Source organism: Lontra canadensis, unplaced genomic scaffold, assembly GCF_010015895.1.
Source record: "Lontra canadensis isolate GAN:19392208 unplaced genomic scaffold, GSC_riverotter_1.0 scaffold60, whole genome shotgun sequence".
In the NCBI taxonomy this organism is placed as follows: domain Eukaryota; kingdom Metazoa; phylum Chordata; class Mammalia; order Carnivora; family Mustelidae; genus Lontra; species Lontra canadensis.
Window position 1 is genome coordinate 2,090,829 of NW_022631054.1, and position 72,089 is coordinate 2,162,917.

General features: G+C 41.2%; 1 long non-coding RNA gene across 1 annotated transcript; it reads left to right on the forward strand.

Annotated features, from left to right (window-relative positions):
* The first annotated feature begins 34,123 nt into the window (after window positions 1-34,123).
* Window positions 34,124-51,893, forward strand: LOC116879093. The gene is made up of 5 exons (XR_004384963.1): window positions 34,124-34,135; window positions 36,184-36,186; window positions 40,538-40,543; window positions 46,657-46,659; window positions 51,830-51,893. It is a non-coding gene; the product is annotated as an uncharacterized LOC116879093 (long non-coding RNA).
* Window positions 51,894-72,089: the final 20,196 nt, after the last annotated feature.

Here is a 72,089-nt window from a genome sequence, read left to right on the forward strand (position 1 = left end):
TAGTGAGTTAAGGGCTGTGTTAGGGGCCAATGCAAGGATTGGGAGAAGGACTCAGTAAAATCATGGAAAACTTCCTGGAAGTAGGCATGCTAAATCTTGAAGGATAAGTAAGTTCCCCCTCCAACAAAAAAGGAGGGAGAGAGCTTTTCTTGCAGAAACATTCCAGGCAGAGGCTCATGATATTTGCAAACTGAGGACTTGTTAGGATGGGGCTGGAAGCAGATGGCTTCTGTGGTCCTCCTCCCTCCTTCCCCAATTTCATCCATACACTGAACCTTACTAAGAAAGCTCAGACTCAAGTCCCAAACCAGTAATAGTCCCTGGTTTGTGTCTCAGGCTATGTTTAGACATCCAAATGTCTACCGTGAATTGCTTCACTTTGGGAGCTAACCTACGAGGACAGTAGCAGCTCTCAGGACTGAATGACCTTGGAGTAACCCTGCTACCATCAGGCAGGACATGGCAAGGCTAAAATCCAGAGTGCTACTCTCACTGCAGTTGACAAAGAGTGACTGACTGTGAGTGAATAATTTACTTGCATTTCCACATTGATCAGACCAAATGAAGAGTTCTCTCATCGGAACAGAATTGCCTGCCTTAATCCCAGAGTCTGTCCGGTGGAAGCGAAGCACGGTAGAAAAGTAATATGGAAGGCTTGCTGCTGGGAAATATACTGAGTCCAAACAGGAGAGAGATGAGGGAGGGGTAGAGTAACAGTCCAGCAGAAGAAGATTCCAGTGTGCTAAATCCTGTTGTTAACTCCTCAACAAGCTCAAGATATTTCATTACAGTTCTGACCACATTTGGTTATACTCTTTTTTTCTTTCCTTCCTTCCTCCTCCCTCCCCACACCCTTCCTTCCTCCCTTCCTCCCTCCTTCTCTCCCTCCTTCTTGCCTTCCTGCCTTTCTTTCTCTTCTCTCTTTCTCTCCCTTCCTTCCCTTCCCTTCCCTTCCCTTCTCTCCCTTTTAATTAAAACTAAGAGGAGAGGATTTGAGCCGTGTTTATCCAGACTAATTTTTCTGATTCTGGTCTGTCATTCTTCTTGGCTAACAACAAGTAGGAACACTTTGTAGCCACTGATAAATTCACCTTGAATCTTGAGTGCATGCTACATGCCAGGCACTGCTATAGGCACTGGGCAGACAACAGAAACAAAACCAAATATCTGCTCATGAAGTTAGTATTCCTCTTGAGAGGCTTTTGGTGTGGAGACTCCTCCAAAGTGACATTGGTTTACATGCCTGCCAAGGTAGTGCCCTACAACCCTAGCCCCACCCTAAGTTTCTGGAGTTTCTCTGCACCAAATTAGCTTCATGTGTGTTCTCTCACTAGATCCTGATGGTACTCTGTGAGGTAGCTGTTATTGACTACATCTCAGAGCAAGGATGTTGAAACTCAAAGTCAAAGGATTTCCTTGGAGTAAAGGATACAAAAGGCCAAAGGGGAATTCACTGCTGCTCTGGGGTCTTGTACTTTACATGTCCTCACTTGTCTGATTCCTCCTGCTCTTGGCTGTGAGGCAAAGCCTATGTGGGCTCCCCAGCACAATTGAAAAAGAGTGCCTTCTTAAACTCCACCATATATGACAATGTGGATAACCTTGAAAACATTTTGCTAAGTGAAATAAGCCATTACAGAAAGACAAACACTGCATGATTCCACTTATTTGAAGTATCCAAAATAGTCGAACTCATAAAAGCAGAAAGTTGTAAGGGCTTGAGGGGAAGGAGAAATAAGGATTGCCATTCAACAGGTATAAAGTGTCAGTTATTCAAGATAAGTTCTAGAGATCTTCTGCAGAACATCGTGTTCATAGTTAGCAATACTGCACTGTACACTTAAAAATGTGTTAAGAGGTAAATCTTATGTTCACTGTTCCTATCACACACACACGCACACACACATACACAGTCCCTTCTTTCCTTCTATGAGGTAGAAATTTGAGCCAAGTAATTAAGACCAAGAACCCTGATTGGTTAGGGAGAAGGAAAAGGAGAGAATGTCTACTGGCTTCCCCCCACCCCATCCCATATGGTGTGGGGTGAGGTTACTCATTCAACCAGCCAGAATTATTTACTGATCCTTCTGTGCCAGGTACTCACAGGGAGATCAGCAGAGCAGACTGACAAGATTTCTTTCTTCCTGGAGATTGGACTCTGCTAGAGAAGGCAACAATAAACAACCACACAAACATTCAAAATGATCCTTTTGGACAAAGATAAGGGCTGTGTGGCTGGGTTTTAAATATGGCGGGCTCCATGAGCTGGCTGCATGTGAACTGAGACTTGAAGGGTGACAATAGGCCGATTATGCCCAGAACTGGACCAAAGGTGATGCAGGCAGGCAGGGGGTGGGAAATGGCAAGTAGGAGGCTAAAGAGAGCTTGCTGGATTTAAGGAAAAGAAAGGAGACCAGAGTAGAAGGAGCACTATGAACAGGGAGAGTGTTATAGGAGATGGCATTTTTTTTTTTTCTGCACATCTCTGCATACCTTAAGAAGCTGTGTTGTTGTTGTTGTTGTTGTTGTTGTTGTTGTTTTTCCCAGAAGGCAGAAGAGTTTTTAGGAGAGTCAGGGCCCTCTGTCATCCCTCTATCTCCTCATTATCAGCCTGTCCCTGCAATCCAGGAGCTGCAAAATAGTTGCAGGGCCACAAAGTGGAAGAAGGTGACATTACCTGGAGACTAATGCCATTGCTCCCCTGAGCTAATCCCACCACTACCACTGTCAGCTTCTTGTGTAAAGGAAAAGCATTCAATGAGCTTGGGCACACAGTCCTCAAGATGCATGTGGACATATTACTGTCAGGTGGGGGAACCTGATGACCCAACCCAGGGGTCAATAAACTACAGCCCACAGGCCAACTCTAGCCAACTGGTTGTTTTTATAAGTAAAGCTTTATTGGCACCTGTTTATTTACAGATTTTCTGTGACTCATTTCAAGCCACAACAGCAGAGATGAGTCATTGTAACAGAGTCTATTTGGCCCCCAAAGCTGAAATATTTACTCTATGGCCCTTTCAGAAGTTTGCTGACTCCTGATTCAACAAATTAGTACTGGAAGCTTACCTGAAGTGCTTGGTGGTCACTTCCCTCTATTGTTGCTTTGGCATCCCTGTCCTAGACCAACTCCCTGAGCAAAGCTTCTTGTCCCTCCAGCAGACTCTGGAGTCTGGTGGTTATAGGAACCACCCTAGGAAACATCCCCAAACAAGATATCCTAGGACCAGCTGCACAGTCTCATGACTTAGGATTAGAAGATAGTATAGGAACTGGAAAATCCTCCAGAATCCAACACTAATTAACAACACCAGGTCATTTAGTATGGCTCATTTTCCCCAAAAGCAAGAGTGTGTCCAGTGCTCTGCTGTGATGGTGACTGGAGCACGTTCTTATCTCAGCTTCTTCCTGTGTTTCTGCCCACTTCCATTGCTGTTATCTATTGCCCAATCTCCTTCTGGTGTTACTACCCCCATTAGAGAGATTTGGATTGGTCTTGTGAGAGGACATTGTTCTTTGAGTAGAGCTTTCTGGAGCTAGACTAAGTCAAGCCTGTAGCTTGTCTTCCCCTTGGCTCAGGAGCTCTCCTGTGGTTGCATCAGCTGAGGTGTTGGTAAAGATGAGCATGTAGCATGAGCAGGACAGCTTTTGTGGAAGCCTTCATTATAAGAGAATGATGGGCATTCCTGTTTGGAGACTGCATCTGCACTGTCTTTTGATGAATATTGACCTGAGTATCATTCCCTTTGGGAGTGGGGGAGGGGTGAAGCAGTCTTCAGAGCTCCCATAATCAGTGCTAGGGGTCTGTAGGACACTGTCACCAGCTAAATGTTCACTCCCCAGTGACCACGTTTCTCACTAGGACCTGAGGCAGAGGTGGCTGAACAAAGAAACATCTTTCATTTGATTTGCCCAGGAGACTCTCTGCTTCCTCCTATACTTTTTCTCAGTGGGGGCATTGCTATCCACAGCATTTCTACCTAAGTCAGTTTCTCCATGAAGGTCACCAGCTATGCAGAGAGCTCTGTTCTCCCCACTCCCCAAAATCTTCAGGGAAGCATGAAAAATTCAGTCATTTGCTCATTCATACTTTCCAGATGTCTGACATTGGGCAAGAGATACATGATGCTGACGTATGGCACTTTCTACCTTCCACCCACATGTTTGACATTGTGCAGATGTAGACATTTGAAAAAGATTGATCTGTTTTATTAATGAAACAGTGATGAAATAGCACTGGAGAGACTTTTGACAAGTCACACATAATTCCATTGTTCTAAAATAACCATTTCCACTTTTGCATATTTTCTTCCTGGTTTGGTTCATCTCAAACACACACACACACACACACACACACACACACACATAGAGAGAGTATATGTATACATGAAATATATATATACACACATATATCACAGTGTTTCCACTTAATCTGCTTCTTTTTTTTAAAATTTAAATTTTTTTTAAATTTCTTTTCAGTGTTCCAGAATTCATTGTTTATGCACCACACCCAGTGCTCCATGCAACATGTGCTCTCCATAATACCCACAACCAGGCTCACCCAGGCCCCCACCCTCCTTCCCTCCAAAACCCTCAGTTTGTTTCTCAGAGTCCACAGTCTCTCATGGTTCATCTCCCCCTCCAATTTCCCCCAGCTCCCTTCTTTCCATCTCCCCATGTCCTCCGTGTTATTCCTTATGCTTCTCAAGTAAGTGAAACCATATGATAATTGGCTCTCTCTGCTTGACTTATTTCACTCAGCATAATCTCTTCCAGTCCCATCCATGTTGATACAAAAGTTGGGTATTTATCCTTTCTGATGGAGGCATAATACTCCATAGTATATATGGACCACATCTTCTTTATCCATTCGTCCATTGAAGGCCCTCTAGGTTCTTTCCACAGTTTGACTATTATGACCATTGCTCCTATGAACATTGGGGTATAGATGGCCCTTCTTTTCACTCCATCTGTATCTTTGGGGTAAATACCCAGTAGTGCAATTGCAGGGTCATTGGGAAGCTCTATTTTTAATTTCTTAAGGATTCTCCACACTGTTCTCCAAAGTGGCTGCACCAACTTGCATTCCCACCAACAGTGTAAGAGGGTTCCCCTTTCTCCATATCTTCTCCAATTTTTGCAGTTTCCTGTCCTGTTAATTTTGGCCATTCTAAGTGGTGTAAGGTGATATCTCAATGAGGTTTTGACTTGAATCTCCCTGATGGCTAGTGATGATGAACATTTTTTCATGTGTCTGTTAGCCATTTGTATGTCTTCTTTGAAGAAGTGTCTGTTCATTTCTTCTGGCCATTTTTTAACACAATTATCTGTTTTGGGTATGTTGAGTTTGAGGAGTTCTTTATAGATCCCAGATATCAGTCCTTTGTCTGTACTGTCATTTGCTAATATCTTCTCCCATTCCATGGGTTGCCTCTTTGTTTTATTGGCTGTTTCCTTTGCTGTGCAGAAGCTTTTGATCTTGGTGAAGTCCCAAAAGTTCATTTTCACTTTTGTTTCCTTTGCCTTTGGAGACATATCTTGAAAGAAGTTGCTGTGGCTGATGTCAAAGAGGTTACTGCCTATGTTCTCCTCTAGGATTCTGATGCATCATATTGAGGTCGTAAGAGAATGGTCATGTTTAATTCTTCTACACATAGCTGTCCAATTTTCCCAGCACCATTTATTGAAGAGACTGTCTTTTTTCCACTGTATTATTTTTTCCCGACACAAAAAGATGGAAGACCATACCATGCTCATGGATCGGAAGAATAAACATTGTTAAAATGTCTACTGCCTAGAGCAATCTATACTTTCAATGCCATTCCAATCAAAATTCCACCAGCATTTTTCAAAGAGCTGAAACAAGCAATCCTAAAATTTGTGTGGAACCAGAAGAGACCCTGAATTGCTAAGGAAATGTTAAAAAATAAAAACAAAACTGGGGGCATCACATTGCCTGATTTTAAGCTTTACTACAAAGCTGTGATCACCAAGACAGCATGATACTGGCACAAAAACAGACACATAGACCAGTAGAACAGAGTAGAGAGCCCAGATATGGACCCTCAACTATATGGTCAAATAATCTTCAACAAAGCAGGAAAAAACATACAGTGGAAAAAAGACAGTCTCTTTCTTTCTTTTCTTTTTTTTTTTAAGATTTTACTTATTTATTTATTAGAAAGAGAGATAGAGAATGAGAGACAGAGAGCATGAAAGGAAGAAGGTCAGAGGGAGAAGCAGACTCCCTGCTAAGCAGGGAGCCCGATATTGGACTCGATCCCTGGACTCCAGGACCATGACCTGAGCCGAAGGCAGTCACTTAACCAACTGAGCCACCCAGGTGCCCTAATTTGCTTATTTCATCTCTTATTTCATCATATGTATTCTTTCTCTGTTTACACATTTATCTTTTAATTATTGATCTTAATGACTTCATAATAGTCCTTTGGAGTGGATATACCATTTCCTTAGTGTAGTGATTAAGAACATGGCCTTAACTATGAAGCCTCAGCTTCTAAATCTACAAAATGGAATCAATATTAATCACTCAGGGATGTTGTTAAAATGACATAATATTTTATATTATAAGTATGTTATAATATATTATATACATCAGTCAACATAGGCTATTATTTTGTGGTAATAAGCAAACCCCAAGTCTCAGTTAAGTAAAGCAAATTTTATTCTTTCCTCATGTTACATATGCATCATGGGTTAACTGGTGATGGGAAAGGGTTGGTGTTACTATGGTTCTTTTCATGGCTGTTACTTAGGGACTCAAACTGATGAAGAACTATCTTAACAGAATAACCTGGCCTTACCCACCAACAATAGAGAGCAGAGGTAAATCTTACCTTGTATCTTAGGGACAACTAGAAAACTTTGATAGTTTTCACAACATATAATTAAAATGGAATGACACATGTAAAGTTCTTAGCACAGTGTCCCAGGAACATGACAGCACTCAGTAAGGATAGTCACTACCATTATTGTTATTAATTTTCTGTTATTGTGTTTTTTCAATTTTTTTTTTTTTTGCAATTATAGGTAGTGTTTCAATGAACATCTTTAGGCAGAAGTTTGTTCTCTAAGATTAAGCCTCAAGAGCAATATTGAGTACCTGAGCTTTGGGATCAGGTGACGGAGGAGTCAGCTTCCAGCTCTGAAACTTACTCGTTGAGGAGCCAAAGCCAGAAGGTGTATGAAACCAGCAAAAAGGAAATCACTGTTTTGGTTTTGCTTCCTAATCTGATTTTGATTTCTCACCTGTAACACTGTATCTCCCATTTGTGGTGCTTAAAGATTTCTAATTTATATTCTTAGGTACTAGTCAGACATGATGAATTTTTCATGTTTCAAATAGTATACCACCCCCTCTAGATCTACAGTTTAATTTCCATCTTGAGTTGTTAGTGTAGAAAAATGACTCTGACTGGTGTGTGGTCTGGACCTTGCTGAGTCCTCACTGACTGCATGGATAGGAGGTCTGTCAGCCGGTGATGTCCTTCACCAGAGCTGAGGCAGTTTAAGGAACTTCTGTGGTCGAGAGAGCAGTGGTGCATGCCTTTGACCCTGCCTGTGGTCTGGTCTAGCCAGAGAGGCCCTGGGTTACGACATGGCCAGTTTGACTTTTGAAGGATTTGCTTCTGACTTTGGACAAGCTACTTAACAAATACGTGCCTTCTTTATGCCTTGGTAAAATGGACACAGTACCATCTTGGTACCCAGTAGATGCTCACAAACTTGATTTCCTTGCCTGAAGGCAAACTGTCTTTATAGCTTTTACCAAGCATAGTTGCATTAAAAAGAGGATGATTGTAGATTGCCTATTAAATATTTAGATCAATGGTTCACAGCCCTCAACATAGATCAGAATCACCTGGAGGAACCTAAAAACACTGATGTTTGAATCCCACCCTGAGGGACTCTGATTTAATTGGGCTGGAGGGTGGCCTGGCCGCTGGGATTTTTAAAAGCTCCCTAGGTGATTCTAATATTCAGCCAAGTTGGAGAACTGTTGACTAGACCAGGGGTTCTCAAACTTGAACGTGCTGCAGAATTCCCTGGAGGGCTTGTTAAAACCCAGATTGCAGGGATCCACCTCCAGAGTCTCTGATTCAGTGTTTCACAGATGTGGGGTAGAGCCCCAGAATTTGGATTTCTAACAAGTTCCCAGGTGGTGCTGATGCTGCTGGTCCAGGCTCCCACCCAGAGAGCCGCTGCTGGATGCTACCACGTGCTCTCTGTGCATTCCCCTGCTGTGAGGGGCTCTGAAGGGGTAAACTAGGGGAGGCATTTCAGAGGCAGGAGAATGGAAAGAGGGTCTGAGACCTGAGAGTTGTGGGACTCCTTCCTGAAATGCAGTTGTTATAGGAAGCCTGGTTCACAGCCTTTTCCTTTGAGAAGTTAGCAGCTGGCTGGAGGGCTATGGCCGGGCTTGGCTCAGTGAGCTCATGCCACCAGCCCCCACAGGGAAACTGGAGACATCAGTCTCCCTCCTTCCATTACCTCCATTAGCACGGTTATTTGTGTCAATTCCTCTTCCTGGCTGCTCAGGATATAAAGTGCTGACTGTGGAGCCACACTTGATGTCTGAAACTTCCAGGGCAGAAAGGAGGGATATGATGGTCTGTGACCCAGGGGACCAGAGAGGCATGTGGCAGAGATGGGGGTGGTGGTGCAGGGCAGAAGAAGAATCTGGCCAGAGTCAATCACTCTGGGCCAAAGTATCCCCAAATGAACTAGCCTTGAGATACCTGAGCAATTTGAGAACAGAGCAGCGGACTTATTTCTCTATTATTATCCAGACAAATGTAGTGATGCAGGGGTGGTGTAGGTGGTGGTGGGTAGGATGAGGTGGGGAGAAATGGCAGAGAATGATAGGGATAGAAATGTAATATTTTTGCATATTATCTGAGTGGTGTGTATATTCTGTGGCATAGCTGGGGATAATTTAATCATCTTGAATTTACGGAGGGAAAATGCTCAGTCCTATAGACCTTCTGCTTTGGCAGACAAAAGCATCTCAGAATGAATAGTAATAGCTAACACTTACACAGCACTGACTCCGTGCCAGGCGCTGTGCTAAGCGCCTCACACAGATTCACTCATTTCATCCTCTCATCAACCCTTGGAGGTGGGACTATTATTATTCCTGTTGTATGGGTAAGGAAACTGAGGCATGGCAAAGTCAAGTGACTTGCTCAAGGTCAGTCAGCTAATAGGGACTGGAGCCAGTCACTTTGGCCCTAGAGTCCATGTGCTTAGTCCTGGAGGGCTGCTTATGCAGGGTCCTGGCTCTAGCTCAGGACATGCATTCTGAGTTCTCTTGAAGTCTGTGGTCAGGTTCTGTGGGCTAAGAGCAGAGAGGTGGCTCCCTCGTGGCCCAGCCACTATAAGATCACATGTGTTGCCTAAATCTTCCTCCCTCCTAGGACTCTTTTTTCTTGAAGTTCCTCATGTAAAGTGACACCTGGTCTGTTTTGGGCAAGGGAACAGAACTTTGACACAAGAAGACAGAGTTAACTTCATTGTGTCCCCTTTCCTGTGTCCAGTCCCTCCACCCACTGGGTGTTAATGATGCCTGAAACCCCCATCATCATGCCTCCCCCGATGTGCCTCACTCATCCCTTCCCAAAGCAGCTTCTCCTCTTGGTTCCAGACACCCCACCACACCCTCAAATAAATTCAATGGATGAATTGTTAAAGGGAGAGAACAGTACCTTCATTTTTTTCCCCAAGCTTCCAACCACCTCGAGTACAAATCCACTCTCCTTCCACCTATCATGTTCACTTTCTCCTTCTTCAGTCCTGCAGTCATTTCTACTTGGAGGACACAGAATGGACCAGGTGCATGGGTCCACCTCTGATATTAACCCTGAAACTGTTGACAAATCAAACAGTATTGTTAGTGTTATGAGCAATGACTGTGATGTCAGGCCGACCCGGGTTCAAATCCTGGCTCTGCCATTTTTGGACATGGGGCAAGTGACTAAATCTCTCCACATCTCTTGTCCCTGTTCTATACAATGGGGACTATAAATCTGATCTTGCAGGGTTACTAGGAGGATAGCGTGGCCACATGCTTGTGAAGTGGTCAGTACTGTGCCTGGCACAGAGGACAAGCTTTCAATTATGGTAATTATGATAGCTTTTATTGTGATTACTCTCCTCCCTGGCCTTGGTTTCCTCGGGGTTGGACTGCTTTCTTTCCCATGGCCCTCCCAGCTCTGACATCCTCTGACTCATTGGCATCCTTCTTGTTTCAGGTTTTTTATTAGATTTCTACGATTGTCTCATCTCTCTCCATCTCTCTCCCTTATCACCACCCTCCATAAAAAATGAAACTTCCTTTCCTTTGTACTCAAGCCATTGCCCCATCATCTCTTCCCGGGGTTGGGGGGGGGTTGTCGAATAACCCAAGCCATCCAGCCCCCCTGAGTACCACCACCGCTTTGAGTCAGATTCCGTTGGATTTATAAGGCACCGGAGGAGTAGGTAGTTGATATGAATAACCATTACATTGGGGAGGGCTTTTTCTTCTCCCTCTGACTGATGACAGCTAAATTACTGCTAAATATAGGCCCTGAATTTGCATGAATCTGCAGCTTGCTACAGCCAGGCTGGGGGTTTTATTGACAGCCAAGGCACTGGAGGCAGGCAGGCACCTGCTGCAATACACCTCTTCCAGAGGAAGCTCAGAGTCAGGCAGAGCACACTCTTCCCTCACCTCCTCTCCAAGGCAGGCACCTTTCTCTCCAAGCCTCCAGGCTTATAGGTTCTAAAGGAAGAGCCTGGGCTTTGGGTTAGAATCCCAGATCTGCCATCTAGCTGATTCTGAGCAAATTACTTCACCACTCCCCAGCCCTCCCCCTGCCTGTTTCCTCATTGGTCCAGTGGGATAATAATAGCACCATTGTGATGAGCATAACATAACATAGACCTGTTGAATCACCATGTTGTGTGCCTGAAATTAATGTAACTCTGTGTGTCAACTGTACTCAAAAAAATTTAAGAATCTCCTAGTACAGCTAATTATCTTGAAGAAAGAGAAATTTGGAAATTGGCTGCTCCAAGTTTTGATCTTGCCATGCGAGCATGTTTGCTTTTTTGTCCTGAGGTTATGGATTCAATACCCAAGATGGCAGCTCCAGGCATCAAATCATATCACAATCAAATTCAAGGCAGAAAGAAGGGGGCAGTCTTTTTTGTCACTTTTCTTTTTATCAAGGAGCATAATCTTACATAGAAAGTATTCAGGATACTTCCCCATTACAGCTCATGGGAACAGCAACAATAATAATAATAGTGACTTTTGTGGAGTATTTAGTTCATAACAGGCACCTTCTAAATACCTACATGGGGAGGGGGGTGCCTGGGTGGCTCAGTCAGTTAAGTAAGCATTTGCCTTCTGCTTGGGTCATGATCCTGGAGTCCCGGGAGGGAGCCCCATGTTGGGCTCCCTGTTCAGCAGAGAGTCTGCTTCTCCTTCTCCCTCTGTCCCTCCCATGCTTGTGTTCTCTCTCTCTCTCTCTCTCTCAGTCTCTCTCTCTCAAATAAATAAATAAAATCTTCTAAATAAGTAAATAATACCTACATGGGCTAGCTTAATACACATAATAATCCCAATAAATAGATGTCATGTTTAAGGTGCAAAAGGCATTAAAAAAATGCCCAAAGCTATGCAACAGATTGTTGTCAGAAGTAAAATGTGAACCCAGGAAATTTGTCTGTAGAGTCCAGGCTCTATAACTAGACTTAAATGAAGGCCATGTTCACTTGTTCAGACTTAGACTCTGGTGAAATTTGAGAAGTTGGAGCTGGGGAAGGGACTTAGTCTCCCATATGCATTAGAATTGTCTAATACATAAGCCAAATTGGGGTTTTTAAACTAAGGATGAAGAGGATTTGGCTTGAGATAGGAACCAGAGATGCCTACCCTGATACCTCATACAGTTGTTAGACAGGTAGAAGATGGAATGCCCCTGTCCTAATATGCTTGGAATGCCATAATAAAGTACCATAGACCTGGAGGCTTCCACAATGGATAGTTATTTCCCACAGGTCTGGGGGTGGGGAAATCCAAGGTCAAAGTGACAGCAAGGTAGGTTTCATTTTGAGGGCTCTTCTCTTAGGCGCTGAGGAGCTGCCATCATGCAGTGTGCTTACATGACTTCTCCCTTGTGTACGTGTGAGAGAGAGACAGAGGGAGAGGGAAAGAGAAGTGGTGGGATCGGAGAGGTGGAGGGGGAGAACAGCTCTGGTGTCTCTTCAAACATGAGTACTAATCCCATCATGGAGGCCCCACCCTCATGACCTCACCTAACCCTAATAACCTTCCAAAGGCCTCATCTCCAAACACCATCACACTGAAGCCCTAGGGCTTCACCATAGGGCTTTGGAGGAGGAAACTCTTCAGTTCATAGAAGTCCCTTAGTACCTTTTCCAAAGTAGGTATCCAGTAAATGAGAGTTCCCCTCTCCCCTTCATCCAATCATTGATTTAATTAGCTATTTTGAACATGTAGTATGAGACTAACCTTAAGACATTATAATCTAGGTAAGGAGAGAAGATGAAACAGTTAAGTCATGACTCACAATGGCATTTGTTTAAGAGCCAAATGCCTGGGCTTGTTCAGAAATGTGTCCGATGGAGCAGTGGGTCCATCTTCTCCTATGGATCCTGGTGGTCAATATGCTGAACTTCCAGATCTACCCTGGGTTGAGATGCAACAGAGCAGACCTCACTTAACTTAGAAACAGATTTTTGGACATCCTAGACTAGACCATTTGAGGATAGAAAATCTCAGCTGGCAGGACCAGTTTTGGAAAAAAGATGATCCACTAAATGTGGATGAGGCTCAGGATTAAAGCCTGTGACATCATCAGAGGATATTTAGGGAGGGATTACTGTGAGGGGGAGACAAAGTGGATGGCATCAGCTCCAGCCGGCCAGCCTCCAGTGTCTCAACTGGCAGAGTTGTAGGTGGGCTGATAATCAAGTGAGGATTAGGAAGAGCAACAGCACTGTTGTAAAGTTTGGAAAAAATATTACCAAAAGAAGAACATTGGCATTAAGGATTGATGGCATGGAGGTGTCCGTTGCCATGTGGAGGAAGCCAAGAGTAGGGGGTAGAAATGGAGATGGGCCAGACGCCTAGAGCTCATGCTGCCATCTGAGGGAGAAAGCCAGAGAGGTGACCAACAAGAAGCTGAGTCCAGATCCTCACCAAGATGGAGTATGGTTGTTGTGGTCATCAAATGTCCAAGTAGGAAAAGCCATGAAGCAAGGTGCTCCAGTGGCATCACTGAAGGAGTCAGGTCCCTGCAAGTGACAAGGGGGCAGTGTTGCCCAGGCAGCTGCCAGGCTGACTAGCTCTGAGTCCCAGCTCTACTCTTACTAACTTATGATCTTAGACAATTACTGAAGCTCTCCCCATCTCAGCTCCCCTCCCCCCACGCCTGGCTAATAAAGACAATAATGGTCATTGAGAAGTGTAGGAGATGTGTGAGCAAAGTGGCCAGAAGTGTCTGGCATAGAGTAAGAGGAAGATCGTGGGCTTTGTGTTTTGAAAGTTGATGGTGAGATAGATGGAGATAGGCCACCACTGTGCTATGGGCTTTCCTGCTGATGAGCACAGCTACCCCGGGCTTTCATGATGAAAGACCAATGCTGGGAACAACGTCACCCTGACAGAAGCTCTTTGAATCTCTTCTTGTTGGAAGATGAATTGATGGTCAGCTTCGTATCTGAGGCAGGTCCTCTAATTCTAACTTTTATCTAGTTTTCTGCTGTCTCTAAGGACTGTTCAGGAAAGGTCCTGGGCCCTCCATTCTCCAGGGCAGCCCTTGAGAAGGCCGCTTAGAGACCCTGGCTCACCCCCATGACCTGGACTGACTCTGGGCTTGGAATCTCATCGCATTTTTGTGGGTTCTTGGCAGCAATCACCCATTCAAGTTCTACCCCTCTGGGCACGCCTGGTCTGTGGCCAGCCTTATCCACCCACTGAGCCCAATGGAAAGAGATTTTGTCCTGGAAACAGCAGTGAAATAGAAATAGTTTTGACTGCTCTCTGCAGAGAAAAAGCAGAGAAATCCCTGTGGGAGATTGGGCTAGCTGCCTGGTCTTCTCTGTCCAGACCTCTCTAACTAAGCCTTCAAAAGGCTGAAGGAGCCCTGAATTTTGTCTGGGATTTCAACTCCCATCGCCCCAGAATGAGCCTAGTTTGGTTTTCCTCCTGAAATTCCAGGGAATACCTGGCTTTGAGTGTCTTTCCTCTAGTCTGTACCCTGCACTTCAGAAACATCCTTCCCTGCTCATCCTATCAGAAACATTAATTTCTCTTGGACCCTAGACTAATGGAATAGGTCTGTCCATGCCCTCTTTGACCTTGGATTCTGTCACCATGACTGACATCCCTTGAAACTAGTTTAGTCCACAGTTGCCCTCCATCCCTTCTAGCCTCTTACTCTTGTGCCTGGACTTGTCTGCCATCTTCCCAGCATGGCTGGCCACAAGGCAGTCCCTGCTCAGCTGTGCAGACATGGGAGCTAATAGATTGGAAACATGGGCTCTAGGACACCATCTTTCATTCCTTTGTGGACTTCAAATTGAGATATAAAATATTGCATAGGTATGCATGTCCAAAGCTTTCTTCAAGTGAGTACATGACTCACCAACAAGTTACAACTCAGTAACCGAGAGTCCTTCTTAACACCGCTGATACCACAATATACATTTGTGGTGAGAGGTAGGACTGAACCTTCTTCATCTTTACATAAATTGTCTTTAGCCCAGTACCTGGCACAAAGTAGATGCTCATTAAATATTCAGCGGGTGAGTAAATGATTAGTAAATGAATGAACTAAAATATAGTGCATTCTAAACCCACTGGGGGAAGGAAAGAACTTCCTCTCCAAGGCCCCTGTAGATGAATATGTGTCGCTGCATGATAATCTCTGCATGATAATCTCTGCATGATAATTTCAGCGATGGAGAGCTCCCTCTTTCATAAGATAACTCATTACACTGATATTCCTGTTCAGAGCTGAGTTCTGTCCTTCTTCAGCTTCTACATTCTGCTCACATGTTTACCTGGGAGCTGCCTAGGATCACTGGGCCCTTTGAGGGACCACTCACATCAGAGGTGCAAACATCACCTTCTTGACATCTACCAATGATTGAGATTTGCCATACCCCGCCAGGCTCCTCCCGAGACAAATAGAGGGATAGTCTCTATCCTCTGGGAATTGTTAGCTTCAGATGGATAGACCCATGACAAGTCTCTGTCCCCAGAATGGACCATAATTCTCTTGCCATAAAAGAGTGGCAGAACAAAAGAGAACCAATCACCTTAATTCATAAACAAGAGAACTAATGCTTAGAGAGGAGAAATGATGCTCTATGGGTCACACATTTAGAACCAGAACCTAGTTCCACAGATCCCCAGCCCCTTTATCTGTAGTCTCCTCCCTGAAGATCTTACTGCAAAACAAGGGGGTGACCAGAGTCCCTGACCTCCTGACGAGTTCCAAATACATGCTCCTGTTAGATTGTTGGATTTTCCTGGATTTCTCAGGCTCTGGTCTTCTTGCTTTGATGAAGTATAAGAGGTCCTGGGGGACTAACCTGAACTCTCTGGGGATGCACTCTAGGCTGCTAACTTCAGATGCAGTTGGGGGTAGTGTTTAAAACATGACCCTAGACTGCCTGGGGTTCAGTCTTGCTTCTGTCACTTCCTAGCTGTGTGATTTTGTAGATTACTTGTTTGTGTCTCAGCTTCATCATCTATAAAATGAGATTAAATATATATAATTCATAGGGCTTCTTGAAGTTTAAATGAGGAGGAAGTGTTTAACTCAGTGCTAGGTAAATGCTAGCTGGTATGAGTCCTGACTCCTATCTTGATTTCCCTGCACTCGCTGGAACCAGCTCATTGATACCAAGAGCTACTCTTTCAGTAACCTCACCCAGGTAACCTTCTGTGCTGCAAGAAAGGAGTGGCATACCAGAAGGGATATTCTGCCCACTGTCTCTCTCTGAAGAAACCTGGTGTCCAGACATGCTTCTAACAAACCCATCTGAGGAGGCTTCTTTGCTGGGCTATATAGCACAGTGGTTAGAGTTGAAATGGGCTCTAGGACCAACTCCCTTGTTTCCCATGTCAGCCCCACCATTTCCTAGACATCAGACCTTGGACAAGTTACTTTACTTCTCTGTGACTCAATTTTCTAATCAGCAAAGGGGGATGATAATACCTGCCTCTGAGCACTGTGTGAGCCTCTAGTAAGACGGTGTATGTGAAGGACAGTGTCTGACAGGCAGCATACCATTTTGAGTAGTGACATTAGCTAACATTCATTGAGCATTCAGTGTGTGATGGCATCATTTTAAGTGCTTTTCAATATGTTAATCCATTTAATCTTCACAACAACCCTATGAAATAGATATGAGTTTCAGTTTGTTTTTTTTTTTTGTTTTGTTTTGTTTTTTGCCAGGGGAAAAATAACCAAGGCATGGAGAAGTTAAGCAATTTTCTGTAACTACAAATCACAGCCAGCTGCTCCAGCTTCAGTGCTCATATGCTGAGTTATGACTCGACACCATGAGGAGTGTCACATGTGATAGTCATGTCTACAGAACTTTCTGGTTGATATTACAATCTGCGATGTTTCTCAAGCAAGCATGAGACTGCCTGGAGCCATCTTTCTCTAGAAAGCCTGGGTCAGCATAGGGGATAAAGATCAGCATGGGAAAGGAGTGGGAGAGAAAGTGACCCCCGGCAGAGACTAACTACTAAATTTACCACGTATTAAGCATTGACCATGTGCCCAGGTTGGCAGCCCAGAGGCAAGCCAGCTGCTGATCCCACCTACCAGGGAGCACCTGGCAAAATCTGCAATCATGACTTGAGTGGTTTAATTATAACTCTAGCTTGAATTGTTGCTGGGGGTAGGAGTGGGCAGTGCAGAGGCCAAGACAAGAGAATGACAGGGTCTTGGGTACTATGGCATAGCCTGGACCCCCTCTGGTCTAGCCTCTGACCCATAAAACGTGCATGGGTTTCCCTGATCCACACTGAGACTAAATTGGCACATCTTGGGCTCCAATCTATCAACATTCACAACCAATCTGAGATCTTCTGGCCTCTTCTGAAATGAAGTCAATCCATCTTTCTAGTCCTCAGCTTTCTGGGATCTCAGCCAGCCAAGATCTATATCCTGGCTGCTAAACTCACTCTGAGCAACTCAGAAAACTGCCAGACCACCCTGCATGTATTTGAGCAAGACCTGGGCCAAGGAAGTGGGTCCCATCTTCTCTCATTGCTACCAATCCTGTGGGACTTCCATGTGCTGTGTGCGCAGCACACAGTAAGTGTCCAATAAATATGTGACTGTTGTGGGGTGGAGCTATCCTGGGGAAGATGCTGAAGAACAGGTCAGATGGTAGGAAGAAAAAACTTGGTCTGCAACAGTGGCTGTTCATGATGAAGTGGTGGTGCTGGGTGGAGGTCCTTTCCAGTCTTCCAGGTACAATGATCCTCTAAGAGATAGCACTTGAAACCCTTAGCATACTCAACCCCATGGCCCATGCATGTAGTGTTCAGCACTCGGGGGCTCTGCTCAGGTACCCAGTAGCAAGGGTTCAGGACTGAAGTGTTCTGAACTCCAGGCAAATGGTGCTCTGTGCTCCAGCCAGTCAGCCATCAGAATCAAGGCAGAGCACTCAGGACCCCAGCGGACAGCACTGAGGACTACAGGCAGTGTTTGTCAGGCTGTTGACTCTAGCAGGTAGTATCTGGTTTTCCTGAGGGCAGAGCTCAGCACTCTAGGAAGTGCTGCCTGATACTCCAGATGTCAGTTGTAAATACTTCAAGGGACAGCATTCATATGGGAGGTATGACTCAGGAGTCCAGGAGATGGTACTGGGTTTTCCCTGCAGACTACACATGTCAAGGGCATCTAGTAATGGAGACATGTGTCCCAGGAATGGGTTTCTTCCCCCAGGTTATATGTCAGGGGTCTGGCTACAGCAGAGCAGCCCCACCCTCTCCTTGCTGGGATCTCAGTTGTTGAAGCACATTTTGGATGATGAACCTAAACAGGAGCACAATTTTATGCTCTAGACTGTTGGGTTGAGAGAATAGGCATATCTGAAGGCATACCTCAGGGAACAGATCTCCCTTCCCTTAGAGTTAGGGTGGGGTTGGCCTTCAGTGAAGCAGGATGGGCCTTTTTATTGTATACTTTTCATACTGACAAAGGGGTGCGAGATTCCTTTATGGAAGGAAGAGTGGAAATGTTCAAAGAAAACATGGTGGATGTTTTGGTACAGCTTACAGAAAGTTAAAGGTGACCCAGCAATGCAGACACATTGCACTGGGAAGCCACCCCCAGGGCTGTAAGGAAGCCTGAGGCTTATCTCCCCTGTCACTGTCTCTCAGGATGTGCTTGTCGAAAAGATACTATACCATGCCAGACTCCTGGACCACATCTTATGGAAGTTAGTTCCGTGGTAGAGAAGTTGGTTCAATGGTCACCCCCCTCTTTGATGGATCACATCTATTCAGCAGGTGAGGGTCTCAGAGAATTCGCAAAGTGGGCATCATTTGGTGAACAGCCAAGTTGTGCAATTTCTGTCAACAACAAATTCACACTTTTGTTCAAGTGTAAATGCACATTGTGCAGCATTCCTATTGGCTATAGGCTCCTTTCTTGGTGCTCTGAAGAAGGTTCAGCCACACTGCAGTCCCTGTGATTTCTCAGTGTGTTCCCTTTCTTAATAGGATCTGAGAAGAAAAGATACGGCAGAATCCTCCAAAGCCACTCCACTTCCAGTGGGAGTGGGGTAGGGAGGATATTGAGACAAGGACACTAAATGCAGGAGGCACAGCACCCCAGTTTGGTCTGGACTAGAGGGAGGTCTCTGATGCTGATGGTAGTTGAGGGGTATGTGGATCCTAGCAGGTGACAGAGGAGAGGTGGCCTTGGGACATCACAGTGGCTGGCTGGGGTTCATCCAAGCACTGCTGAAGCAGGAATCTCTACACATTGAGCATCTGGCTCACCCTTTTCGTTTTGAAAAATATCGCCAAATTCCCCAGCAAAGAGCCTGCACCAATTTATGTTCCACCAACAGGACTTATGGTACCTATTTCCCTATCTTCGTTGCCATTGTGTCTTACCACATTTCAGAAGTGTGCTCACCTGATAGATTAAAAAAAATAGCTTCTCATTTTAAATGTGCATTTCTTTAATTATATAAGATGCCATAAATAAAATTATATTATTAGCCATCTGCAGGTTTTTTTCTCTGAGCTGTCTGTGTTTTTTGTTTTGGTTTGGATTTTGTCCATTTCTTTTTCCCGTCAGGTTATTTGTCATTTTCTTATCGATCCATAAGATCTTTTGATATATTAAGTAAACCAGGCCTTTGTCATATATTTTTTCCACTAGTTTGTTGGTTGACTTCTGAGTTTACTTTAGTACTTTTAGAAGTTCTTAAAATTTTAGTTTTTCTACTCAAATGAATCAATTCTTTACTTTTTCAGTTAAGAGGTTGTGTCTTGCTTAGAAAGGCTGCCTCTACTCTATAGTCACAAAAAAGTTTTCCATGTTCCTTTCTAGTATTTTTATGGGTTTATTTTTTATGCTGGAATTTTTGCTCCATCTGGAATTTGCTTTGACATGAGAAGTGAAGACAAGATCCAGCTTTACTTTTCTCCAGATGGCAAGTTGGTTGTCTTCACACTCCTCAGTGATGAATCCTTTTGCCTCATTTGAAACACCATATTCGTTACACACTAAATTCCTCTGTGTTCTTGGATTTCTGTCTGGTAGATTCTATTTTCCTTTAGTTGACTGGCTTGTCTTGTACCAAACAGTTTTAAGTATTATAGATTTCTATGATGTCCTAATATCTGGCAAGACTTGGCATTTTTATTTATTCTTTCCTTCAAATTTCAGAATGTTCCTGGCTAGTATCATGTTTGTTTTTCCCTACAGACTTTAAATTGCCTTGCCTGTTCCTTCTCACCCTGCAAATCCCTTACATCTTATCATTGGATTTCACTGACTTATGACTGCATTTCTTTCCAAAGGAGAGAGCAGATTCTCCTTGGGTCAAGGCATCCTTTGGATGGAGATGTTTGCACTCATGCCTGCCTCAGGGGAAATCAGTGTAATCAACCCAACTTACTGGCAGAAACCCCCACCTCTCCCCAAATCTAAAGTTCTCAGGTGCCATAGGGAGATGGGTTTAATGGTTAAATAAGTTTGGAAAATCTTAGGTTAAGTAAAGTTAAACAATTTTTTCTTGATCATCCCTTTAGTAGATATTAATGGACACATACCTTGTACCAAGTGTTGGGTCCAGAACAAGGAGCACCATGGGGAAGAAACTGGACATAGTCCTATTTCTAATGGAACTTGTGGAATGGTTGGGGAAGAAGACATCAGACAGAAACAAACTCCAAATATGTGTTTACTCAGGCTTGTGATTGTAAGTGCAAACTAGAGAAGCCCAGCAAAGGTACTATGAGAAGAAATAGCCAGAGTGAGGTCCTAACCTTCTGTAGCGTGAGGGCAGGCCTTCCTGAGGAAGTGATGTGTCAGCAGGTTTCTGAGATCTTTTACCATGCACACTAGCAGAGAGAAATTTCAGAACAGAATGGTTCCCAACTCTTTGACTATGGAAGTGTGTTCAGGTGACCTTTCTGGACTCATTTTTGTAGGTGTTGCTCTACTCCAAAGTCGGTAACCCAGAAAGATCCTGCTGGAACCAGGAATCTTTAGAACTGTTGCTTTCCCTCTCTGAGCCTTGTTTTTCTCATCTATGAAGTGATACAGTGATATAATATGGCTGCTATATAAATGACCACAATCATACTTATTCTCTTTTCATCCTGGAGGCCAGAAATATGAAATCAAGATATGAGCATGGCTGTAATTCACCTGAAGCCTCTAGGAGAGGATCCTCCTTTGCTTCTGCCAGCTTTTGGAGGCCCTAGTTCCTCGACTTGTGGCTGCATTTCTTCAACATCTGCCATCTTTGTATGGCCTTCCCCACTGTGTTGGTGTCTTCTGCCCTTTCTCTTATAGGGACACATGACATTGGATTTAGGGCCCTCACCTCACAATCCAGGCTGATCTCATCTCAAGATCCTTAATTCCATCTGTAAGGACCCTTTTCTAAATAACGTCTCAAGGACATATTTTGGAGGGACCATAATTCAACAAATTATAGATGGGAACCATAGGACTTGTTTCAGAGGATTGTAGTAAGGGTTTGGCAAGACAAGATCTGTGAAGCTGCTTCCTCAGAGGGGGGTCTATGTATAATGCTGGTTTTCTCCCCACTTCTTCTTCTCCAGGTGTCTCTGTCCTCAAGAGGGACCAATTCATAATGAAGTGGTAGGGGCTGAGGGATTTCTTCTCTCTCCCCCCACCACTTCCACTGGAGGGAATCTCCTTTTCAATGAGGGTGAGAGGAGGGAGATCATGCTTCTTTTTCTCAGAACTTCACTTTCTAAGTTCTGGACCCTCACAGAAGTCATTTACTATCTCTCCTCTTTGGGAAGGTGCTAGCCAGCTGCTCCTCTGCAGTCCTGATCATCTCCAACCTGGACCAGTCCTTATCCAGACTTCCATACTCACCAGGTCCTCTCTCCTTGTCCATCATCAGTGCAGGCATTTCTGGGAGCTGAGGATGGGGGAGCCTGCAAACTCTGCCTGAGCCATTTCCCACTCCTCTGACAGCTCCCAGGGGACTCTCATCTTCAGAGTGCCTTGATGCTTTTCCTCCTCATCTCCTGGGTTTTCATTGCAAAACAAAGACGGCTTCTCCGACCTCTTCCCTTTTCTGTCTTGCTTTGTTGAAATGCTCTTGTCAAGCAGATGTTGAGGGGCATGAGCTAGATACTGATCGGGGGAAAGAAACAAGTACACCAAGAAATAGCTTAAAGTTTCTTGTGCCTCTAGGGTGTGTTAATAGCCTTGTCCAGCATTTTGGCACTTCCAGGGACACTGACTTCTCCAAGTTCCCTGCCTCCACAAATGCAGTCCTTGTGTTTCTCAACCACTGGGTCCTTCTGTCCCTGGCTCTCATCTCCATGCCCTTCCTCCCACGGCTCCCATACCCCGTCATGATGACAAATCAATGGTAATTGCTTAAGTGCAGCTGTTCAATCCTTGGACTGTTGAGAGAGAACTTAATGTCCAAGAAGTCCCCAAGGAACCACATGCTGCTTGAATTATGTAAAGGTGAGCAGAGAAGGGTGAATTTCATATTCAGAAATCCTTTTTGGCATTAAAGTTTCATGGGAAAAACTGAACCCTTGGGCTCATATTTTTGGTCAAAGCTTATCTCCTTTCATTCAGCACACACTTATTGGACTCTTATTATGTATAAGGCCACAGTCTAGGTGCTGTAGAAGAAAAAGATTCATCAGTCTTAGATCTTTCCTGCAGACTTCCTTACTTCACAGGCTTACACTTTGGAGCCAACAAGCTAGTCTTAGAAAAGCCATACCTCAGTGCCATCATAGCTTCTGTCCATCCATCCATCCATCCACACCTCCACCCACTACTCAGCAAGTATTTATTGAGCACTATGAGCCAGATTCTTTGATAGGTACTGGAAACACTGCCACAAGATGCAACACCTGTTGGAAGGCAAAAGTGATGAAGAATTTTTAAGGATGGTCCTGTAAAGGAGATGATTTTTTTAGCTAGATCTTGAAGGACAAGCACAACTTGGCAAAATGCTTGTGTGCATGTATGCAAATACAAGCATGGCAAGCTTCCTGTCCCAGTTCCTTTTCCTCCCAGAATTTATGTGCATTCCCAAGGTTTATGTCCACACCCAAGGTCAATTCAAGATCCTTCAAAAAGCTCAACCCCACACGCTTTTTCTTATATTAACCCAAACATGGTATCAACCGCTTGTTCTAGATTTCCACAAGTTTCACAACATAAAACATTTGTGTGTAGGTAGTAGGGTATCTCTCAGCACTATCTGGCTTGTCCCACCCCTAGCCCAATTTGCAAATCTAAAGAGAGGGAGGCTCTGTTAAACAGCGTCATTTCACCCTCCTCCCCATGTGGATCTCATTGGGAAGAGAGTAGTATGGTCATTCATGTCCCATTGATATAATCCAGGAATCTCACTACTGGATATTACCCAAAGAAAACAAAAATACTAATTTGAAGATAAATGCACACCTATGTTTATAGCAGCATTATTTACAATAGCTAAGATACAGAAGCAAACCAAGTTCATCAATAGATGAATGGATAAAGAAAATGTGGTACATACATACAATGAAATATTACTCAGCCATAAAATAGGAGGTTTTGCGCTTTAGAACATGGATGGACCTAGAGAGTATTATGCTAAGTAAAGCAAGTCAGACAAAGAAAAATAAATACCATATGATTTCACTTATATGTGGAATCTAAAAACTGAACAAATAAGCAAAGAAATAAAGAAACCAAAAAACCCAGACTCTTAAATACAGAGAATAAACTGGTATTGCTGGTGAGAAGTGGGTGGGTGAAATAGATAAAGGGGATTAAGAGGTACTAACTTCCAGTTATAAAATAAGTAAGACATGGAGATGAAAAAGTACAGCATAGGGGATACTACAGCATAGTAATACTGTTTGGGGACAGACAATGACTACATTTATCAAGGTGAGCACTGAGTAATGTATAGAATTGTTGAATCAATATGTTGTATGCCTGAAAGTACCATCACAAACTAATATATCATTATATGTTAATTATACTTAAATTTAAAAAAATGTAAGCCCCACCAGACCAGGGAGTTTGCCTATCTAGCTCACTGCTAATATTCCCAGGACCTAGAGTGGGGCCTGAGAAAGTGCCTGGCACATAGTAGGGACTCAAGATACATATATTGAATTTGTTAAATGAATTATTTCACAGTCCAAACTCCTTAAATCATTTAAACTGGAGAGCAGTTTATGCAGGGGGCATAACTATAATAACAATGGTCATGGCACAGAGCTCTTCAATGTTATCCCATTGTGTTTAGAAACCCAAAGTTCTCCCCATGACCCAAATGCTCCTGTTGATGCACCAGAGCTTCCAGCACACTGACCTTATTGCAGCTTTGCTGACCATGCCAAGCACACAGTTGCTCTAGGATCTGTTGCAGAGACTGTCCCTCTGGCCAAACTGTACTTCTCCACCATCACCGCATAAGGCTCACTCCCTCACCTCCTGGTTTCTGTTCAAATATCACCGTGCCTTATTTTCCTCACTATGCATATGATTGCCTGCCATTATCTCAAACATTATTTGATTGTCTCTTCCCTTTAGGAATGGTAACTCCAGAAGGGTAGGGGCTTTGCCTGTTTTTGTTCACTACTATATTCTCAGTGCTTGGAACCATGACTGGCACACAGAGGATGCCCCATAAATATTTGTTGTTGAACAAGTGAAGGGTAATGAATGAACATGGACCCCACCACAAAGCTATTGATGGGACTAGGACTTGGTAGAGGCCTGGAAGAGGAGTCAAAGAGGTCATTATCAGAATGAGAAGACAGTGTAAGTGTAAACAAGAAGCCTGGCAACTAGATTAAGCCTTATAAAAGCAGATAATTAGACCATAGGCTATATAAAGACTCCACTGGTCTGCATGGTGCTCTTGTGTAAATGAAGGAAATGATGCTCCTTCCTCTGTGTAGACGTAGCCTTCTGCAGGGGCTGCTGCATGGTGACTGGAATGTGGGCTGGATTTCAGCTGACACCCACCCTCCCATCGGTACAGAGCACACCTTGCATAACCCTATGTGACAGTCTCAGGCCCATGGTTGATTGAGATCTTCTTCAGAACTAATTTGAGTGCCCACCATGGCACTTCTCTGTTGCTGAGCTTGGGGGGAAAAAAGAACAACCACCCTCAGTTTCAGCTTGGTGAAGAGACTTGCCTGAAGTCACAGGCAGCTAAAGGGCAGAACTGGGAATTGAGCTCTTTCCAGTCGGATGATTCAGTGTGTGGACTTACATCATCCTCCTGCTATGCAAAGTGTGGCCTGAGGACCAGCTGTATTGACATCACCCGAGAGTTTTAAAGAAATGAAGAATTTCAGTCTCTTCCCAGACCTATGGACCCAGAATCTGCATTTTGACAGGATTCCCAGGAGATTTTTGTAAACATTGAAGTCTCAGAAATACTACATTCTACTGCTCCTGGGTTCCATGCTCTTCTCCTGATTCTTTTTCATTCACCTTGAGGCTGGGCCATCTCTATTTTGTCTATCTGGCCTGTCACAAAATGTTGTTCACAGGGCCAGCCGGTTTGGGGTTTTAGAAACAGCACTGGACATCCAGTTGTGTTTCAGTGGCTGTGTGATGTTGGAAAACTCTTTTTTTCTTAGAGTGTAGGCTTACTAATCTGAGCAAAATAGAAGGAATTATGACCCAGCATTTTTGTGGGCCTTGAATAACATGATGGATATGAAAGTGCATGTCAGTTGTAAAGTTCTGTCTAAATGCAAAAGATTATTGCTCCTACGTAGTGTAACATGAAGGAATCTGACAGAGACCACTTATCTCTGGAATGCTACTTCAACAAATTAAAAGGAGGGAGAAAATGAATGGTTTGGGGTCAGTGGACTCCAATTAGCAGACAGGAATAGACACCAGAATCCACAGGTTCATTTAGCCTACAAGGGTAATTAGCTGTAACACTGGGGTTTGAAAACAGGGCCCAACCCAGTCAAGGGAAATTTTAAAGGAGAAAGGCAGATAAAGGTTAGGTGGGGCATTACCAGAGAAACCTGTTGGGGTGCAAGGTGTGGTGCCTTAGGGAGAAGAGGAAGGCTCCTGCTGCTTTCCTCCTTGCTCCCCACCACAGCTGGGAATGCCTTGTTGCTTCCAGGCCAAACCACAACTTGGCTTTCAAACTTTGCATGTTGTGTCTAGGTGTTCTGTGCCATGTACAAGTGGTTAGTAGTGCTGAAGCCATTTCACTGGCCATAAGCTTGGGGAATGCCATTTGTTAACAAAAAGTGCCTCAGACCACAGTGGTGTTCCTGGGAATTAAGCAGATATCTCAGAGAGAGATGATTGGCTGTGTTCCACTGACATCAATGCCCACCACTGCCAAAAGACTGGATACAGTAACTGTTCAATAAATTCTGAATAAATGAACAAGTGAATGAATAAATGAATGAATGGGAAACTTTTCCCTTAGGGAGCTTTCTCTGTCACAATAAGACCTATCCTAACCATCCTGTTCTAAATTTAAGCTCACCCATCTCTTTTGTTCTCAATCCCCTTTATCCTGCTCCACATTTTTATTTTGATCTGAACACCCAGTCTTTCTTCACATATTTATAATTTACTTATCTATTGCTTACTCTTGCTCCTACATAGTGTAACATGGTTCCCCATCACCCAGAATGGATTATCCCTTTTAATCCACTGGCACATCCCTAAAACGGTGCTTGGCGCATAATAAATGCCCAGCAAATATTTGTTGAATCACACTGAATCAAATGAATTGAGAAAGTAACTGTCAGACTTAAGTTTTTGTCTGGCTCTGCCACTAAATCATTGTATGGCCAGGGGGTATGCCTTTTCCTTTCTGTATCTCAGTTTCCCCATCTGTACCACGAAGAAGTTGGAGCTATCACTAAGGACACTTTCAGCTCTAATTCTGTGACTGCCTCTGCGATAGTTATCTCTTAGGTTGGCTTTGGGAGACTGTTTGATGAAGTGGTGAAGAGAGTCCTACAGAGGAAATGAACAGACCTGGGTGGGCATTCTCACCCTGACACTCCTGAAGTCCTGAGACTCGGGGTGAGACATTTGACTTCTATTCCATATATGACATTCCTAGCACAGTTCCTGGCATGTCTTGGGAACTGACTAAGTGTTAGCTTCTTCCTTATTCTTCCCATCTGGACCTGGATGCCTTGCTGCCAAATGAGCCTCAGCCCACGCAATCACATAGCAAAGGGCTGAAAGAACTTTGCAAACTGTAAAGTGTTCCTCTAATGTAAAGGGTTATTATGGTTATGCACATACCCAATTCCTGGCTTCCCTCCACATAGAAGAGATTGAAACCATAGCTGCTATTTATACCAAAACCATCTCATGATTCACTGGCCTCACTGCACGTCAAAAATGTTGCACCTGACAAGACCAAATTCACATTGGGTTTATCAAAGTCTAATTAAAACTTGATCAACGTGTCTAACATGTTGCCTTATTATTTTGGTTTAATGAGGGTGATGAGAGGAGGCTGAAAGCAGCAATTCCAGCAGCGCCATGATACAACATCTGGAGAGGAATGGGGCTTAGCCAGATGAGCAATTAAGTTGAACTATACACATAGGGAAGATCCTTGCATCTGACAGCTGTCTGGCCAACCCCTCCTTGATCCAGAGTTTATGGAAGCCAAACCAAAGTGCTCTTCTCCACCTTCCAAAGTACCAGTAACTGGCCCCGACAGCTTGGTGGCAAAGGTACCAATGTGAGGAAAATCTTGCTGTCATGGTTTTTAGTCACTGGATGTAGGGAAGAGGGAGCATCTGGCAGTGAGAAGAAACTAATTCTCCATTTGGTCTTGCATTTGGTCAACTGTGGTATGATGCTGCTGTTAATCATGCCAAGAAAACTCAGGCCTCTTTGAAATGTCATCATGTATCTCTTCAGTTATCAATAACCTGAAATTGTGTATTTCTGCTTCTGATCTCAGGAATAGGCAGGATGCAGGGGGTAAAATGTTCAAGCAATCTTCAGAACTCTCACTAATACCAAAGTTGTAAATTACTCCATTAGGCTTCTTGTAACAGTTAGTATAGGCTAGCTGCTGTAACAAGTAGGCCCTGTAATAGGAAGCCTCTGAAATAGCATCTAACGAACCTTATCTCCTGGCTTGCATACTTTTGTGTAATTCCCTCCCTTTGAGTGTGTGCCAGACCTAGTGACCTGCTTCTAATGAGTAGAATGCAGCAAAAAAGATGGGATGTCACTTCTGAGGTTAGTTTATAAAAGATGGTGATTTCTGTCTTGCTCACTCACTCTGGTGCTTCTTGTTTGCTTGCTGTGATGAAGCAAGCTGCCATGTTGTGAGCTGCACGATGGAGAGGTCCACATAGCCAGGAACTGAGAGCTGCCTCTGGCCAACAGCCCATGAGGAAATAAATCCTGCCAACAATCACATGGGTGAGCTTGGAAGCAGGTTCTTTCTTCCCCAGTCAAGGCTGAGATGACTATAACCCCAGCTGACATCTTTTTTTCTTTGAAGTAGAGGACACAGCTAAGCTGCATCTAGATTCATGACCCACAGAAACTGTGAGATAATAAATGGTGCTTGTTTTGAGCCACTATAATTTGGGGCAATTTTTCACACAGCAATAGATGATTAATACAGACCCAGGTATGTTTAATAGTTCAAATACAATAGAAACGTATTTCTAGTTCTTGTAACCATGCTTATAGAGACTGTCATTTTCAGTATTTTCAGTGGCTTCCAAGATTGTCCTGAAGTTGTCTCCATTTCAGCCAGTTGAAAGGAAGAGAATGATTGAGCATGCATGGGATTTTTTTCAAAACTTATTAAAAAATTTTTAAGTTGCAGTAAAATATACATAATATAAACCTGACCACCCTAATCATTTTTAAGTATACAGTACAGTGGTATTAAATACATTCACATCACTGTACAGCCATCACTAATCATTCTCCAGTTATGTACAACACATCTACATGTCAAAATGAGGGAAATCGGAAGGGGAACCATGAGAGACTATGGACTCTGAAAAAACAATCAGAGGGTTTTGAAGGGGCAGGGGGTGGGAGGTTGGGGGAACCAGGTGGTGGGTATTATGGAGGGCATGTATGGCATGGAGCACTGGGTGTGGTGCATAAACAATGAATTCTGTTACGCTGAAAAGAAATTAATAAAAAAATTATATCAAAAAATAATACCAAGCCATTATTATAATGCAAACACCACTAACTCCAGGACACTAACCCAAAGCTCCACATGATTATACTGGCTCCATAGTTCATCATGGGTGTGTGTGTAATTTTAGAATCCAGGACTTTTAAGAGAAAGCTCTAAAAAGCTAAATGGTTTAAAAGGTAGTTGCTTCTCTGAGAAACTTTGCAAAATATATTCTAGACATGTTACATCATCATATAAGTTTTTGCACCCTTCATACTTTGAAATAGTTTTTTTTTAAAGATTTTATTTATTTATTTGAGAGAGAAACAGTGAGAGAGAACATGAGGGAGGAGAAGGGCAGAGAGAGAAGCAGACTCCCCGTGGAGCTGGGAGCCCGATGCGGGACTCGATCCTGAGACTCCGGGATCATGTCCTGGGCCGAAGGCAGTTGTCCAACCAACTGAGCCACCCAGGCGTCCCTGAAATAGTTTTTTTTTAATTGCTTAAGACATTTGCTGGAACCCAGGATTCTGTTCTCTAAAGAGTCTTCTCTATTGAAAGCAGCTTTTTTCATCACTGTCTCATCACATCAAAGATGCCTGAAGTGGAATTGATGGCCCTATACTATATGGCATTTTCTCTCCCAGCTTGATGACAGCAACTTCTGAGACAGGAGTCTCTGGAGAAGACCCGGTCACCCTAGAAAGGGTTTGCTCTTTTTTTTTTTTTAACTTAATTTAATTTTTTCAGTGTTCCAAGATTCATTGTTTATCCACCATACCCAGTGCTCCATGCAATACGTGCTCTCCATAATAGCCACAACCAGGCTCACCCAGCCCCCCACCCCCCTCCCCTCCAAAACCCTCAGTTTGTTTCTCAGAGTCCACAGTCTCTCATGCTTCATCTCCCCCTCCGATTTCCCCCAACTCCCTTCTCCTCTCCTTCTCCCAATGTCCTCCATGTTATTCCTTATGCTCCACAAGTAAGTGAAACCATATGATAATTGACTTTCTCTGCTTGACTTATTTCACTCAGCATAATCTCCTCCAGTCCCATCTATGTTGATACAAAAGTTGGATATTCATTCTTTCTGACAGAGGCACAATATTCCATTGTATATATGGACCACATCTTCTTTATCCATTCATCTGTTGAAGGGCATCTTTGCTCTTTCCCCAGTTTGGCAATTGTGGCCATTGCTGCTATGAACATTGGGGTACAGATAGCCCTTCTTTTCACTACATCTGTATCTTTGGGGTAAATACTCAGTAGTGCAATTGCTAGGTCATAGGATAGCTCTATTTTAATTTTTTGATGAATCTCTACACTGTTTTCCAAAGTGGTTGCACCAACTTGCATTCCCACCAACAGAATAAGAGGGTTCCCCCTTCTCCACATCCTCTCCAACTTTTGCAGTTTCCTGTCCTGTTAATTTTGGCCATTCTAACTGGTATATGGTGGTATCTCAATGTGGGTTTGATTTGAATTTCCCTGATGGCTAATGATGATGAACATTTCTTCATGTGTCTGATAGCCATTTGTATGTCTTCTTTGGAGAAGTGTCTGCTCATGTCTTCTGCCCATTTTTTGAGATAATTTTCTGTTTTGTGTGGTTCAGTTTGAGGAGTTTTTTATAGATACTGGATATCAGTCTTTTGTCTGTATTGTCATTTGTGAGTATCTTCTCCATTCCGTGGATTGCCTCTTTGTTTTGTTGACTGTTTCCTTTGCTGTGCAGAAGCTTTTGATTTTGATGAAGTCCCAAAAGTTCATTTTCACTTTTGTTTCCTTCGCCTTTGGAGACATATCTTTTTTTTTAATTAATTAATTTATTTTCAGCATAACAGTATTCATTGTTTTTGCACCACAGCCAGTGCTCCATGCAATCCGTGCCCTCTCTAATACCTACCACCTGGTTCCCCCAACCTCCCAGCCCCCGCCGCTTCAAACCCCTCAGATTGCTTTTCAGAGTCTATAGTCTCTCATGGTTCACCTCCCCTTCCAATTTCCCCCAACTCCTTTCTCCTCTCTAACTCCCCTTGTCCTCCATGTTATTTGTTATGCTCCACAAATAAGTGAAACCATAGGATAATTGACTCTCTCTGCTTGATTTATTTCACTCAGCATAATCTCTTCCAGTCCCATCCATGTTGCTACAAAAGTTGGGTATTCATCCTTTCTGATGGAGGCATAATACTCCATAGTGTATATGGACCACATCTTCCTTATCCATTCGTCCGTTGAAGGGCATCTTGGTTCTTTCCACAATTTGGTGACTGTGGCCATTGCTGCCATAAACATTGGGGTACAGATAGCACTTCTTTTCACTCCATCTGTATCTTTGGGGTAAATACCCAGTAGTGCCATTGCAGGGTCATAGGGAAGCTCTATTTTTAATTTCTTGAGGAATCTCCACACTGTTCTCCAAAGTGGCTGCACCAACTTGCATTCCCACCAACAGAATAAGAGGGTTCCCCTTTCTCCACATCCTCTCCAACACGCGTTGTTTTCTGTCTTGCTAATTTTGGCCATTCTAACTGGTGTAAGGTGATATCTCAATGTGGTTTTAATTTGAATCTCCCTGATGGCTAGTGATGATGAACATTTTTTCCTGTGTCTGATAGCCATTTGTAGGTCTTCATTGGAGAAGTGTCTGTTCATATCTTCTGCCCATTTTTTGATATGATTATCTGTTTTGTGTGTGTTGAGTTTGAGGAGTTCTTTATAGATCCTGGATATCAACCTTTTGTCTGTACTGTCATTTGCAAATATCTTCTCCCATTCCGTGGGTTGCCTCTTTGTTTTGTTGACTGTTTCCTTTCTGTGCAGAAGCTTTTGATTTTGATGAAGTCCCAAAAGTTCATTTTCCTTTTGTTTCCTTTGCCTTTGGAGACATATCTTCAAAGAAGTTGCTGTGGCCGATATCAAAGAGGTTACTGCCTATGCTCTCCTCTAGGATTCTGATTGATTCCTGCCTCACATTGAGGTCTTTTATCCATTTTGAGTTTATTTTTGTGTACGGTGTAAGAGAATGGTCGAGTTTCATTCTTCTACACATAGCTGTCCAATTTTCCCAGCACCACTTATTGAACAGACTATCTTTTCTCCACTGGATATTTTTTTTCTGCTTTGTTGAAGATTATTTGACCATAGAATTGAGGGTCCATATCTGGGCTCTCTACTTTCTTCCCGTGGTCTGTGTGTCTGTTTTTGTGTCAATATCATGCTGTCCTGGTGATCACAGCTTTGTAATAAAGCTTGAAATCAGGCAACATGATGACCACTGCTTTGTTTTTCTTTTTTAACATTTCCTTAGTATTTCAGGGTGTTTTCTGGTTCTATACAAATTTTAGGGTTGTTTGTTCCAGCACTTTGAAAAATGCTGGTGGACTTTTGATCAGGATGGCATTGAAAGTATAGATTGCTCTGGGCAGTATAGACATTTCAACAATGTTTATTCTTCCAATCCATGAGCATGGAGTGTTTGCTCTTATTGTCAAAAGCAAAGTGCCCTTTTGGAGCCATTTGAATCTTGCATTGCCTGAGATATGACCAGCGTGACTTGTTCCATTCCTTAAATCACTCATTTCCAGCACCTTCTAGAGTGTGCTTTCATGGGAAAGTGTCTATTGATGGAAGAAAGAAGAACAAGAACTTTATAATCTTCTTGCAGTTTGTCTTCAAGCCATGTATTAGAGTTTGGGGTGAGTGGCTTTACAAATTCTCTGACTGTGAAAAGTTCATTCTAAGACCCACTGTCTCAGAAATTGTCAAATGGACTGCAATTTCCATTTCTATATGAATAGCTGGCATTTGGAGCTGTTTTTGGTATTCTAGTTCTACTTATCTGACTCTGGGCTGTGCCAAGGTGATATCTGAACAACTATTCTTTTAGAATATATTGGACCGTGGTGCCTGGCTGGGTGAAATAAATCTGATGCCCACTGGATCCCTTCCTAGGGCAAGAATCCCTGTCCTCAACGGTTTCACAATCTAGGAAGAGAGACACAACTTCAATATGACACCATGAGAGCAGGTAGAGGTATGCAGAGGGTGCTATGTTGGCTGAGAAAGGAGTCACCTGATCCATTCATGCCAGAGAAGTTAGCCAATAAGAGCATAAGGGTAAAGCAGGAACAGCAGAAGGATAAAACACCTACGGAAGAACAGTCGACATGCGTAAAGTGAGAGATATGAGAATGTTTGTAAGTCCTTGGAATGCAAGTAGTGGGGAAGGCAATATAGTGGTGGCAATTATCAGTTTTGGAATATTACAGACCTCTGTGCAAATTCTAGACCTACCAATTTATGCTGTAAGATCATGCACATGCTATTAATTTCCCTTTGCTTCCATTTTTTTCTTCTGTAAGATGAAGTAATGAGCAAAATCCACCACATGGTGGGTTGAGAAGATGAAGAGAAATGTGTGCAGCATTGCATTATATCCGGGCCCATATACAAATATATATATATATATATGTGTGTGTATATATATATATATATACCCACCACTATATAAATATTGAAATATAAATTTTATAAATTTTGAAAAGACCATTCTGGCTGCAGTGTGGAGAACAGACAGGAGGCAAGAGTGACCACAGTTAGATCAGCTACAAGGACATTAAAATATCCAGGCAAGAGTTAATGACAGTTTGTACTAGCTGGTTTTGGAAATGGAGAAAAGCAAATGGCTTTGAGAGACACTTTAGGAGATAAAATGAAAGGTTTGGTTATATGTATATATATATATGGCTGGATAAATGCTCTTATTATTAGGTAAGTATAAATGTGAATTTGGACTTAGGAAGGTAGATCTGTGTTAGAGACATAGTCTAGGAAATTACCAACATAAAGATGACCACTGAGGCATAAAAGGGAGTGAAACCATATCAATTAGCTTTTGCTACATAGCAAATCACCCCAAAGTTTATAGTATGTTAAAACAACCATGTGAAACTGTTCATGAGTTTATAAACTCTGTGATCTGGGCCAGGCTCAGCTGATCTTAGATGGGCTTTTTCATGTGTCTATGGTCAGCTGGCAGAATGGCTGAGGCTGACTGGTGTCAGATGGCTTTACTCACCAGCTGCTTGTCTGGTTATTGGCTGAGGAGACTGGGTCATGGGACTCTCATTGTCCAGGAAGACAGCCCACGTCTGCTCACATGGAAGTGAGACCCAGGCTTGGAAGCAGCACAGTATTGGTTTGCCATTTTCTCTTTTTTTGAATTTAATTTTATTTTTTCAATGTCCCAAGATTCATTGTTTACCCACCATACCCAATGCTCCATGCAATACGTATCCTCCTTAATACCCACCACCAGGCTCACCCAACCCCCCACCCTCCTCCTCTCCAAAACAATCAGTTTATTTCTCAGAGTCCACAGTCTCTCATGCTTCATCTCCCCCTCCAATTTCCACCAACTCCCTTCTCCTCTCCTTCTCCCAATGTCCTCCATGTTATTCCTTATGCTCCACAAGTAAGTGAAACCATATGATAATTGACTTTCTCTGCTTGACTTATTTCGCTCAGCATAATCTCCTCCAGTCCCGTCCATGTTGATACAAAAGTTGGATATTCATCCTTTCTGATGGAGGCATAATACTCTATAGTGTATACAGACCATATCTTCTTCATATCCATTCATCTGTTGAAGGGCATCTTGGCTCTTTGCACAGTTTGGCGACTATGGCCATTGCTGCTATGAACACTGGGGTACAAAAGGTCATATTCTTTTTTTTTTAATTTTTATTTACTTTTTCAGTGTTCCAAGATGCATTGTTTATGCATTGCACCCACTTCTCCATGCAATATGTGCCCTCCTTAATACCACAACCAGGCTCCACAACTTAACCCTCCACTCCCATCCCCTCCAAAACTCTCAGTTTGTTTCTCAGAGTCCACAGCCTCTCATGCTTTGTCTCCCCCCTCCGATTTCCCCCAATTCACTGTTCCTTTCCTTCTCCTAATGTCCATATTGTTCTGTTCAAATAAGCTAAGTCCTGTCTAGGTTCAAGAAGTAGAGAAATAGACTCTATCTCTTCACAGAGGAGGTGCAAGTTACATAACAAAGAGTATAGATATAAGGAGGGATAGAAAATTGGTACCTTTTTTTTTTTTTTTTTTTTTGCAAATAATCTACTACAGAATACAACCAAGATTAAGGTACAGAAGAAAAAGAGAGGAAAGTCCAGCACATAACTCTGTCATTCAAGGTCAAGAAGAAGAAGACTCAACAATAGCCTAAGAGGTCACAGGAAAACCAGGAAAGTGTGGCTTATAGAAACCGAGGGGGAAGGGAGATTTCTAGATGGGAGGTGTGGTGAACAATATTGAGGCTGCTGAGACTCCAAGGAACATAGTGATCAGAAGATGACCATTGGAGTTAAAAATGGAGATTGTTTGTGGCAATGATGAAGGTAGGTTCATGGTGAAAGCAAGACTTCCACGGTTTGTGAAGAGAGCAGGCTATAAGAATTGAAGACAAAACCAGTGTTGACAATATTTTCAGAAAGTTTTAATGAGAAGAAAGAAGAGAAATCTGGTAGTAAGGAATAGAGAGAACAATAGATTCTTAAAAAAAAATTTTTTTTTAAAGATAGGGGAGCCCTGAGCAAGTTTCAATGCCATTGGGAAGGAGCTGGTAAAGGAATGGTTGAACAATATAGGGAACAGTAGGGATAAATAAAGAAGATTCCTAAAAAGTAAGAGGGAATGAGAGCCAGCTGAAGTATTACTTTTAGATTCAGGAAGAGACATGTAATTGGAGAGGGATAAGAAAGGATAGTTTTAGACTCAAGTAAGAATATAGGTTGATGGGAGAAGCATGAGGCAGTTGTTCATTCTGGAGGCTTGTATATTCTCTGTGAAGTAGGAATGACTTCATCTGATCAGAGAGAAGGGGAAGTAGGGTTTAAGAAATGGTTAAAATCTGAAACAGCCACTGTGGAGAATGAGAGAAAGCTGACAAGGGAAATAGATAAGGATTGCCAGGAAGCACTGAGGGTCTATTTGGAGTTGGAGACCATAAATTCAGAGCAGCACCAGTGATTTACAGTGACACCAATCTGTGTGGATTTCCAGCAGTGCTTAGCAACCAGAGATGGGCAATAATTGGATTCATCCAAGTTGTGTTTTGCCAGAAGTTGAATTGGGAAAACAGTGGGGCAAGGGTATTTGGTAAGAGAGAGGTTGAAGTGACACAAAATGGGATGTAGGCTGGATAGGAAAGGAAGGAAAGACAGGGGGAAGTTAGTATGCAGAGAGAAATGAATGCTGGTATCATGGGTTAGCAAAGTAATATCTCAAGTTCATCTCTAAGGAGTGATTTTCACAATGCCTTTCAGTTTGCTAATCAAGCACTCCACACCCCAATTACCCTAACAACTCATAACCCAAAAAGAAAAGGAAGGAGCAGGTACTCAGTAGAGGTGGGACAGTGAACCTCCATACCTGTCTCTTACATAGGCTCTCAGTAAATGAAACCAGCACCCACTCAGTTGCTCAAACCAAACTCTTAGGAATTACCTTTGAAAATCCCATTTCCCTCACTCTCTGTCACTGAATCCATCACCAAATTCTATTGGTTCCAGTTCCCAATATATCTCAATTCTGTTTACTTTTCTCTATTTGTACTGCCAGCATTTGAGTCCAAGCACCATGATTTCTCCTCAGAAATTTTGAAAAGACCACTCTGGCTGCAGTGTGGAGAACAGACAGGAGGCAAGATTGACCACAGTTAGATCAGCTACAAGGATATTAAAATATCCAGGCAAGAGTTAATGACAGTTTGTACTAGCTGGTTTTGGAAATGGAGAAAAGCAAATGACTTTGAGAAACACTTCAGGAGATAAAATGAAAGGTTTGGAATACCCATCCTGCCCACCGCTCCTCAGCTTGGTGGCTAATGACTACTTATTTTTTTCTGAGGTTAATTTCTACCTTCTCAGAGAGTCTTTTCCTGATATTCCAGATGAGGTTATACACAATCCCAATAAATGTCTGTGGAACTAATATGATAGAAAGTATTCTTGTAAAGATAAAGAGACTTGAGCATGAATATGGGTAAGAGAAAGCTCTGGTAAGAAGAGAGTGAAGATATCAAATTGAAGAGGTAACCAACAGAGTGAGAGTCCTAAGGAGAGGGGCAAGGAATCTGGAACCCAGGTGGGTGATCAGTCTTGAATCAGAGGAAACAACTAGTGTTGCACTCCCACTGAGCTGGGATTACACTGGAAACAGAGGTCCCACACTGGTGACGAGACCCCTGGTTCTTAGCTCTTCCTTAATTGAAGCCTCTCTTTGAACTTCAAAATATTTCCTGTTCTTCCAGATGTAGCTATACTTTTAATATCCTTTGATCAAAAACTACATAATAGTAAGAAACTCATGAATTTGGAAAAGCTTTTCTTTTTGTTAGTCACAGCTTTATCCACTCACCTTTAAAGTAGCATATGTATGTGTGAAATATTTTTTTTTCCCTAGAAAATGCCTGGTGCAGTAAAACTTTGCAAATCAGAATGATCTCTGCCCCAGGATTCTGTGTACAGGTTGGAAATCAGGATCTATTCTAAACCATTGACAAATGGCAATTCATGCCATCTGTAACTATCTGTCTTCCCCCTAGACTGGGAAATCCTCAGGCAGAGAAATTGTGCCTTTCAATATCCCCAGCACCTAGTATAGGACAGAAGACAAAATGGTTTTTAAAAATTCTGGTTGAATGAATGAAAATAGAATTATTTACATGACGATTTTATTATTATTTAAAGAGAGATGCCCAGATACCCATATATTCTCACATATTCCATTTTTACTTTTTAAAAAAGACCTGATTTTTTTTTCTCCTCCTAGTGATTAAGATAATTCAAATTCAGCCCATTTCCTTAAGGTCCTCATTTTCGATTCCTGTCTATTTAAGCCAAGCCTGTCCTGGCTCAGGTTCATTTTTCTGTTTCTAGACAGTTTTCAGCAATGCATCATCTTAGTAAAGTGCCTGGCTCATTCCACGGAGTAAAATGTACTAAACGTGCAGGCACATCCTGTCCTTCAGATGTTCCAGCTCAAAACTCAAATTTCTGCATTTGCACATGCTTATTTGGCTAAATGTATCTTGTAGGATTAGTTTAAGCCACTGCATGCAGCTGACTTCTTATTTTGAACATTAATATACAAATCTGAAGGGAGGAATCACCTGGCCTTACATCAATGAAATAAAAAAGTATTTCAGCCCTGGGCACGTTAATTGGATCCTTTTGATGGGAGAGGCCAACGGAGACACCAAATCCCAGGATGTGATTCTTTAACTTCAAGCTGTCCTTGGAATAATGGAGAGAGAGCTGACTGTGTGAGCTCTTGGGGGGGACTACTCACCAGGAACAAATTGACAAATGGATTTGAAAGTACAATTGGAGTCAGCTGTCATTTCACAGGTGGCCCAATGTTACAATTGAGTAAGTGTGGTTCTTTCAGCCACCAATTTGCAGTGGTGAAAATGTCCCACATAGGCAGTAGACAATAAGAATTATTGCTTTGGAGATGGGAAAGGCTGATTGGTGGTCTTGAAATAGATGGAATGTATACACACACACACACACACACACGTGTGGACACTGTAGGTTGGGACCCAGAGGCCACTAATGTAGACTCCTGCTCTGATTGGCTAACTCCCCTATATTCTCAGCCCCCTCTCCCAACATCCTGTCCACCCCTTGCCTTTGTAAAAACATGACTGTTGCCTGAGGATGTCACTGCTCATGTAGCCCTCTCAGGTGGAGACTGTATTTTCAGGTTTGTATTTCCAAATGTCTCAGGATGAGGGAAGAAATCCTGATTATTCTCCTTGACTCTTTGGCTACTTCCAGACCACTTCTGTCCCTCTTTTCAAAAGCCATCTCTCCTTTGAGACTCATGCATGAAAACATAACCTGCTCCCCTCAAACGCTCACATACACTGCGGAAAGTGCTGGCCTGGTCACCGCCCCCCCCCATTCACTGAGGACTTAGCACCTGGTTCTTTATGTTCCTCTATGTCCTAGTTACTATGTAGCATAAGGTCCACATAAATGACTCACCTAATACCCTGTTGTTAGGACTAAATTGTGTTTCCTCTCCAAGTCCTAAGTCCCAGTACCTCAGAATGTGACTGTAGAGATATTTTTTAAATACTATTTATTTATTTATTTATTTACTTACTTACTTACTTACTTATTTGAGAGAGAGAGAGAGCATGTGAGCAGGGAGAGGAGCAGGGAGGAAGAAAGAGGGATGGGGAAATAATCTCTGGTAGATACCTCACTGAGCACAGAACCTGATAACATCAATCGATCTCACAACACTGAGATCATGGCTTGAGCCAAAACCATGAGTCAGACACTTAACTGACTGAGCCACCCTGGCACCCTTATTTGGAGATTTTTAAAGAAAAAGAAACATATTCTTGTGTGTGTGTGTGTGTGTGTGTGCGCGCGTGTACGCTTTTTTGTTGTTATTATATTGTTATGTTAGTCACTACACAATACATCATTAGTTTTTGATGCAGTGCTCCAAGATTGATTGTTTATGTGTAACACCCAGTGCTCCATGCAATACATCCCCTCCTTAATACCCATCGCCAGTCTCACCCATCCCTCCACTCCCTTCTCCTCTAAAACCCTCAATTTTTTTCTTGGAGTCCACAGTCTCTCATGGTTCATTTCCCCCTCCAGTTCCCTCCTTCACTTTTCCTTTCCCTCTCCTAATGGAGAAAGAAGAACCGTCTTACACTGTTGGTGGGAATGCAAGTTGGGGCAGCCACTTTGGAAAACAGTGTGGAGATTCCTCAAAAATTAATTCGGGGTATTGTCCCCAAAGATACAGATGTAGTGATAAGAAGGGCCATATGTAATCCAATGTTCATAGCAGCGGTGTCTACAATATCAAACTGTGGTAATAGATGAGATACCCTTCAACAGACAAATGGATAAATAAGATGTGGTCCATATATACAATGGAATATTACTCAGCCATCAGAAAAGATGAATATCCAAATTTTTCATCAACACGTATGGGAATAGAGATTATGCTGAGTGAAATAAGTGAAGCTGAGAAAGGCAATTGTCATATGGTTTCACTTACTTGTGGAACATAAGGAATAACATGGAAAAAATATATATTCTTGACACTTGTTGAAGAAATTAAGGCAGACTGTCTTCAGGAGGACTATCTCACTAGGCGTAGGGATTGCCACACTGGGGTTTTGTAGTAGAGGAGAGAGCTCAGGCTCAACTCCTAATACAAGAAGGACAAATGAAGATTCTACAGCCAAGGAACTGGGGAATGGGTGGTCTGTGGATAGGAAGTTACTAAGGTGAAACCACAAGGATAAAGGGTGGGATTTGGCTAAAGGACATAATGAAATTCTCACTGGATGCAGGCCAGTATAATAAGACATCACCTGGGAATGATGGAGGATGAGGAATCAGATTAGATATTAAGGGTGATCAGACATTGATGGTGGGGCATTCTGGTTAAAGTGATTTAGCAGTATCCTTACTAAAATTGGACAATGCAGAGATGAGCATGGAAGCCCCAAAGTAAAGACCTTTTTGAGAAGAGAGCTTGGAAGAGTGGAGTTTGGATAAAGGAGAGAATCTTTGTCAAGATAGGGTCTTTAACAAGGTAAACAAGGTAAAATAAGTTATATGGATGGGCCCCGGTTTAATATGCTTGGTGTCCTTACAAGAAGAGGAGATCAGGACACACATAAACCCAGAGACTGGAGGATGATTGTATGAGGACACAGTGAGGAAACAGCTATCTGCAAGACAAGAAGAGGCTTTAGAAGAAACCAAACCTGCCAACACCTTGATCTTGAACTTCGAACCTCTAGAATCTCCAGAATTCTAAGAAAATAAATTACTGTGGGGAAAATAAATTCCAGACTTCCAGTCTGTAGTGTTGTGTGATGGCAGCCCCAGCAAACTAATACAGTAATCTTTTGGGGTTTTCTACCTTCTCATCCTCCAATGGCACTTGATTGTACCTCAAAACTGATGCCCAAGTCTTCTTCCTGGACTCTAAAATATCCAGTCAAAATAGTACTGCTACCTCCAAAATTATAATTCCAGCACCCTTCCCTCTGACAACATCCTATCTCTATATTATTTTCTCAAGTGCTCCCACTGATCATTCGGAAACTCAGTGATTGATTCCCACCTCCTCCAACACATGTATACCTTCCCTTTGTCCAATAGTTCCCCTTGGTCAACAGTTCCCTTATTTTATCACTGAGACTTTGTGGTCCATTGGTATAATCACCCCCTTGTAAAGAGCCTCACCTTCTTGCTCATCTCTTCATTTAACATACTCTTCTGAAAAACTCCAGCTACAGGTGAACTCAATCATTTTGTTCTCCATGCCTGCATCCAAGCACACATCCATGCTGACAAGGTTATCTTTGTTTCATTTTTTAATTTACCCCTTTCTTCGCTGAGACCTACACTAAGAAATATCCTACTAATCCCACAGGAAGATCAGCCTGTCTTTAGGAGGAACTTCACTAGTGGCCAGCAAGCCTATCGATTTTCCTGGTACCTCAGTTTCCACTCACTAAGAAGCCTACTTCCTGTTCTCCCTCTTGCAAACCTCTTGTGCCTGTTCTCTTGGCTTCTTCATAGCAAAGGTTCTAGGAAGAGATGACTGCATTTACTTTATATTTGCTTTGACTCCTGTTAGTTATTCTTTTACTCAGTGTAGTCAATATAGCTACCACAACTTCAAGTGTAATTGATTTGGGCAGGGTTACCAGCAACCTCCTTGTTATTAAATCCCACACTTAAATGCTTCTTTTTACTCTAGACCTCTTGGCTTCATTTAACACAGTTGATTATTCCCTCCTTCTCAGCACACTTTCCATGACATCACTCTCTTCCGTTTCCCCCCTCTGGTGACTTCTCAGATTTCCTCTCCTGTATCCAATTGCTGCATACTCGACTTTTGTGTGGTCTTCTCTATGCTCTCCAGGACTCACCTTGGGACCTTTGCTTTCTCTTCCCACTCTCATCCATTTCTACAGCTTTCAGTGGCATCCCAGGCTCGTGACTCCCTAATTCATACCCCCCTATAGCATAACCTTATACATACATAGCAGACAACCTTGGAATTAACATGTCCCCACATCTGAATATTGCCTAGTTTTACCTACCTCTGCAAATGCTGCCATCTTCTTCTCAATCTCTCAGTGGGAAACCTGGATGCTGGCCTTGCTCCTCCCTCTCTTTCCATTCTTTCTCCCACAACCAATCCATTATTAAGTCCAATTCTTTCCATCTCCTAAACACAGCTGGAAACAATGGACTTTACTTCTCTGCTATGGCTGCCTTTTAGTCCAGTGACTTTCAAATTTCTTAAACAGACAACTGCAACTGGTGTCCCTGGTTTGGCTCTCAGCTTCTTTGATTTATTCTCCACCCAACAGTGAGTATAGTCTTTTTTTTTTTCTTTTCAGTGTTCCAGAAGTCATTGTTTATGCACCACACCCAGTGCTCCATGCAATACGTGCCCTCCATAATACCCACAACCAGGCTCACCCAACCTCCCACCCTTGCCCCTCCAAAACCCTCAGATTGTTTTTCAGAGTCCATAGTCTCTCATGCTTCATCTCCCCCTCCAATTTCCCCCAACTACCTTCTCCACTCCATCTCCCCATGTCCTCCATGTCATTCCTTATGCTCCACAAATAAGCAAAACCATGTGATAATTGACTCTCTCTGCTTGACTTATTTCACTCAGCATAATCTCTTCCAGTCCTGTCCATGCTGATACAAAATTTGGGTATTTGTCCTTTCTAATGGAGGCATAATACTCCATAGTATATATGGACCACATCTTCCTTATCCATTCGTCTGTTGAAGGGCACCTTGGCTCTTTCCACAGTTTGGCGACTGTGGCCATTGCTGCTATGAACATTGGGGTACAGACGGCCCTTCTTTTCACTCCATCTGTATCTTTGGGATAAATACCCAGTAGTGCAATTGCAGGGTCATTGGGAAGCTCTATTTTTAATTTCTTAAGGAATCTCCACACTGTTCTCCAAAGTGGCTGCACCAACTTGCATTCCCACCAACAGTGTAAGAGGGTTCCCCTTTCTCCACATCCTCTCCAACACATGTTGTTTACTGCCTTGTTAATTTTGGCCATTCTAACTGGTGTAAGGTGATATCTCAATGTGGTTTTGACTTGAATCTCCCTGATGGCTAAATGATGATGATGAACATTTTTTCATGTGTCTGTTAGCCATTTGTATGTCTTCTTTGGAGAAGTGTCTGTTCATGTCTTCTGCCTATTTTTTGACATGATTATCTGTTTTGTATGTGTTCAATTTGAGGAGTTCTTTATGGATCCCAGATATCAGTCCTTTGTCTGGGAATTCCGTGGGTTGCCTCTTTGTTTTGTTGACTGTTTCCTTTGCTGTGCAGAAGGTTTTGATCTTGGTGAAGTCCCCAAAATTCATTTCTGCTTTTGTTTCCTTTGCCTTTGGAGACATATCTTGAAAGAAGTTGCTGTGGCCAATGTCGAAGAGGTTACTGCCTATGTTCTCCTCTAGGATTCTGATGGATTCCTGCCTCACATTGAGGTCTTTTATCCATTTTGAGTTTATCTTTGTGTATGGGGTAAGAGAATGGTCGAATTTCATTCTTCTACACATAGCTGCCCAATTTTCCCAGCACCATTTATTGAAGAGACTGTCTTTTTTCAACTGTATATTTTTTCCTGCTTTGTTGAAGATTATTTGACCATAGAGCTGAGGGTCCATATCTGGGCTCTCTAAGATTCTCAACAAGATCCTAGCTAATAGGATCCAACAGTACATTAAAAAGATTATCCACCATGACCAGGTGGAATTTATCCCTGGGTCACAAGAGTGGTTCAACATTTGCAAGTCAATCATTGTGATAGAACAAATCAATAAGAGAAGAGAGAGGAACCACATGGTCCTCTCAATTGATGCAGACAAAGCATTTGACAAAATCCAGCATCCATTCCTGATTAAGATGCTCCAAAGTATAGGGATAGAGGGAACATTCCTCAACTTCATAAGATCTATCTATGAAAAACCCACAGCGAATATTATCCTCAATGGGAAAAAGCTGACAGGCTTCCCTTTGAGATCAGGAGCATGACAGGGATGTCCACTCTCATGAATCTTGTACAATATAGTGTTAGAAGTCCTAGCGACAGCAATCAGACAACAAAGAGAAATAAAACGTATTTAAATTGGCAATGAAGAATTCAAACTCTCTCTCTCTTCACAGATGACATGATACTCCATATGGAAAACCTAAACAACTCCACTCCCAAACTACTAGAACTCATTCAGCAATTCAGTAATGTGGCAGCATACAAAATCAACGTACAGAAATCAGTTGCTTTCTTATACACCAACAATGAAAATACAGAAAGGGAAATTAGACAATTGATTCCATTTACTATAGCACCAAGAACCATAAGATACCTGGGAATAAACCTAACCAAAGAGGTAAAAGATCTGTACTTGAGGAACTACAGAACACTCATGAAAGAAACTGAAGAAGACATAAAAAGATGGAAGACCATTCCATGCTCATGGATTGGAGAAATAAACATTGTTAAAATGTCTATACTGCCTAGAGTAATCTATACTTTCAATGCCATCCCGATCAAAATTCCACCAACATTTTTCAAAGCCTGGAGTAAACAATCCTAAAATTTGTATGGAATCAGAAGAGACCCCGAATTGCTGAGGGTAGTCTTTTAAAAAACACACACTGGACCATGGTGTTTCCCTGTTTAAACTTCCAGTGCTTCCCATTATGCTTTAGAGAAAAGGAACACTCCTTATTCTGGCTAAACCAGCCTGAGGCGATGTGCACTGTGTCCACGTCAAAGGTGTTTTCATTCCATTCTTTTCCTATCAGCTCTATTCCATCCCCCCCACTGACTTACCACCTTCTCAAACACAACAAACATCTTGCTACAGTCAGGCTTTACAGGTACTCTTCTATCTACCTTTGATATTCTTCTGCCTCACAATGCAGGGTTTCTTCTGATTTCATGTCTTATTTAGTAATTTCAAAAAAATAGTTCTTATTTGTAAAATAAACCATTACCGTTATTGAAATAAATACAAGCTGTGTAGTTTTGACAGATGGATATATTTGTGTGACCTACATCCCTATCAAGAAATTTCCCTCCTACCATCTCCCAGTTAATTCCCACCCCTAACCCAGAGGCAAACCCCTGTCCTGATTTTTTTCATCATTGGCTTTTTCTGTTTTAAAACTTCATATACATGGGCTAATATAATGAGAAAATTTTTGTTTCTGGCTTCTTTTGCTTACTATAGTAACTGTGATATTTATCTATGTTGTTTGTATCGGTGGCATGCTTTTATATTGTTGGTTGGTATTCCACTATATGAATATACCACAATTTTTAAAACCCATTCTCATACTGATGTCCCTTTGTGTTGTTTTGGGTTTTGGTTATTAGGGATAAAGTTGCCAGTGACAGCTCTTTGATTGGACATTTGATTTTATTTCTGTTGGATAAATACTCAGAACTGGAATTAGTGGGTCATATAATAGTTTTAGGCAGGTGTTCTTTCTTTTTTTAATTTATAAGAAACTGCCAGCACTTCTTCCAAAGTAGATGAACTATTTTATATCTGCATTAGCCATATATGAGAGATCTGTCCTAGCTCCCTGTCCTTTATAATATTTTTCTGTCAATATTTTGAATTTTTGCTCTTCTAGTGTGTTCCAGCATGTATCATGTATTACACATTCTGGTTCTGTCCTACAGGGTCTCTGAGCTCTGTTTATTGCTTTAAAAAATTATTTCCTCCTATTGTTTGGATTAGATAATTTCTGTTGATACATTCTCAAATTCCTTCTTTCCTTTGTCATCTCCATTCGGTTATCAAGCCCAGACATTGATTTTTTCATTTTAATTATTTGTGTTTTTCAGATCAAAATATCTTTGCTGAAATTTTTAATTTTTCCATTTGTTTCAAGAGTGTTTACAATGCTTGTTGGAGAATTTTTATACGAGTTACTTTTAAGTCTGTTGGATAATTCCGGTATTTGTGCTATCTTGATGTTGGCAGCTGTTGATTGTCTTTTACCATCAGAGTTGAGATTTTCCTGTTTCTTTGTACAGTGAGTAATTTTTGGATAGTGTTTCGGAAAGTTTGAATATTAGAATATGAGTGTTTGAGTCTTATTTAAATCCTATACCAATGTTGATATTATTGTTTTAGCAGCAAAATCAACCTGGTTAACATCAGGTTTCAAGTTCAGGCTTCCTGTGGACTGTTGTTCCAATGTCAGTTCACCTTTCAAACCATTCTTGGTGCTGTTTTACTCTTTCCCCCATATGTGCCACCTCAAGGCTAGTCCGGGACCTGGCTATAAGTCTATGTGTTTGTCTAATCCTCAAAGTCTTTGATATACTGATTAGGATTGGATTCACACATGTTTAGCTAGAGGGGGAACCCAAGGGTTCAAAACAACTTTATGTCATTTCTTTCTTGAGCTTCTCCTTCTTTGCAATTTGGGGCACTCCTTTTTGGTTCTCTGGGTAGCCAGCTGGAGCTTTAGTTACCCCACTTTGCCACATGCTTCTGTAACTACACCAATATTCAAGACCAAGCTACATGAAGAGGAAAAGAGATGATAGACAGATCATAGATAGATAGCAAGTGAGAAAGTGTTGAGATTTTACCCACCATCCTGAGACTAAACCAGGACTATCTATGCTCACTCTGAGTATTAGAAGTTTCTTTTTCCACTCTTTGAGCCAGAACTTGAGTGATTCTCTTGGAGCTCTCCTTTCCTGCACCCCCATGCTCACTTCAGAGTTTTGAGAAGGTGTTGAGATTAGGTCAGGGGATACAGGAAGAGAAAAAATTTTAATCAACTCACCATCATTTCAGTTGTACTTTGCATTCTTGTATTTCTTCCCCAATATGCTCACTACTGTTTTCAGAGTCTTCAAATAGCTGCTCCACATTTTCTCTCTGGGTTTTTTAGCCACATTCAGTGAGAGAGGCAGGGTACAGGTGCTAAGTCCATCTTATCCCAAACTCATAATCTTTGTAGAGCTTTTTAAGGTGTAAGTTCAGATAATTGATTTTTGACCTTTTAAATTTAAGCACCTAAGGCTATAGATTTCCTTCTAAGCATGGGCTCTAGGTGCACTCTACAAATTGTGATGTGCTATGTTTTCATTATTATTCATTGTGATCCAGTTTTTATTTTTCTGTGTGATTTCTTCTTGGACATTTGGGTAATTTTGAGATGGATTATTTAATTTGGAGATAGTATGGCTTTCTAGATATCTTATTGTTAGTTATCTCTAATTTTGGTTAGAGAATTTTTTGTAAGATTTCAGAATTTCAAAATTTTATGGAGACTTTTTTATGGCCCAATGTATTTTTTTAACATCTTAATTTTATTTTATTTTTTAAATTTATTTCCAGCGTAACAGTATTCATTGTTTTTGCACCACACCCACTGCTCCATGCAATCCATGCCCTCTCCAATACCCACCACCTGGTTCCCCCAACCTCTCATCCCCCACCCCTTCAAAAACCTCAGATTGTTTTTCAGAGTCCATAGTCTCTCATGATTCATCTCCCCTTCCAATTTCCCTCAACTCTCTTCTCCTCTCTAACTCCCCTTGTCCTCCATGCTATTTGTTATGCTCCACAAATCAGTGAAACCATATTATAATTGACTCTCTCTACTTGACTTATTTCACTCAGCATAATCTCTTCCAGTCCCATCCATGTTGCTACAAAAGTTGGATATTCATCCTTTCTGATGGAGGCATAATACTCCATAGTGTATATGGACCACATCTTCCTTATCCATTTGTCCGCTGAAGGGGGCATCTTGGTTCTTTCCACAGTTTGGCGACCGTGGCCATTACTGCTATGAACATTGGGGTACAGATGGCCCTTCTTTTCACTCCATCTGTATCTTTGGGGTAAATACCCAGTAGTGCCTTTGCAGGGTCATAGGGAAGCTCTATTTTTAATTTCTTGAGGAATCTCCACACTGTTTTCCAAAGTGGTTGCACCAACTTGCATTCCCACCAACAGAATAAGAGGGTTCCCCTGTCTCCACATCCTCTCCAACTTTAGCAGTTTCCTGTCCTGTTAATTTTGGCCATTCTAACTGGTATATGGTGGTATCTCAATGTGGGTTTGATTTGAATTTCCCTGATGGCTAATGATGATGAACATTTCTTCACGTGTCTGATAGCCATTTGTATGTCTTCTTTGGAGAAGTGTCTGTTCATGTCTTCTGCCCAATTTTTGACATGATTTTCTGTTTTGTGTGGTTCAGTTTGAGGAGTTCTTTATAGATACTGGATATCAGTCTTTTGTCTGTATTGTCATTTGTGAGTATCTTCTCCCATTCCGTGGGTTGCCTCTTTGTTTTGTTGACTGTTTCCTTTGCTCTGCAGAAGCTTTTGATTTTGATGAAGTCCCAAAAGTTCATTTTCACTTTTGTTTCCTTTGCCTTTGGAGACATATCCTGAAAGAAGTTGTTGTGGCTGATATTGAAGAGGTTACTGCCTATATTGTCCTCTAGGATTCTGATGGATTCCTGTCTCACATTGAGGTCTTTTATCCATTTTGAGTTTATCTTTGTGTACGGTGTAAGAGAATGGTCGAGTTTCATTTTTCTACATATAGCTGTCCAGTTTTCCAAGCACCAAGGAAGTAGAAACAATCATCAGAAGTTATTATCAACAGTTTATGCCAATAAGCTAAGCAACCTAGATGAAATGGATGCATTCCTGGAAAACTATAAACTCCCAAAATTGAACCAGGAAGAAATTGACAACTTGAATAGACTGATATCTAGTAACAAGATTGAAGCAGTGATCAAAAACCTCCCAAAAAACAAGAGCCCAGGACCTGATGGATTCCCTGGGCAATTCTACCAAACTTTCAAAAAAGAAATAACACCTATTCTCCTGAAGCTGTTTCAAAAAATTGAAGCAGAAGGAAAATTTCCAGACTCTTTCTATGAAGCCAACATTACCTTGATCCCCAAACCAGGCAAAGACCCTACCAAAAAGGAGAATTTCAGACCAATATCACTGATGAATATGGATGCTAAGATTCTCAACAAGATCCTAGCAAACAGGATCCAACAGCACATTAAAAGATTATCCACCATGACCAGGTGGGATTCATTCCTGGGCTACAAGGATGGTTCAACATTCGCAAATCAATCAATGTGATAGAACAAATTAATAAGAGAAGAGAGAAGAACCACATGGTCCTTTCAATTGATGCAGAAAAAGCATTTGACAAAATCCAGCATCCATTCCTGATTAAAACGATTCAAAGTATAGGGATAGAGGAACATTCCTGAACTTCATAAAATCTATCTATGAAAGACCCACAGCAAATATCATCCTCAGTGGGTAAAAGCTTGCAGCCTTCCCGTTGGGATCAGGAACACGACAAGGATGCCCACTCCCACCGCTCTTGTTCAACATAGTATTTTATTTTCTTCAGTGTTCCAAGATTCATTATTTATGCACTACACCTAGTGCTCCATGAAATACATGCCCTCCTTAATACCCATCACCAGACTCACCCTCCCCCTACCCCTTCCCTTCCAAAACCCTCAATTTGTTTCTCAGAGTCCACAGCCTTTCATGGTTCATCTCCCCCTCCGATTTCCCCCAATTCATTTTTCCTTTCCTTCTCCTAATGTCCTCCATATTATTCCTTATGTTCCACAAGTAAGCAAAACCATATGATAATTGACTTTCTCATGGTTTATTTCATTCATCATAATCTCCTCCAGTCTCGTCCATGTTGATACTACTATTTACCCCAAAGATACAGATGTAGTGAAAAGAAGGGCCATATGTACCCCAATGTTCATAGCAGCAATGTCCACAATTGCCAAACTGTGGAAAGAGCTGAGATGCCCTTCAAAAGATGAAGGGATAAAGAAGATGTGGTCCATATATACAATGGAATATTATGCCTCCATCAGAAAGGATGAATACCCAACTTTTGTATCCACATGGCCCAACATATTATTTGTCTTGGTGAACATTGTATTTGCCCTGAAAATCATGTGTTTTTTATCACATTAGGTCAGAATGTTTGGCAGTATCATCTAGTTCCTTTAAAACTTAACACATAAAAAAAAAAAACTTAACACATACCACATGTATAAAATACTATAAATAATATATACATAGTAACCATATACATATAGTTTTTCTATAAATTCCTAAGAGAACTATGATTATGTATTTTCCCATTTCTCCTCTTAATTTTATCAATCTTTGTTTCCTGTATTTTGAAGCTTTATTATCAGGTGCATATATTTTATTTTTCTTATGTTGTCCTAAAATAGTGATGCTTTAATCCTATGAAATGTATCTCTGGTAATGTTCTTTGTCTTAAAGTCTATTATGTCTGATATTTATAATGTCATTTCACCTTTTAAATATATGTTTATGCTTGGGAAATTGTTTTCCTTTTTAAAAAATCTCAAACTATGACATCCTTGTACTTATTTTTTAAAGGTTTATTTATTTTTAGAGAGAAAGAGAGAGAGCACGAGCAGGAGGGGCAAAGGGAGAGAGAGAGCGGGAAACTCAAGCAGACCCTGCACTGAGTGTGGAGCCCAGTGTGGGGCTTGATCTCATGACCCTGAGATCAGGGCCTGAGCTGAAACCAAGATTTGGATGCTTAACTGACTGCACCACCCAGACACCCTCATATCCTTGTATTTAAAGTGTATATTTTATAGACAGCATATAGCTAGGCCATGATTCTTGTGATCCATTTTGAAAATATCTGCCTTTTAACTGAAATGTTTAATCCATGTATATTTAACATAATTATTAATAAAGTTGAATTTAGGTCTACTGTTTGCCAATTGATTTTCTAATATACATTTTTATTGAGATAATTCTAGATTCTTGTGTAGTTGTAAAAAAATAATGCAGGGAGATCCCTTGAACTTTTTGCTCAGTTTGCTTCAGTAGTAGTAATAGTTTGCAAAATAATAGTATAATATCACAACCAGGATAGGGACATTGATACAATCTATCAGTCTTATTCAGGTTTCCCTAGTTTTACTTGTGTGCATGTGTGTATGTGTGCAGTATGCATTAAATTACATATATCTTTATCATCTGTATAAGTTCCTGTATCCAAAACCATGGTCAAAATACTGAACAATTCCAACACCACAAAGTCTCTCATGTTGCCCTTTTATAACCATACCCACTTCCCTACCCCACCCCCATCTCTTCACCCTCCCCTTCCTAACCCCTGGCCACCACAAATTTGTATTCCATTTCTAAAATTTGATCATTTCAAAATGTTATATGTACAGAATCATATAGTATGCAACACTTTATGATTGGCTTTCTTCATTCAGCATAATTCCCTGCAAATTCATCCACATATGTATTACTAGTTTGTTCCTTTTTATTGCTGAGTAGAATTGCATGGTATGAATGTAGCACAGTTGTTTAACCATTCATGTGTTGAACTTCTGGGCTAATTCCAGTTTCTGGCTATTACAACTAAAGGTGCTATGAACATTCATGTGTCTGAGCATAAAATTTCTTTTCTCTGGGATAAATGCCGAAGATTCCAATTGCTAGGTTTTATGTTAATTCCATGTTTAGTTTTTAAAGAAACTGCCAGAATTTTCCAGAATGGCTGTACCATTTTACATTCTCCTAGCAATGCATGATGAGTGTTTCTCTGCTTCCTTGACAGCATTTGATGTTGCCACTAACCTGTATGTATGTATGTATTTAATTTTTGATGCTGATCTTAAATACAGTTTTATTTAAGGCATTGCATTTGCTTATAAAGTGCAATGTTTATTTCCTTTCCCTGTGAACATATTCCATATTCAAGTATCAAGAATGCCCAGTTTATTTACTATAGCAGCTTTGACATCAAAACTGCCATGGAATTTGGTAAAAGTTTGGGTTCTTTGATTATTTTTCATCAAAGAGGTTGATTAAGCCAACCTGAGAATAGGTCTATCATTGTTCCACACAAAGTATTTTTTATTTTTTAAGATATTATTTTAAGTAATCTCTACACCCAACAAGGGGCTCAAATTTGCAACTCTGAGATCAAGACTCACATGCTCTACTGACTGAGCCAACCAGGCACCCCACCCACTATTTTTAATTTTAGCTATTCTGATAGATGCATAATGATATTTCATGTGGTTTTCTTGGTTGCATTTGCCCGATGGCTGGTGACATTCAACATCTTTTTACATGTTTATTTTCCATCTGCATTTTCCTCTATGGTGAAATATCTATTCATGTCTTTTGCTTATTTTTAAAATTTTGTTTAAAATTTTAAGTTTTGAGTTTTGAGAGTTCTTCATATATTCCAGATACTGGCCTTTTGCTGGATATGTGTTTTGCAAATATTTTCTTCCAGTCTTATATTTTTATCTTTTTCACATGGCCTCTCACAGAGCAAAAGTTTTACATTTTTTTAAGATTTTATTTAGTTATTTGAGAGAGAAAGAGAGCAGCAGAGAGAGAAGGAGAAGCAGACTCCCTGCAGGGAGTCTGATATGGGGTTCAATCCCAGAACTCTGGGGTCATAACCTGAACTGAAGGCAGACACTTAACCAACTGAGAGACCCAGGTGCCCTGCAAAAGTTTTAAATTTTGATGAGATTCAGTTCATCAAGTTTTTCCTTTTAGGAATCATACTTTTGGTGTCAAGTATAAAAATTCTTTGAATAGCCCTAGTCCTGAAAATATACCCACTTTTTTTTTTCTATGAATGGATGAAATAAATTTTATTTGGCAACTTACCTACTGTGTATTTAGAAAGTTTTAAAATAATTTGCTAATATAAATAGTTAAATATAAATGCAGATTTTCCCCTTATTTCCTCTGAACAAATTACTAGACATAAAATTGATAGGTTAAAGAGGAAAGATTTTTTTCCCTAGATTTATTGAGAAGTAATTGACATACACCTGTGTGTAAGTTTATGGTTTGATTTACATCCTCATATGGGTTTTTTTTGTTTTTTTTTTTTTAAAGATTTTATTTATTTATTTGACAGACAGAGATCACAAGTAGGCAGAGAGGCAGGCAGAGAGAGAGGAGGAAGCAGGCTCCCTGCTGAGCAGGGAGCCCAATGCGGGGCTTGATCCCAGGACCCTGAGATCATGACCTGAGCCGAAGGCAGAGGCTTAACCCACTGAGCCACCCAGGCGCCCCCTCATATGGTTTTTGCTAAAGGTTTTAGAGCCTTACATTTTACATTTAAATTATGATACATTTTGATTTAATTTGTGTTTAAATATTGAAAAGATTCTTTTCCTTCATTAAATTGCTTTTGCATTTTGGTCAAAAATTTGTTGGGCATATTTGTGTGGCATTATTTCTGGATACTTTATTATTAACCACTGGTTTATCTACCTGTTTATTAGTTCCACACTGTTTTTTATTACTGCAGCTATTTAGTAAGCCTTAATATTGGGTAATTTCTTGCAATTTATAGTTTTTGTCAAGATTGGTTAGCTATTCTAAGACTGGTATTTTTTCCATGTAAATTTTAGAATAACCTTCTTTATATTTATGAAAGTATTTGCAGGAATTTTTCTAAAAATTTCTTTCATCAGCATTTTGTAATTTTGAGTGTGCAGATCCTGCACATGCCGTATTAATTTTATGTCTAGTTAGTTTGTTTATTTTCTTTGGAGCAAAGTTACCATGGTTTTTCCTTTATTTTCTTTTTTAAAGGTATTTTGTTTTAAAATTTGCTGTTGGCATGTTCATAGGTGTGTATGTTGATATGTATAATACAATTGTTTTCTTTAATTAACTATTTCTAGTTCACAACCAGAGATACTCTTTATTGTTTTAATTTTTTAAATTTTTTTATTAACATATCATGTATTAACATATAATGTATTATAAGCCCCAGGGGTACAGGTCTGTGAATTGCCAGCCTATACACTTCACAGCACTCATCATAGCACATACCTTCCCCAATGTCCATAACCCAATCACCGTCTCCCTACCCCCCTCCCCCTAGCAACCCTCAGTCTGTTTTGTGAGATTAAGAGTCTTTTATGGTTTATCTCCCTCCTGATCCCATCTTGTTTCATTTATGCCTTCCCTACTCCCCCAAACCTCCAATTTGCCTCTCAAATTTCTCATATCAGGGAGATCATATGATAATTGTCTTTCTCTAATTGACTTATTTTCACTCAGCATAATACCCTCTAGTTCCACCCACATCGTTGCAAATGGCAAGATTTCATTTCTTTTGATGACTGCATAGTATTCTATTGTAGATATATACCATATCTTCTTTATCTGTTCATCTGTTGATGGACATCTAGGTTCTTTCCATAGTTTGGCTATTGTGGACATTGCTGCTATAAACATTCTGGTGCACGTGCATCTTCGGATCATTACATTTGTATCTTTAGGATAAATACCCAGTAGTGCAATTGCTGAGTCATAGAGTAGCTCTATTTTCAACTTTTTGAGGAATCTCCATGCTGTTTTCCAGAGTGGTTGCACCCGCTTGCATTCCCACCAAAGTGTAGGAGGGTTCCCTTCTCCACATCCTCGCCAGCATCTGTCATTTCCTGACTTGTTAATTTTAGCCATTCTGACTGGTGTGAGGTGGTATCTCATTGTGGTTTTGATTTGTAGTTCCCTGATGCCAAGTGATGTGGAGCACTTTTTCATGTGTCTATTGGCCATTTGGGTGTCTTCTTTGCAAAAATGTCTGTTCATGTCCTCTGCCCATTTCTTGATTGGATTATTTGTTCTTTGGGTGTTGGGTTTGATAAGTTCTTTATAGGTTTTGGGTGCAGTTGTAAGTGATATTGACTCCTTAATTTCCTTAATTTCTCTTTCTTCTGTCTTGCTTTTGGTGTATAGAAATGCAACTGATTTCTGTGCATTGATTTTATATCCTGATACTTTACTGAATTCCTGTACAAGTTCTAGCAGATTTGGAGTGGAGTCTTTTGAGTTTTCCACATAAAGTATATCATCTGCAAACAGTGAGAGTTTGACTACTTCTTTGCTGATTTGGATGCCTTTAATTTCTTTTTGTTGTCTGATTGCTGAGGCTAGGAATTCCAGTAGTATGTTGAATAGCAGTGATGATAATGGACATCCCTGCCATGTTCCTGACCTTAGCAGAAAAGCTCTCAGTTTTTCTCCATTGAGAATGATATTTGCTGTGGGCTTTTCATAGATGGCCTTGATGATATTGGGGTATGTATCCTCTATCCCTACACTTTAAACGGTTTTGATCAAGAAAGGATGCTGTACTTTGTCAAATGTTTTTTCAACATCTATTGAGATTATCATATGGTTCTTGTTCTTTCTTTTATTAATGTATTGTATCTCATTGATTGATTTGCAGATGTTGAACCAACCTTGCAGCCCAGGAATAAATCCCACTTGGTCATGGTGAATAATCCTTTTAATGTACTGTCGGATCCCATTGGCTAGTATTTTGGTGAGAATTTTTGCATCTGTGTTCACCAAGGATATTGGTCTGTAATTCTCCTTTTTGATGGGGTCTTTGTCTGGTTTTGGGATCAAGATAATGCTGGCCTCATAAAATGAGTTTGGAAGTTTTCCTTCCATTTCTACTTTTTGGAAAAGTTTCAAGAGACTAGGAATTAATTCTTCTTTAAATGCTTGGTAGAATCCCCAGGGAAGCCATCTGGCCTTCAGCTCTTGTTTGTTGGGAGATTTTTGATGATTGCTTCAATCTCCTTACTGGTTATGGGTCTGTTGAGGTTTTCTATTTCTTTCTGGTTCAGTTGTGGTAGTTTATATGTCTCTAGGAATACATCTGTTTCTTCCAGATTGTCAAATTTGCTGACGTATAGTTGCTCATAATATGTTCTTATAATTGTTTTTATTTCTTTGGCATTGGTTGTGATCTCTCCTCTTTCATTCATGGTTTTATTTATTTGGGTCCTTTCTCTTTTCTTTTTGATAAGTCTGGCCAGGGGGTTATCAATCTTATTAATTCTTTTAAAGAACAAGCTCCTAGTTTCGTATATTTGTTTTTTTGTTTGTTTGTTTGTTTGTTTCTGTTTCATTGATTTCTGCTCTGATTGTTATTATTTCTCCCCCTGCTGGGTTTAGGCTTTCTTTTTTGTTCTTTCTCCAGCTCCCTTAGGTTTAGGGTTAGGTTGTTTATTTGAGACCTTTTTTCTTGATAAAGGCTTGTATCACTATATATTTTCCTCTCAGTACTGTGTCCCACAGATTTTGAACTGTTGTGTTTTCATTATCATTTGTTTCCATGAATTTTTCCATTCTTCTTTAATTTCCTGGTTGACCCATTCATTCTTTAGAAGGATGCTCTTTAGCTTCCATGTATTTGGGTTCTTTCCAAATTTCCTATTGTGATTGAGTTCTAGTTTCAGAGTATTGTGGTCTGAAAATATGCAAGGAATGATCCCAATATTTTGGTACTGGTTGAGACCTGATTTGTGGCCCAGGATGTGATCTATTCTGGAGAATGTTCCATGTGCACTAGAGAAAAATGTGTGTTCTGTTGCTTTGGAATGGAATGTTCTGAATATATCTGTGATATCCATCTGGTCCAGTGTGTCATTTAAGGCTTTTATTTCCTTGTTGATCTTTTGCTTGGATGATCTGTCCATTTCAATGAGGGGGGTGTTAACTTCCCCTACTATTATTGTATTATGGTCAATGTGTTTCTTTGATTTTGTTATTAATTGGTTTATATAGTTGGCTGCTCCCACGTTAGGGGCATAGATATTTAAAATTGTTAGATCTCCTTGTTGGACAGACCCTTTGATTATGATATAGCATCCTTCCTCAGGTATTATTATAGTCTTTGGCTTAAAATCTAGTTTATCTGATTTAAGGATTGCCATGCCAACTTTCTTTTGATGTCCATTAGCATGGTAAATTGTTTTCCAACCCCTCAGTTTAAATCTGGAGGTGACTTTGGGTCTAAAATGAGTTTCTTGTAGATAGCATATTGATGGGTTTTATTTTTTTTAATCCATTCTGATACTCTGTGTCTTTGATTGGGGGCATTTAGCGCATTTACATTCAGGGTAACTATTGAATTTAGTGCCATTGTATTGCCTGTAAGGTGACTGTTACTGTATATTGTCTCTGTTCCTTTCTGTTACTTTTAGGCTCTCTCTTTGCTTAGAAGACCACTTTCAATATTTCCTGTAGAGCTGGCTTGGTGTTTACAAATTGTTTTAGTTTTTGTTTGTCCTGGAAAATTTTATCTCTACTTCTATTTTCAATGATAGCCTAGCTGGATATAGTATTCTTGGCTGTATTACAATTGCTTTTTATATACTGATCTTATATCCTGCAACTATTTGAACTCACTAGTTAGCTTTAGAAGGGTTTTTTGTATGAAGACTTTTTGGGAGTTACTTTGTATTCAATCATGTCATCAACAAATAGAGATTATTTCATGTATTCCTTTTCCTTGCCTGTATTCCTTTTATTTCCTTGCCTATATTCCTTTTATTTCTTTTATTTTCTTTTTTTTTTTCTTTTTGCCTTATTGCAATAGCTAGAACTTCCAGATCTGTTTGGTAAAAGTATTGAGAATGGAAATTCATATCTTGCTCCCAATCCTAGGGAGAAAAGATTTAAGCTTTCACCAATAAGTGCCAGTATTAACTGTAGGTTTTCTGAAGATGCTTTATATCAAGTTGAAATAATTTCCCTCTATTCCTATTTTTCTGAGAGTTTTTGTCATAAATGAGTGTTGAATTTGTCAAAAGTTTTTTCTGCATCAGTTCTTTTGATCATATAATTTTTCCTTTTTTAGCTTATATAATAGGTTACACTGAGCTTTGAATATTGAACCAACCTGACATACCTAGAATAAGTCTCATTTTGTCATGGTATGTATTGGTAATATACAATACATATTTTGGCATGTAATTATTTTTATACATTGTGGGATTCATTTTACTAAAATTTTCAGATTTTGGTGTCTAAATTCATAAGAGTTTTTGCCCGGTTTTCTTTATTTGTACTGTGTTTGTTTGGTTTTGATGACTTTATAAAATGACCTGAGAAATGTTTCCTCTCTATGTTAGTTTTCTGTTCATATTAGTCTCCAGTTCTGCTGTAACACATCAACACAAGTAATACAAGAAGCTTATTATTATTGTTTTGGAGGTCGGAAGTCTGAAGAGAGGTTCACTGGTCTAAACTGAATATGTTGGCTCATGACCTCTCCTTTCATCTTCAAAGCCAACAGCATAGTGTCCTCAAATATCTCTGAATCTGACCATACTACCACCCTCTTTCACTTGTAAGGTCACCTGTGGGTATGTCTGGCCTATCTGCATAATCCAAGATAATCTCTCCCATCCTAGCATTTTTTTTAAAGATTTTATTTATTTATTTGACAGACAGAGATCACAAGTAGGCCGAGAGGCAGGCAGAGAGAGAGGTGGAGGCAGGCTCCCTGCAGAGCAGAGAGCCCGATGCGGGGCTCGATCCCAGGGCCCTGGGATCATGACCTGAGCTGAAGGCAGAGGTTTAATGCACTGAGCCACCCAGGTGCCCCCCATCCTAGCATTTTTAATAAAGTCCTTTTTGCCTTATAAAGTAACATTAACAGGTTCCAGCATCATTATCCTGCTTACCAACATCCTGTTTTCTGAAGAGATTGTGTAAAATGGGTGTTAATTCTTCTTTAGATGTTTGCTAGAATTCTCCAGTGAAACTATCTGGGCCTGGATATTTCCTTTTTCCTGAATCTTTGTAGTTATGAATTCAACTTCTTTGCTAGCTTCAAGACTTACTCAGATTGCCTATTCGTTTTGGCTGAGTTTTGGTAATTTATTGCTTTGGGGGAATTGGTTAATTTCTTCTATGTTGTCAAATTTATGAGTACTAAATTATAACATTCTTCTATTATCTTTTTAATGTCTGCAGGATCTGTAATAATAGCTTTTATTTTATTTCTACTATTGGTAATTCATGTATCTTTTCTGTTTTTATTTTTCTAATTCTTGCTAGAAGTTTATCAATTTTGTTGATTTTTTTTGAAGAATTAGTTTTTGCTTCGATATACATATAATGTATGTATATGTGTATATAATATATACATATAGAAATATATGTTATATAATACATATTTTGTATTATATGTATGTATAATGGGATATTATTCAGCTATGAGGAAGAAGTTATGTGTCTAGATTCATTTTTTGTGTGGATGTCCAGTTGTGCCAGCACCATTTGTTGAAGAGACTATTCCTTTCTTCATTTTATTGCCTTTGCTTCTTTATCAAAGATCAATTGCCCATATTTGTGTGAGTCTATTTCTGGTCTCTGTTCTGTTCCCTTGATTTATTTGCCTGTTTCTTATCAATACTGTCTTGTTTTTTTTTTATAGCTTTATACAAAGTCTTAAAGTTGGGTATTATCAGTTCTCTGATTTTGGTCTTCTCAATATTGTGTTAGCTATTCTAGGTAATTTGCTTCTCCATATAAACTTTATTTTTTAATTTAATTTAATTTTTTTCAGTGTTTCAAAATTTATTGTTTATGCAAAACTTTAGAAACAATTTATCTATATGCACAAAAAAAGTTGCTGGGATTTTGATTGGCATTGCATTGGATCTATGTATCAGGTTGTGGGAAACTGACATCTTGCCAATATGGAATCTTCCTACCCATGTGCATGTCATATCTCTACATTTGTTTAGATCTTCTTTTGTTTCTTTTACCGAGTCTTTTTCTTTTTTCATTTTCCTCATGTAGATTTTGTATATATCCTGCTAGATTATATCAAACCATTTAATTTTTGTGCTAATTTAAATGATACTGTGTTTTAAATGTCAAATTCCAATTTTTCATTCCTTGTCTATACAAAAGCAATTGATTTTTAATGTTAACCTTGTAACCTGAAACCTTGACATAATCACATATTTATTCCAGTTTTTTGTTGTTAATGAGTCTCTGAGATGGTCTACATAGACAATCGTGTCATCTACAAAGAAAGTTTTATATCTTCTTTCCCACTCTGTATAAATTTTTTCTTTTGTTTTACTGCATTATACAGGACTTCCAGTATGAAGTGAAAATCAGTGGTAAAAGGGGACATCCTTGCCTTGTTCCTGGTCTTAGAAAAAAAGCATGTAGTTCCTTATCGTTATGTGTGATGTTAGCTGAAGGGATTTTTGTAGGTGTTCTATACTGAGTTGAGGAGATTCCCCTCTATTCATAGTCTTATTTTGCTTATTTTGCTAAATAGTCTTATTTTTCATAATATTTATTATGAAGTGGTATTGGATTTTGTCAAATGCTTTTCCTGCATCTGTTGATCTTATATGATTTTTCTTCTTTAAGTAGCTGATGTGATGGATTACATTAATTATTTTCCCAGTTTTTAATAGCACTTATCACTAGTTATGTATGCACACACACACACACATCTTCACTTTTTCATTCTCTGTCATTCCCACTAAACTGTAAACTCAAGTACCTACTATATTATGTACTCAATAAATATTAGTTAAATGAATAAACCATCACCCACTTATATTTATTTGTATCTACTAAGAAGCTGTGGGAAGAGGACAACAGTTTATGTAGTCCAGGTGCAAGATAGAGATGAAAGGAACAGAGGGGAGAGATGCCACAATATTTGTTCCTCCCTAGTTTTTCCAGATGCTAGGTTTAAGCATCACTGGCTAGAGGGCTAAAGCCAACAGCTGATTGAGTTGTTTTGTTGAGAGCTATTGTGGATTCAGGGATAAGCAAAACTGCTTTGGGTTTAGGTGACAGAGTGTGAGGGAGTTGTAGTGAAAACTATGATCCTGTTTTATAAATGTTGTAATCCAGCAGGTAGGAGCTTGGAGCTATGGTAATTTGAGCTTTAAAGGTAACCTCCTTTGCATCTGCAGGCTGCATTTGGGGTATACACAATGAAAAAAAGAATCAGAGCTCTTCTTGATATGCCTTAAAATATGATCTTTTTTTTTTTTTAAAGTCAAACATGTTTCCTTTCATAGAAGCTTATCTTTACTCTGAGTCCTAGTGCCTGGAAACATCAGTTCCATTTGACTGGTTTTATAGTTTCAGATATATTGTCTTACAGTATCCAACCTGGGCTGAGAGACTCTATTCTGGATACCACATCCAGAAAATCTGAAGTCTTATAACCCTAGAGCCCTCGAATCCAGAAGGTGCTCTCCAGGAAGCCTGTTTCCTTAATCTCTAGCCATGATCTGTCTTATTTTAATAATGGTATTCATCTAGATCCTTACCTGCCTGCAACAAATTTTACTCTTTTTTTTTTTACAGAAAATCTTTGACTTTCAGGCTGGAATGTTTTAGATTCTGTCCATATTTCTATCCATACCTGCTGTTATGGATGTCTGTGGGTCTAAATTTCCTTTGGGGAACTATTCTTTGTCTTGTCTAGGTTCCTGTGGTTTGGTTGGGGTTGGCCCCTGACAGGCCCCAGGGTAGGCCCTGATCAGCCTAAGCCAATCCGTGCATGACATAGTTTAGGCACTAGGATGATACAAGTATGATCATGTGGCCTAATTGTACCAACAAGTGTCAGACCCAGAACTTGGAACACTCTGTTGAGAGAGATACTCTCCCTTCCTGTCCAGTACAGATCATAAAGGATGAAAGATATAGTGCAGTTGTACCCTCATTGTGCTCATAAAGTAAGAACCTGTCAATGACTATATACTGGGGAAAGCAGAGCCAAACAGAGAGACAGAGAAATCTGGGTCCTGGTAGTGTTGTTTCAATGCCCGCATGAAGCCATGCCTGAAAATAGTCTTTTTCATGACCTTTTCAGTTTTGTGATCCACTAAATTCTTTCAGATTAAGTCATTTGGGGTTAGATTTTCTGTGATATGCAGCCAAGAAAAAAATGTGAACAACGCATTCTTCATCATGTCTTTAAACACAGCCAGCACAAGTTTCCCTACTTGCTTTATCCATTGTTGTGTGCCGGCATTGGCTGCCCATATTTGCATGGTCTTGACTGGCTGGTTGCTCTCTGCTGGGCTTGATTTTTGTGTTCTCTCAAGGAATGCCTGTTCCTGTCCTACAACCCCACCATCCACCTGCCATGCTCTCTCTTTAGTCACTGACACTGTCCTGAGCCAGATTACAGGTTTTGGCATTTATGGCACTCCCTAAATATGACTTCTGGAACCAATTTTCAGTCAAATTATAAGAGCTCATTTGGAAGTTTCCACAGGAATAATTTTACCCCACTAACATTTATACCTATCTAAGTATGGTCAGAAGCAAGCAAAGAGCTCCAAGCAACCTTCTCTTCCAATTATGGTGTGCACATGTTTTTACCTGTCCAGGATTTCCTTGGGCCTGGGAAATCAATCTCACCTCACAAATAAAGTTTTATTAACCCACAGTGGGAACCTAGGAGAAAAGAAGGGGGAACAGAATGCATATTTCTATAAGATGCTTACACTTCCTTTAGGAAATGTAGTGGAGACTGCCTGGGGATCACATTCATCAGTTCCATTTCAGCTTCTAATATTAGCTGAAAATCTGTGTGTTCACATATGTTGATAAAACCTAGTGAATTATCACAAAGCCAGAATTTCAGGGTGTCTGTTCCTGCTGCATAGACTCTCAAATTCTTGAAAGTGTCTGGAAGCAGAGGTGCCACTAAGGAAATAACACTTCATCCTTTTGGATTATCCTGCAAGACAGAAAGAATTGTGAATTATCTTTTCTTGGTTTACAGATAAAAGCAGAGACTGAGAATCATGGGACCACAGAATGTGTGTCAGAGCCTGGAGGCCTAAAATAAGCTAAACTTGCTCTTTCAATTTATAAAGAACTCAAGATGATGTCAAGTGACTTGCCCAAGGTCACACAGTCAGTTATTGACAGAGTCAGGATGAAGATTTAAATCTCCTTGCTTCCAAAACAGTGCTCTTTGACCACATCCCATTGGGACTTTATCATCAGTAGCAGAATTGCTTTAGGGCCCTACAGAGACATCTTACTGGTAAGGACATATTAGTTTCAGGAATAGTTCAGATTCTGTCCTTCATGTAAGGAAGTATACCTGGTTCTGTTTTAAAGTAACAAACTACCCCAACCTTTGTGACTTTAGACAACAAATTATTATTACTCATAAGTCCACCAATTGGCTTAGACAACTCTTCTGGTCTGAGCTGGGCCAGGCCATTTACAAGAGTACTTACTCACATGTCTGCTGTCTGATGGGGACTGACTTATCCAGAATGGGCTCAGCTAGGATAGCTCATCTCTGCCCTATGTAGTTTTTCATCCTCTAGCAGGAATGCCTCAACATGTTCACACAGCAGCTGGTCTGGTTTCCAAGAAGGGCAGTGGGACGGTTCAAAGCCCCTTGGGATGTAAGCTTGAAACTGGTGCAATCTCACTTCTCTCACTTCCTGTTGGCTAAAGCAATTCATAAGATAAGCCCAGACTCAGAGGTTGAGGAAATAGATTCTCCTTCTAGATGGAAAAAGTGAAAACTCACATTTTAGCCAGCAGGAATGGAGGGAAATAACTGCAGATTTGCAAATCATCTACCTCAGGAGATATGATGGCCCTTTGTTTTTAAGAAGGGCCTAGTTCATCCTAGTTTTTGGCATAAATATTTGGTCCATATATACTATGGAGTATTATGCCTCCCTCAGAAAGGATGAATACCCAGCTTTTGTATCAACATGTACGGGACTGGAAGAGATTATGCTGAGTGAAATAAGTCAAGCAGAGAGAGTCATATCATATGGTTTCATTTATTTGTGGAGTATAAGAAATAACACGGAGGACATGGGGAGATGGAGAGGAGAAGGGAGTTGGGGGAAATGGGAGAAGGAGACGAACCATGAGAGACTATGGACTCTGAAAAACAGTCTGAGGGTTTTGAAGGGGTGGGGGGTGGGAGGTTGGGTGAGCCTGGTGGTGGGTATTATGGAGGGCACGTATTGCATGGAACACTGGGTGTGGTACATAAACAATGAATTCTGGTACACTGAAAAGAAATTTTTAAAATAATAATAAATAATTTTTTAAAGGGCCTAGATCATCCTAGTTTTTGGCATAAATACTGCAGAAGCTTAATGCATACATATCAAATGAGTTTTGCTATCTCACTATTCATGAGAGTGCATGTGGATAAGTTTATGATGTATTTGTGTCTATAGGGTTGTGCTTGTGTGTGCACATATACACATGTAAATTTGTGTTCTTTTATGTATTTTGAGATGTGTGTTTCTGTGAGGACACAATGTAAAGTCGGACATTTCAGGACCAAGGAGAGCAGTTTAACCTGCCTGGGCTGGTGATCTCAGGCCCCCACTAGAACTCATTTCAAGTGGCAGACTATAAATTACACTCTGTTCCTGGTAGCAATCACACATTGAGTAACACAGTTTTCATTGTCTGACATCAGTAAATGCTCTAATTTATCTGCACAGAAAAATTCCACAGATTTTGTGGAAAATCATCTCAAAAGAAACACTAAAAGGAGATCGGTCTCATGCACAGCCACCTTCAAAAGGTCTTCCCCCTTAGGAACAAAAACACTTCAGCCCCTCAATCCCATAGGTTCTTACATGAACAGTAGTGGCCACCACCACTTCTAACACTCTAGTACATTCTAACTTATCCTAGTTTTGTGGCTGCAGAGTGAACAAAGTCCACACCCCTTAGCCAGCCACATTGAGGTTACAGACTTTCTCACAACTAATAGTCACTAAATAGCTGTTGAGTACCAGGCTTTTGACTGGGTGCTAGGAGTATAGAGTGAAAATAAGTCATCACCCTTCCCACATACAGCTCACAGTCTGGCAGAAAGGAGGCACTGAACAAGAAAATAGTCCAGTACATAAATACACAAAATTGTAATACATGATATGAAGGGAAACAATGTTCCAGCTGAGGTCTAAAGGATGAAAAGGGGCTAGTTGTGTAAAGAGGAGGAGGAAGGGCCATCCTAAGTAGAGAAAGTAGCAGGCACAAAGGTCCTGAGGCGAGAAAGAGTTTAAAGCTGAAGCATCTCAAAGAAGCTCAATGGAACTGAAGTCTAGTAAGTAGAAGAGAGAAGTTCAAGATGAAAGTGTAGAACTAGCAGAGGCCAAATGATTCTTGTAAGCTATGCTATGGAGTTTGGACTTTATTTTAAAAGCAATAATAAAACAGTGAAGTGTTTTCTCAGATCTTCTCAGGAAATTCAGTTATGTTGAGAGTTCCTAGGTTAGCAAATGCTTTAGGAAACCAGAAGGCAGGCACCTTCAGTCTATCCCCTTAACCCCTGAAGTGAACACATTTACAGGCCAACTTCTTTGCCATTGAGGACCAGCCCAGACATAATCCTATGAACCAAGCTAGGCAGCTTCAAACTGCATGTGGGAGTCCCTTCCAGGCCTAGTCAACTCTTTTTCCCTCCTAGATTTGTCTTCTCTTCTCACATACTGTGAGTCTGGGATGTGCTTTTCCCACTCACCCCAGCCTGTCAATCCTGCTCTTGTGCTCATCTCTTCCTGCCTGGTTCCCAGATTACACCTCCCTTGGCCAAGAATTCAAGCCCTTCAGCCAATGTAAACCCAATACCCATTGCTTTACTTTCCCTTTTATCTTCCCTTGGGCCATTGATTAGCTAAATGGTCAAGACTCTGCCTCTTGGGGAAATCTTTCCTTGCCATTGCTTTGAAGCAATTTTAGTCTTTCTTCAACCCTTCCCCCTATTCTGATATGTTGAAAGACATCTCACAAGCATTTGTCATCTACTAACAATAGCTAACCTTTATGAGCACTTTCTATATGCCAAGCACTGTCTTAAGTACCTTCCACACAGCCTCTTATTTAATTTGTGTACAATTCCATAATACAAGGCTGGCAGATGATATTTTCCAAAGGTGGCCACAATACCTCTTGTTTTTCCTGCTTTTCAAGATCCTTACCACTCCCCCAATAAGAGGCAGAGTTTAATTCTCTGCATTTAAACCTGGGTTCCCAGTGACTCATTGTAATCAATAGAGTGCAGTGGAAATGACTGTGTGATTTCTGAGGCTTGAGCATACAAAGGGGTGTGGCTTCCCCTTGTAAGAAGAGACTCCCTTTTGAAGTTCTGAGTTGCCATGTAAGGAGTCCAACCCTGAGACTATCAAGCTGGAGAGGCCATATGTAAGCACTCCAGGGAGCAGACCACCTGTACCTGCAGCCCACAGCCAGCACTAACTGCCAGCTGCGGATGTCCAGCTCAGTCAAGCCTTCACATGGCCACAACCCCAAATGACATGTGACTGCAATCAAATAAGAGTTCCTAAGCAGATTGTCCCATCCCTGTCTTTCCCCAGTTCCTGACCCACAAAGTTACAAGTGGCTGTTCGAAACCAATAAGTTTTAGGATCGTTTGTTACAAATCAATGGTAACCAGAACAATGGGTGTTGTTATTGGCCCTGTTTTACAGTAGAGGAAACTTAGAACCAAACCATGTAAATCCCTTGTCCAAGGTCAAAGAGCTAATAAGTGGTAAGACCCAAATCTTAGGTCTTCCACATCTCAGGCCTATGCTGTTAGCCTGGAAGTGGTCACAGTCCACCTGCTAAGCAAGGGTCTGTGAAGCCCAGTGAGGGATGATACAGAGTTCTTAGCTTGTGGATCCCTACTCAGGGATGAAAACCAAAATTGAGAACTCTTGTTCTAGGCTCATATCAGAGATTAATTAACCTCAGGAATTGCCCTCTGGACTGCAAGGTGGAGCCAAATGTCCCAGGCAGCCTATGCTCCATGCCCACCCTCTTGTATAATTAACAGGGGCATTCTCTTCTCTTTCAGAAAGCAGCAAAAACTGCCAGTTAAGAACATGGATGGGGCTCTGCCATTGAGTGGCTGGCTGTATAACCTTGAAGCAAGAAGTTACTCCACTTCTCTGAGCCTCAGGTGTCTCTGCTAGAAAATGGGATGATAATAACAGACCTCAGTTCATAAGGTTGTTTCGTGGAATTAAGTGAAATAATGTATGTAAAGCACTTACCACATTTCTTGGTAGTTAATATGTCCCAGTTAAATGTTCCTTCAAGCTAGAGGCAGATACACATTCAGACTATGAAAAAAACACACCATTTTCCCCATTCTTGCTACTTCAAGAAGCCCTTCAATGATACTTAATTTACCTGGCTGTCCTCACAGAAGCAGTGATTCTAGGTAGAATACCTTCCAGAGTTGGTCAGAGAATGTGCCCAGAGTGAAAGGAGGCTGTCCTAACACAGGGTTTATGTCCTCATTTCTCCACTGGAAAGTGGGATGGCCATAACAGAATGATTAAGAATTTGGGTACTTAACTTTGCTGGCTCTCAGTCTCCTTGTATGAGAAATGGAAATGATATTGATTGTCTCACAGTGGATGTGAGCAGTCGATGAGATGATGAATGTCTGGCACCTGGAACACAGAGCTCAAAGAATAATGGCTCTTATCTCCCTCTCTACTCTTTGGGCCATTCTCTAAAGGGTGGTTAAGTATCCTATCTCTCCCTCCTCTCAAGATAGCCAGGCGTGTAGCAAGGGCTTTCAAGGATTTGAATTCCTGCAAATTTGAATTTGCAAAAACTCAAGCAAAACTGGGGGCACCCTCGTGCTCCACCCTTTCTTTGGTACTTACAAGTCCCTCTACCATCCCTGGGAGACAGTAAGATCACAGTTTGGAGCTTCAATGGGCCTTGGTGCTGTCATATGAATTTAGGACTTTGGCGAGCCTGCAAGGAAGCAAAAAGATGGTAACAAATGAGCAGAAGATATGAACAGACACTTCTCCAATGAAGACATACAAATGGCTATCAGACACATGAAAAAATGTTCATCAACACTAGCCATCAGGGAGATTCAAATTAAAACCACATTGAGATATCACCTTACACCAGTTAGAATGGCCAAAATTAGCAAGACAGGAAACAACATGTGTTGGAGGGGATGTGGAGAAAGGGGATCCCTCTTACACTGTTGGTGGGAATGCAAGTTGGTGCAGCCACTTTGGAGAACAGTGTGGAGATTCCTCAAGAAATTAAAAATAGAGCTTCCCTATAACCCTGCAATGGCACTACTGGGTGTTTAACCTAAAGATAGAGATGGATTGAAAAGAAGGGCCATCTGTACCCCAATGTTTATGGCAGCAATGGCCACAGTCACCAAACTGTGGAAAGAACCAAGATGCCCTTCAACGGACAAATGGATAAGGAAGATGTGGTCCATATACACTATGGAGTATTATGCCTCCATCAGAAAGGATGAATACCCAACTTTTGTAGCAACATGGACGGGACTGGAAGAGATTATTCTGAGTGAAATAAGTCAAGCAGAGAGAGTCAATTATCCTATGGTTTCACTTATTTGTGGAGCATAACAAATAACATGGAGGACATGGGGAGATGGAGAGGAGAAGGGAGTTGAGGAAAATTGGAAGGGGATGTGAACAATGAGAGACTATGGACTCTGAAAAACAACCTGAGGGTTTTGAAGGGGTGGGGGGGTGAGAGGTTGGGGGAACCAGGTGGTGGGTATCAAGGAGGGCACGTATTGCATGGAGCACTGGGTATAGTGCAAAAACAATGAATTCTGTTACACTGAAAAGAAAAAAAAAAAGATGGTAACAAATAGGTGTCATGGAAAGAGTACTGGATTTGGGAGTCAGAAGACCTGAATATCAGACTCATGGATCTTTCCCTTTTCAGCCACCTCTTTTGGCCAGTGGCATTGAGCATCAGTTTGTTTATCTGTAAAAGGGGAACAATAGCATCCCTGTTTCACTAGTATTGTAAGCATATTGTGAGGCTTGAAGAGAATAAGTAGGCAAGATGGTTTCTGTTGATGTTCATTATTGCTGCTAGTCTCAGGCAGGGGTCTAGTCTACTTACGCAAAACGAAGACACCATTAGAAGTTCTCAGAGAGAAGCAAAGGGCAGAAGCTTAGTTCTGTACACTGGGTATCACTTCCATTCTCCTGGCAGGGAGTAAACTTATTGCAATATTCTCGTATTTCTCACCTCTGGGAATGGCAGCAGCCTGACTAGCTCTGTAGAAGCAAGTTTAGACTTCTAGACTCACACTGTACTCATTGTCCACATGTAATCTTCATCAGGTCTAATGGAGTAAATGAGAATAATCAGTCCTTATAGAGCATTTGCAGTGTACCAGGGGTGGTTCAAGTGCTTTATTTGGACCATTTCATTTCATTCATGGAACGATTATGATGAGGTAGTTGCTTTTATTATTCCTAGTTTATAGATGAAGAAAGTCAGACACAGAAAGGTTAAGCAATTCATCCAAGATCACACAGCTGGTAAGGAAGGGATCCAGGCAGGTTTTGAGTCCCCAAGGTTGCCTCCAGAGCTTTTGCCCAAAACCAGTTGCAGTACTACTCTCCTGCTACATCTGCCTCCATCATCATTGTCAAGATTCCCGCAGCATCTCCTAGAGGGTATAACCATCCCTGGTCTTACCCTTCTCTAGACCATCCCCCACACAGCTACCAGAGAACTCCTTCTAAAAGACAGCTCTGATCACTTCACTCTCACTCAAAATCTTTCAAGGGCTTCCCATTTCTCAGCATTTTGAAGTCTAGGCTCCTTCAATGGGCCCACAAATCTCTGTGGTCTGGTTCTTACTTGCCACACTTCAGCCTGCTTCTCACTGAATTCTGTTCATCTTACACTTGGCCACTGCTGTGTTCTTGCTTTTTCATTCTGCTACATATTAGTGTGTTCAATTCCTTATTCCTCTCAAAATGTCTCTTCATCACCCAAAAACTTCTACTGACCAGCTCAAATATGAAACCAGCACTGACTTTCCCTGGTCACCTCATCTCTGTTCCCTGAGCATCTTGGGCTTGTTTCCATTACATTGGAATGCAATAATTTATCTGCAGAACTATGTGCCCCACAGGCCATGAGGTCCTGGAGGCAGGATCCTCCCCATCTCCCCAACACCTCTCACCAGGCCAATACAATATACCATTAACAAACAAGTGTTAAAAAATACTTCCAGGTGTGCAAAACGCAGTTATTACTGATGGCACAATATCAGATGACTCCAACCTCTAGGTTGGACCTCTAGATTGGACCCTAGGACTCCAACCTCTCACCTTGGCTTCCTATAAGAATGCAGCCCAGCAACTCTACCCTTGTCCCTGCTATCTTCTTAGATAACACCAAAACCTCAAAGTGCTTCAATTTCAGCATCTGGACACACACCCCTTCATTCATCTTTCTTTTCTCACTCTCCCAGGCCTCCAGGCTCCAACAGATCCTGGAGAAGAGCGCTCACTGATTCCATCACCAATCCAGAGTACACAGGATCCATTTTCTTGGTCCACCTTTTGGACCACCTGCTTTCACATGTAGCTTTACTTAAGATAAGGCACAGAATTTTCAAGATATGCATTTACCACCAGGCTGTGAAGTTCTCTAGGGCATCTTACACCCCTTGGGAGTGTTTGTGGAATGACTGAATGAATGATCGAACAAATGATTTTGAGTCCCATGTTCTGGGAGATTGTTTGACTCAATTCTTTCCTCAGGATGCCGCTAAGAGCAGCCCTGCTAGGTCACGTGTGTAAGGGTTACTGGAAAACACTGTACTACATACCTTGTCAGAGGGTACAGGAAAGTTCTTCCTTTAGGACTTCCCAGGGCACAGGGTGCCTCAAGGCCAAGCCACCATCAGGTGTCAGGTCAGTGAGAGGAGATACAGGAGAAGAAGCAACATTTATCCACTTGAAAGGGGGACCATCATTCAACTTATCTCTGCCCAAGCCCTTAGGGCACACCTGAGAGGCTCCCAGGGAATCTGCCAGGTGTTTTATTTTATTTTTTTGCATTGGTGTGTAAATGATGTCTAGCTGCCTTTCCGGCCGCAGGGAGGTTTCTATTTAATTCAGGCTCTGGAGACACGTCTCTGGCAACCTGCAGCCTTAGTGGCAAGGTTTATCTGATTGTGCATGCAGGCCCACCTCCCTGTTCTGCTTCAGGAGGCTTTGCTATTTATTGCACACCCTGCATTGCACAAGCTGTCACCTCTTCTCTGAAGCTGTCCCAGCCACGTGGCTCCCAACCCCTACCGAAGCCCTCCTCTCATGGACTGTGTCACCCACATGAACAGAACCAGGTAGCCATCAGCTTTTGCTTCCTGACAATCACCCCACAACTTGTGAGCTTAGAGCAATAAGCATTGTGAGCTCACAATTGAGTGGGTGGCTGTGCGACTCTTGTTTGGGTATCTTCCTGCATCTTGTCATCTGTCAGTCAACTAATCTCCGTCGACAAGGACACAGAGCCCCTGGAGCCACGTAGCACTCATCTTCCAGTAGGCTGGCCTGAGTGTGTTCACATGACAGAGGCAGGTTCCCAGGTGAGGGCAGGAGCTGTGGAGGCATCCTGAGGTCTAAGCCTGGAACCAGTACAACATTCCATTGGCCCCATTCTACTGGTTAAAGCAAACCACAAAGGCTGGTGCTGATTCTAGAGTCAGAGAAATAGGTTCCACTCTGAAAGAGAGATGCTTCAAGCTCACAGTGCAAAAAGACATGCATATATGGAAGGAACAAAGATCCATCACAAATATTCTGTGACTGCTGGTCTATTAATCCAACCTGAACCTGATAGAGAGTGGGTCTGAGGCTAAAATCCAGGAACACAGTTCCAAGTAACTGTCAAAAGAAAGTCTAGTGTTTGGCCTACAGTTTGTCCTTTGGAACCCTCAGACCTAGGCTTGAAACCTGTCTCTACCACATACTCTCCGTGTAAACCTTGGGCAAGTCACTTGCTCCTTTGAGCTTTCATTTCCTCTCCTGCAAAATAGAAATGTTAATAATCCCAACATCACAGAGTTGTAAAGATTAAATGACAGATGTATAGGTGTGAACTCCTTGACATGGTGTCTGGTGCAAAGTTAATGCTCAATGAAAGTGACTTTATTATCAGTGTTATCATTAAAAACCACACTCACTATTTCACTCGCTATAAACTCAAGCAATGGAAGCCCCCTCCCAAATTCTTCTACCGTGAGTTCCTCAAGGGCACAAACCATATGTCCAACAATATTCACTATAGTGAATATA